Source organism: Papilio xuthus, unplaced genomic scaffold, assembly GCF_000836235.2.
Source record: "Papilio xuthus unplaced genomic scaffold, Pxut_1.1 DF824992.1, whole genome shotgun sequence".
Classification (NCBI taxonomy): Eukaryota; Metazoa; Arthropoda; class Insecta; order Lepidoptera; family Papilionidae; genus Papilio; species Papilio xuthus.
The window spans coordinates 5,293,179-5,365,267 of NW_013533657.1; the positions used below are offsets into that span (position 1 = coordinate 5,293,179).

The 72,089-nt window shown below is 32.1% G+C and overlaps 2 protein-coding genes across 3 annotated transcripts; both read right to left on the reverse strand.

Annotated features, from left to right (window-relative positions):
- Positions 1 to 6,629: 6,629 nt before the first annotated feature.
- LOC106126618 (uncharacterized) lies at positions 6,630 to 7,759 on the reverse strand. Its single transcript, XM_013324354.1, has 2 exons — positions 7,677 to 7,759; positions 6,630 to 7,103 (listed from the first exon to the last, which is right to left on the reverse strand). The coding sequence occupies exon 2, from the start codon at positions 7,096 to 7,098 to the stop codon at positions 6,790 to 6,792; it is 309 nt and encodes a 102-aa protein (XP_013179808.1). The 5' UTR covers positions 7,099 to 7,103; positions 7,677 to 7,759; the 3' UTR covers positions 6,630 to 6,789.
- Positions 7,760 to 19,105: 11,346 nt separating this feature from the next.
- NGR-A14 (neuropeptide receptor A14) lies at positions 19,106 to 44,517 on the reverse strand. Of its 2 annotated transcripts, none has more exons than XM_013324327.1 (8): positions 44,358 to 44,517; positions 23,582 to 23,789; positions 22,829 to 23,048; positions 21,127 to 21,290; positions 20,604 to 20,797; positions 20,138 to 20,258; positions 19,537 to 19,719; positions 19,106 to 19,306 (listed from the first exon to the last, which is right to left on the reverse strand). In XM_013324327.1, exons 2-8 carry the CDS (start codon positions 23,779 to 23,781, stop codon positions 19,141 to 19,143), a joined length of 1,248 nt encoding a protein of 415 aa, XP_013179781.1. In that variant the 5' UTR covers positions 23,782 to 23,789; positions 44,358 to 44,517; the 3' UTR covers positions 19,106 to 19,140. The 2 variants fall into 2 exon arrangements, with proteins under 2 accessions (XP_013179781.1, XP_013179783.1); XM_013324329.1 differs by lacking the exon at positions 44,358 to 44,517 and adding an exon at positions 23,970 to 24,010.
- Between the last annotated feature and the right edge of the window lie 27,572 nt (positions 44,518 to 72,089).

Genomic DNA, 72,089 nt, shown 5'->3' on the forward strand with positions numbered 1-72,089 from the left:
ATCAATCCAAACATTCATATTTATATCAGTAAGGTTTAGCTAAAGATATAATCTACCTCTACTATCAAATTTGATGAATGAAACTTTTTTTTATTAACTTGTTATCGACTTTTTTACATCCGTGAAATTCCAATTCCTATCCGGTGAAATTGCCTATCTGTAAATAAATTATCAAGGTTACAGAATCAATATTGTAATTTAGTGTTTGGTGAAACGAATGGATTAAGTTTAGTCGACATGTTTGGTTAACTTCGTCATGCGGTACTAGACTCCCTTATTTTATCGATTGTTTTATTAATTCAAAGATTTCTACATTAGTATACTATCAGCGACAGCTAAAGGAATAAATCGAAAACTTCAAAGGGTCTAGTGTGTTGTTATAAAAGGTTTTTAAAGCATTTAGATACTAAGAAATTAATCCATAGGACCTAATACAGAAATTTCTCTCTGATCCATTGGATTTTTAAAAAAAAAAGTTTTTCTAGTGAATAAACTTTTTTTAATTTTTTTTTTGGATTAAAAGTAATATCAACAACATATTTTCATAAAATTAGAACATACTTGATAGTGTAAAAATAGCGAAGTTTTTTGCACGAATATTACGAGGATACATTTTTTAAAAGACGATCAAAACGATCGTATGAACCATAAAAACGCTTAGGCAACCCTTTGCGAGTTCGCAATAACGACACATTATAGAAATGGCCCTAATGGCCAATTTCTTTTTATGCCACATTTAAAATCTCTTTCGACATTACTGTTTTTTGTATACAATTTTTACAGAGGTCAATATTTTTTTTTTTTTTAAATATTTATTTTGTTAATGATCTATGGTTTTCGAACCCCCGAACACGCGATCGTAAATCCGTAACCTGAACCAATACGCTATTGACGCTTTTTCATTTACATTGTATTTAATTCAGTTTTACGATCAAATCAAATACGTCAGTTCATATCAATTATTCTGTTCCATGAATACAGAGCGCTTATTAAGCACAACACGACGACTGCTATGAGTTTTTTAAATGCCACCCAGTTTTAAAAGTAAAAAAAATATTCAAAATAATCTATAAATGCTTTAATCCTTATGTTTTTGTATTAACCCTAAATTCTTTTTTTGAATTCTTTATGCAATAGTAATGAGATACAAACTCTTTGGTTAAGAAAAATACTGGCCAGTTATAAGAAATATTTCTGTTTTGTTTTCTTTTTTAATATTCTTATTTTGCATATTTAGTAGCATCTCAGCATCACAGGATATTACTAGTGTATTACTAATTCTCTTAGGTTAGTTTTATCTTTGACGCCAACAAATGCATATTATTTTGTTAACTTTACATTCACATTATTAGTTTACATTTCTTTAACTATTTTTAATTACTCATCAAATTTTTCAGCAAAGAATTGATATTAGAAAAGGTTTTATTATTTTATGAGATTTCATTTTTAAATTTATTTCAAGAGAGAGCAAGCGTTCGTCAGTCAGAACTAGCTCTTAGTGTATTTTCCCTTTTAAAGCTAATGGTAGAATTTTAGAGCTTTATTGAATTTCCCTCATGTGATTCACTTTTCGTTTGAAATAGACTTAAATTCATTGTTCTAAAGTACGATTCATTTCTTTACTCATATAATTCTCTAGAGTTATATTCTTACTAGCGGTCGCCAGCGACTCCGTGCGCACCTAGTTTTAAAAAACATAATTAGTAGCCTTTGTGTTCTTCCATATTATTCTATACGTTTGCCAAATTTCATCGAGATTTATTCAGCCGTTCCGTAGATACCTTCAAACAAACATCCATCTATACATCCAAACATTCGCATTTATAATATTGGTAAGATTTTTGATATGTATTGTTGATACAAGAGTTTTATTTGGACATTAAAAATGTCAATCGTGTTGCGATCGGTTTTTATACTAAGCCAAAAACTCAAAGGACCTAGAAACCTTTAAATTTCTAAGCAAAAACATTTATCTTATGTCTTTATGGGTTTACATTTGTTTATAGATTACATCTAAGTGTCGAAGTCCCTCGATATTTAGTTATAAAGTTATCAACTTCATCATGAACAAACTTAAATCTATGCAGATCTAGGGACCAACTATGCTGTTAATATTTATAGCGCCTGAATGAAACCTGGGAGAATCGTTTAAACTTTATAAATTTCAGAGAATCCCAGGTAACCAAATATTATATTTCAAACACTTAATCTTTATTTATTTCTATGTATATAACTCTATCTGTAATATTATATTTAATATAAGTATTTTATTAGTAATCTCGAAAAAAAAAATTATCTTACTAATATTATAAATGCCAATGTTTAGATCGATGGATGGATGTTTGTTTGAACGTATCTTCATAATTGTTGAACGGATCTTGATGAAATTTGGCATACATATAGAACATAGTCTGGAAAATTACGTAGGCTACTTTTTATGTTTTTTTTATTCCGCTTGGAGGGATACGGGCGACAGTTATTTTTTCACATATCACAAAAGGCTAGCAAAGACGTCATTGTATCGCCTAAAATTTTTGAATATTCATAACACATGTGCGCCAAATTTAACCTTTCTAAACGTCGCCGCTATGTATGAATGTAGAAAGAGCTAAATAAAAATAGTGCCAGTAGACAACCTTTTTCATTTTCAAAATAGATATAATTCTTGACTTTCTTTTGACTGCTGATTCTTGTCATAATAAATAAGATAAAATAAAGTAAGGACAGTTTTAATAAGTCAACTTGAAGGTAAAGCTGGGCGTCGAGGTGCTCTACGAAGCACTCGAGGGTTTCAGAGATTTGCGAAATTTCAATAGATTATACGTCGCATAACAAATTTTAACTAACGCGTTTTTTAATTCTGTAATTTTAACATATTGCGTTATGACAAGGCTGAAATGCTTTCATGAATAATCTACATAATTTTTTCGCTCAAAGTCACGGAAGAAGTCAGAAGTCAGAAGAAAATGTCACGGTGCATGGTTTTTGTTTTGTTAATTCATATTAATCTTACTGATATCATAAATGCGAATGTTTAGATAGATGTTTTGAGTGAATAGGCACTTACTAAGCTAGCGCGTACCATCTTTCGACCAAATCTCCACTTCACCAGGTGGGATCGTGATCAAGCGCTAGCTTATAAAACGTAAAAAAAAGATGGTTGGATGTTTCTTTGAAAGTATCTCCGGAACGACTGCATGGTTTCACTGAAATTTGGGGTAGATGTTGAACATAGTCTGGAAGAACACTTAGGCTACTTAACGGAGTCTCGCGCGACATCTAGTTAAATTAACTGTTTACTTTATAATTAAATGTTTACTCGGTTAAAAAAAATAAAAATCTTAATCGACTGTAAAACTTTGGACAGGACTGTAAATGGAATGACCTTACTCGTTGGTTTAGCCGTTTAATTTAGGTTACAAGCGGTAATAATCAACCTGACATACATTGTAACCCACATACATGCAAAAATAATTACTAACCAACGATAAAAACCTCGTTGTCGGGGAATTAAGCAACAATGGTTTTTTATCTTACTAATATTATAATTGGGAAAGTTTAAAAGCCAAAGCAGCATATCTCGGGACCCCGATTAGACGTTGACCAATCGGCCGGCCCAGACACCGTTGGCAAGTTGCCGTAGAACTGGACTTGCGGGAGCTACAAGCGATGGACTGGCAGAAGAAGGCGCCAAGCGACTTTGGCGATCTCTTTTGTCGAAGGCCAAGAACCACTTTGGGTCGCTGCCCCAGCGGAGTATGTAAGAATTCTTAGATGGATGGATGTATGGAGGTTTGCTTTAAGGTATTTCCAGAACGGCGCAATGGATCTCTGTGAAATGCATAAATATAGAACATAGTCTGGAAGAACACATAGGTTACTAATTACTTTGTTTTTTTATTTCGCGCGGACGGAGTCACGGGCGACAGGTAGTACCTTTATTTAATACGCCACATTAGTGTACTTTTAGATGTGAAACATATAGGTAGAGTCAGCTGCAAAAATACCGTGTTTAATTTATTACTAGGAATTCCTATATATTTGGATATTTTATCTGCTTCGGTATTTCTGCAGCTGACTGTACATGGGTTTTAATCGCTTTACTCACGGTTATTATCAAAAACTCTGAACTGTTGTACAAAACATCCTTATATAGTTTAATTTTTCTCTTTTACGAGTTCTGATAATGTTGATGGTATATAACCGCCACTTTAATCAGTTACGAAAGGTCAGCTCCTGTGTATGTTTTCCTTATGAAGTATACCTACAGTATGACTATTTATCGAAGGCAATCTTGTTAACTGCAAAAATGTTTATCAACAAAATAAAAGACGTATTGTATTATTGGAACCATATTGATAGGGTAACCTGGTCTAAGAGCATTCGATAAGTGTATGCAACATCTATAAACTATCTATAGCTACGATTCCAAAAATATCGTGAGAAATTATACTAAAATGATATAAAAACGGCTAAACACTCACGTATATTCGTCCGGTGGCGGCACCGATTAGTTTCGAGCCCATCGGGGGCCCTTCATCAGGATGAATGGTACTGGTATTATTTGGCGAACGCGGCCCGTCGCTCACTCGGACGAATATACGTGAGTGTTTAGCCGTTTTTATATCAGTTGAGATAACAATATATTTTGAACACAGATTTTGGAATCAGAAATCCACGATTACTGCGTGATACTGAGCAATAAAAAACAACTCAATGTGTGTGCGCGCGCGTGTGTGTGTGTGTGTTTTTAAATAGTATCTTGTTTTTGTACACGTATTTCACCAGTGGAAACTGACGGTTACATTTCTTTTCTGCTTTAAAATCTGAGCTAAACTGTACTAAATGTATCAAGACCACACGACCCTTTTTTATAAAAAAAAACTAATTCAAAAAAAAGTTTTAACTATCACTTACAATTTTTGATATGTCTATGAATAAAATTATTTGCCAATGATATATTTGTAATACATCAACTTGTCTGCCATTATGTCTAGTGATTTTTCCTTGTCCTTATTGATTCATTATTTTACGTAGCAACAATAAACAGGAAAAAAAGATTTATGTCATATTTTAAATATAAATATGTTGGTAAAACCCAAGCTTGTCATGATTGCGTTTATTAAAATCATTTCAAGACTGTAAAACGTTAATAATGGGAATATAAAATTATTGTAACAATTACGATACATTGTTAAATAAATAGATATTCGTAATATTTGACTACACCTCTGTGTTACGGGAGTTAGTAGTGTCCCGCGCCGCCGTCCGTGCGGAATTAAAAAATAAAATAAAATAATGAGTACCCTATGTATTCTTCCAGATTTTCTTCTACATCTGTGCAAAATTTCATTAAAACCCGTTAAGCAGTCCCGGAGATACATTCTTACAAACATCCATCTATCTAATCTTTCGCATTTATAATATTAGTAAGAAGTTAGAAAAGTAAGATTGTTGAAAGAAAAAGTTCAGTTTACAGACAAGGACACATCAGTGTAAAAATTCTGGTGTATAATATTTTAAATCTATTCATACTAATAAAATAGAACTGTCTGTATATACGAAAGATAAAGATAGAAAAAAAATATGCGTCATAAAATATGATGTGTTTGCACATAACGAAAAATCATTTTTAAAATTTCTATCTGTACGTCTGTCCGCAAGGCCGCATTTGTTCCTGGTAATCTTCGGAACGGTTGGATTGATTTTGACGGAAAGGTAACTAATGCACGAAGATGGACGAAGTCGGGGGCAACTGCGAGCTATTAAATAAAATATTAAAGCAGGTGTTGCGAGACAAACATTTTATAACGAAGATTATTCGCTTACGTGCTGAAGCATAATGAAATGCGGTTTCGCTGTAGTCGTTCATTCGTTCGTGATATAAAATTTATAACTCTGACAAAAATCGTGATCTGCATCAGAATATCATAATGATTGTTCTTTGACCACTATTTGTATTACTTTTTAATAGGGAAAAGAAACATAAAACATATGATACTATAATATGGATATTTAACACAATTTGTAAATACACAAAGTATAGCTGTCGCCCGCGACTCCGTCTTTGCGGAATAAAAAAAAATTAATGGCCAGACTATGTTCTACATCTATACCAAATTTCAGCCAGATCCATAGAGTTCTCGAGATTCCTTCAAACAAACATCCATCCAAACATTCGCATTTATAATATTAGTAAGATTTAATGTAGTCAATCCTTGAATCTTTTGGATTTCGTTTCTGATAGTGTAAATTTCATTTAAATGCATAAGAAGTATGTATATGCATGAAGAATTTGTAGAACTCTGGTAACTGAGGTGAATTGAGAAATAGCCTTTCCTACGCTTCGTTAACTACTGAACTGGATTTTACAAAAGCGAATAGTGTAGGAGATGGAAAATGTTCCAAGTTTTAAATCGTTATCGTTTGGTAAATGGTTGAATTCTCAAAAATTGTTTGATAAAATTTTTTGGTGACTTTTATAAACTTATATTTTACAACTTAATTATGTTAAAGAGAGATAAGTAAATAATAATTAACGTATTCACCATTTGTTACATGATGAAAGCTTAAAGAACAAGGACAAGCTTTCTAAAGGAAAATGACATACATATTTAAAAAAAAAAAAATTAATAAATTAAACACATTTAAAAACTATAATATTGGTATTTGTATCACATTTTAATAATACTCATAAACAAGTAATACACGAATATCGTCCGTTTTCCGCTTTCTCATTTTTTCATTGAATTTAGAATTTCAACACAAATCCAACTGGCCGGTATCTTTTCAATTTTTGTTAGCAAAAGAATTCTGAGCTACAGGATAAGTTTGTGGATTCTTCCTCAATTCGTCATAAGCTTGAGCATTGATAAACCAGAATGGTCTCTTATCCAACGGCATTTGGTTCAATCTGTTCACCAGATCTCCGTCACCCCTTGCTTCGAGTGGACCTTCATTTTCTCCGAAACGGTTGAGTAGAAGACTATTAGATGCTGTTTCAGGATATCCGATTGGTCTTGAACCAGCGTAAAATGGCCTCTGAGCTTCGCTTAAGATGATGACAGCCAGGAATACAAAGAACTTGATGGAATGCATGGTGTCTGAAAGAGAAACAAAAGCTTTAGATATTAGGTTTCATTTGACAGGTATGCCTAGCCTAAATGCCTAGACGGGTTTTGAAGATTGAAGTGTCATACGATTCGTATTCCTTAGAATGTTTTATAGACACAATAATTTCAGCTGGTTGGTAACGAGCAACGAAAATCAATAAGTTATTAGTTGGTTGGCTTATTCCGAAAAGCCTATTATTTCTACCTGAATATTTTCTATTGTCTATTATTGCATCTCAACAACTATACATTACAAATAACTCTCGCCCGCGACTCATTCCGCGCGGAATAAAAAAAACTTAATAAATAGCCTATGTGTTCTTCCACAATATGTTCTACATATATGACAAATTTCAGCAAGATCCTTTGAGTCGTAGTACAGATACCTTCAAACAAACATCCATCCATATAAACATTCGCATTTATAATATTAGTAAGAGTATAATCATGTATCACGTAACAAAGAAAGTAATAAACTTTGCCGGTTATTAAACCTTCTTGTCTTATGTTTTAATACAAAATATTAAAAAGATTAACCTCTTTATTTGTAACATAAATATTTACCTGTATTAAGCGTAGATGTAAATCGGTTGTTACTTGTTAATGGACGTCTGTTGTTAACGGATTGCCTTGAAGTTGTGTGAAGCTTGTATGCACTGAGTTACTATAAATACAAATCTCCGGCACTCCTCACCTGAACATACTACGTAGTAACATAGTACTAAATAACCATAGACATTCCACTGACGTAAACTTTATAAAATTAAATGTTTTTATATTTATTTCATTTATTGCACAATTTTTGTGTATTTTCTTAAATTGGACTTGTATAAATTCTCAATAAGGAAATGTTTTTATAAAAATTTTACTTAAACCGATATTTTTTTAAGAAGAAAGAAAAAAAATAATCTCACAGTTTATTTATCATTTTAAATTTTTATCGTTTCTAAGAAATTAAGAGCAACTTTATCATATTGACCTAATAACATTTTATATAAAGTCCATTCTAGTAGTTTCTTATTACAACGTAAAATCCCACTTGTAAGAGACTAACCTTCCGCGGGGATACTCATCGTTCCGGTTACTGACGTAAGATGCTGCACGAAAAGCTCGCATAAAGACTTGCATTTATTTATTGTAAGAATTCTAGATCCATGTGCTTTAGGCAGTTTTTTATTTTCCAATCATTTGAGTGAGTCATTTTTAAGTTAGAGAAGCGTTAGCGGTTTTTCGTCTAGCTCTTAAAAAAGTTATTGTCATTTATTCCATGTTAACACGTCATTAGTAATACGAAATACAGGAATAATGTAAGCTGTGGTGATAAGGAATATAAATATACTTAGAGGTCATCTCACCGCAATGCTTTCTAATATTATTAACACATTCAGTGCTAACGATTCCACCTGCAATTTTCAAACGTGAAATCCCGGAGGACTAAAATTGGGACAACTCAAGCAATGCACTCAATCAAAATACGAAAGCGTCAATAGCCTAATGGTTAAGTGTACGGTTTTCCGATCATGTGGTCGGGGGTTCGAATCCCGCCATTCGACTATTGTCGTAAACCATATCCTAGCACAAGCCTAGAGCTTAATTGGAATGGTAAAAGAAATATTAGTAAATTTACAAAAAATCTGCTAATATTTAAAAAAAAACATCGGTGTTACTTCCATTTGACGGCTGTTTTGTGTGGTCATGGTATTGCACCGGACAAGTCGGCCCATTTATGCAATAGATGTTGTTTCTGAATGCTTTTAGTAGTCAATCTTCTAGTCTTTGTAAACCAATGTTTGATAAACAATACATAAACACTCGCAAACGAAGAATTACTGTAGTAAATGTCAACGAGAGTTGGATAGACAAAAGGCAACACAGCGCCGATGGCATGTCCCGCAACGGCAGACAGCATGACGTAGCAGTATTAATTTGACTACAACTGTCGCGGCACATGCCATCTCCGCCAGCTGTTACCGTTTGCCGTCTGCTGCAACTCTTGAAACCCAAACTCGCACCATTTAATTAAATATCCATAATCTTTTTCTCATCTAACACAAGGCGAAAATATTTCTTGAAGACGCCACACATTTTGAAATGAAAAAAACGGAACCCTTATCAGTCTATCAAGACACTTTTTTTTTGTTATATAATAATGAGCGGGTTATTTTTTATGTATTTTACTGTATTTTATATTACGACTGTAAAAATACTTGAAGATTTTCTGCATACGTCATAGGGAATAAGACCTACGTAGACAATTGCACGGCATTTTGCTATCGTGACGTGCGTCATAACATGAACGTTTAAGAATTTGACTCACCTCTTATAACATTTGCAAAGATATGATCTTTATTAACCGACATCCACAAAAGGATTACCAGTTAGCTTGTTGGTTTTATTGTGTATAAGAAATTTGACATTTGTAATACGGTTTTAATTTTTTTTTTTAAGAATGGGACAGTTTACAATTGCCTCATATTAGTTTGGAGGGTATTGAGCCTTTGATTATGTAAATTATGTATACATAGGTATACGATGATTTAAATAAATAAAAAAAAAGCGGGAAAATAATTTGAAAGATTTACTTGTAGTGGTGATTTACTTACAGCCAAACCAAATAATCGATTCTTAAGATCGATTAAAGAAAGGGATTGAAAATAATTATGCACACGTAAAGGATGAAAGAGATGTCAGCATTGGACACACCACGCATCATTCATTCTTATTTCATAAAATAATATATTTCCCTGACCATAAGAAATCAATCCGAAATTATATCCATTAAACTCGTTCAAGCTAATTTTTTGCTTCTTTGCACTGTTTAGGTGCAGAATAAATATGGCCGATTAGCCTGGCATTTGTTTGAAAAACCACAAGCTAATTTATTTTTTTATAACAAAGAGTAATTGAGGTTTTATATTCAACCAAAGTCATTAATCATAATTGGATGTTTCATTTTTTATTCGTAAATTGATGATACCACAGCTTTAGTTCAAAGTTGATCCATTTAAAACTTAAACCTATAGCTTTCGTTACAATTTTTTTAATACAATTAAATTGTAGTGTTTGTATGAATTATCTAAAAACAAATTGCATCTTTCGAAAATACGTTTAGAAATATAATTTTGTGTTTGCGAAGCTTATAACAAAAACCAATCTTTAAAATGACTGTCTGTCTGTGTAGTCAATTCCTTGAGTTGTCAAATCGTTGAAGCACCGTAATAACTTCGAATAAAAGTATATTAGATATCGAACATCACATTTGTATATGAATCGAACCCGACACTTTAGATTCAATTCAAACGTTTAACCACTGCGATATCGTCGCACAGTATAGTTCTTCTTTTAAGTAATTAAAACGATCATAAACAAGACGGTAGTAAGCGTCTGTGGCTCATAGGTAAAAGCAATTGACTTGTAATCTGCAGGTCCGGAGTTCTAATTCCGCCATGTATCAATGTGTTTTCGATTTACATATGTACATTATCCGACATTCTTACAGTGAAGGAAAACATCGTGATGCAACATATCTGCGATGAAATTCAAAGATGTGTCTACCAACTCGTACTGGGCCAGTGTGGTTGACAATGGCTTAGTCAGTCCTGACTTAGTGTAGGCTCCTCAACGGGGACTATGTTAAGCTGGTGATGAAATAAGAGAATATGATATTACCATGTCCTCTGTCTCACACAAGATATCCGTTAAGTACAATTTAATTTATTATTACTCGTTGGAGAAATAATTGTAAACAACTTTATATTAATTGTTTTATTGTAAAACGATGAACTTATACGACAATAACATTTTACCGCAATGTTATTAATAAATGTAGGCTAAAGAACTGTCATGTTAGTCAATAACATCTTTTTTATTTCCTACTTCTTTTTATGCTAAACATTGTAAAGCAATTTGATTATAACATGTCAATGACCGCTGCAAGACGGCATGATGCCGAATGCAGACATTTAACTTGTATAGAGGGGACGCCAAAAATAACTGTATTTTTTAATCAAGTCTAGTGACATTTAACAGTGGTAGTAACGCTTTAACATCTTCGCACGAATTGGCCCGGCTCGCCCGGTGAAATACCACGACCACACAGAAGACAGGCGTGAAGTGGAAGCAATTCCGCGTTTCGTCTGATGAGTGTGTCCCGGAGGCCTAATTTAGTCCTCTTTCCCTTCCCACCTTTTTCCGTATAAGGAAAGGATGAGAAGTGAAAGTGGACTTTCCGGAAGAGAGGATGCATGGGAAGGAAAAATATTTTCTTTCTGTGCATCTACTCCGTTGATTAAAGGTAGGCAAGGCATATGCAATTGCGTATGTCTATCGGCAACGGTCACTTCGCTATTTCAGCGATTTCTGGTGGCCGCTCGCTCGTTTGCCACCTTATGATTTAAAAAAAAATTGATACGCTACTGATGATTATGATTGAAATATTTAAAGGAAAATGCTAGTAATGTCCGCTCTTCAACTTATTATAGTATTATATTTAAATCATTTTGGAAGGAATTGAAGAAGAACTATGATCAGTAGAACTATTACAAGCTGATGTTCTTTGTGAACTTTGTTTATTTTAGAATATAGTGATTGAATGAATAATAATTTCAACTAGTAATTCTTTGTTGATATACAGTGGGATGATAAAACAACAAAAAATATAAAAAAAAGATATGTTTATTCACTTTCAATTACAATACAAATAAAAAAAAATCGTTAAATTTATCTAAAAGAAGCTTAAATATTTTTGGTTTCGTTTCTTAATTTAATACAAGTTAAATAAAAACTGATTAACACACATCTGATTGAGTTGATTCACACATTTTTACATCTAACATTAAAATGTACAGACACAAGATGCAACAATGTAAATTAACTTTATATTTCTATATCCCTTATAGGCTCTAACTGGTCAATTACTGGGCTGTTTACCTTTTGAGATCTTCACTTTTCGACACTGTTCTAATTTCATAATAAATGCAATTTTAAATTCTGTCTTTCAGTGTTTAAATTCTATGGATGAATCCATTCTGACTAATCGGCCAAGTCTGTTGATTTCTTCGTAAGTTGTCATACGCACGCCAATTGATATACCAGAAAGGTCTGTTGTCTAATGGCATACTGTTGAATCTGTTTATCAAATTTCCATCACCTCTCGCTTCGATCGGAGCATCTGCGTCTTCGCCGAATCTATTACCAAGCGCATTGCCTTCAACTTCTGGATATCCTATCGGTCGTGAACCAGCGTAAAATGGTCTCTGAGCTTCAATTGCAACGAATGCTGCTACAAAAAGAACGATGAAGTGTAAAGTGGCCATCTGTAATTGAAAAAAGACATATTAAATTACGTATTACAAATTTTATCTGTAAAATATATAATAAAAGATGTAAAAACAACGAGGCCTATGTCTAGACATAGGCCTCGTATATGACTGATATTACTTTATTTTAAAAAATACTGTTAAAATATAAAATAAAGATTAATAATTTATTAATGTGGCTCATATTTACATTACATTAAAATTTGATATCTCTGTCCATGTCAAATCTTATAAAACTTGAGCATATTGTCACAATAGACAATGCGCATGACCTTAAGGGCATAACAAGACTGGTTTAAATCGTAACTACAGCATACATCTTTGATATAAAAATAATTGCAGATGATTAATGAGGTTGTCAATCAATGAACGTTAAATACAGTATGAGTCATATTATAATAAAAACGGAAAAATAATTCAATATTTTAAATTAATTACATGATCATTAAGGGTTATAAATGTAATATTAATATTTAAAAAAAATCTTACTTATTAAATTAAATTTACCTCTTTAGACGTATGTATCAAAAAAATAATATAAATAATAGCTGTATAAGATTAGCTCTGACGACGACACGACTGTTCTTTGAAACAAGTTCTCTGATACTATGTTCATGAATGCGCTCAGTTACTATAAATACAAAAAATATTCTGCTGCGTGGAGGCGTGGCATAAATTGTTACAGATATTCAATATGTTAGACAGGACAACCCAACAATAATACGTCAGCAACCTTAGCTGCTACACAAAAGACATTCTCCAAAGAGCCCACTTTCCTTTTCGAAATTCTGCTCCTCATCTTTTTTCCTTTTATAAAGAAATAATTGAACGCGAGAGGGAGAGGATTAAGGGGTAACACATTTTTCTGTACGTCATCTCCTCTGTTTATTTAAGGTAAGCAATGCGTCGACAATTTGTTGGAGATTTGGAGCGCAGTGGCTATATTGATGAAATTGATCAAACCAATCGAATTAATCAAGAAATTCTAAGGAAGTCAAATGATGCAACATGCTTAATGTTTCCATGTCACTTTTACATTTAGCAAAATGTACCCAAAACAGACTTATTAAATTTTTATTCAAACTTAAAGATAAAAACAAATTTTCTTTATATAATTTATAAATTACATCTAAAACAATTAGACAATTAAAATTTCGAAATAATTGCGTGTGTTACCGTAAAGTACGTAAAATGTTTCCTGTTAAGTAACTAGTAAACCTATTGTAATTTTATATCTCGGCAAGTCTATCGGTTCTTAAGTTGACGTATTTCCCCGCCGACAGTGGATACGTCACGCGGGGAGTCGCGCGGTCCTTTCCAATCTCTGACGTATCGAGATGTTACAAATGCAGAGACGCACTCATACATGTATCATCATTGCCATTGTAAAGTTTACTTTTTTTTTAATTTAGCAGTTTTTTCATCCATTAAACTATGACTTTATTTGTTTACGTATTTGTAACGTAGTTAAAGGCTAAGAAAGGCATATGATAAGGAGATACTTTTTAGACATGAATGTAAATTTTTCATCGATAGGCCTGGGAAGAGATGGAAGGATTGCGTGGAAGATGCTAAGTATTGAAAATAAACAATTTTATAGTCAAAAAGCTGTTGAGCTGACTTCATATTATAGTTGTATTAGAATTCAAAGATGATACTGAAAATACACTTTAATGATTCTTACTACTATATGCTATCTGACTTCTTACTATTATTTTAAACACGAAAGTTATGTGGATGGACAGATGGATGTTTGTTTGTTGATATCTCCGTAACCAACGGATTTTGATGAAATTTAGCACGCATGTAGAAAATAGTTTTAAAAACATGTAGGTTACTTATTAAGTTTTTTAATCGGCCGGATGGAGTGGCGGGCGACAGCTATGGATTAAGTTAACATCAAAAGATTTTATATTAAATTAATAAAAGTGACGAATCATCTTATCGTATATTCAAGTGCCTACCAAGAGCGTTACTTGAAGCTTAAGAGTACTTATATTAACCACTTAGTTAACCCAGATAAGCGATCTCTTTTGTATTTTTTTTTCAAAACCTTGTTAAATGACCCTGAGAGTTGTTTACTAGTGTTAAATATGTCACGGGCTATTGTGTGATTCATTAACATCGGCCTATATCAATCCACTCAATCCGCCGCTAGACATGGGCTTTTCCAAAAACTTTCACAGTATACTGTCCGCTTTCAGTCCAACTTCCAGTCGTCTACAATAGGTAAGGTCCACCGGTAAAGTGGGCGCCCCATATTTCTTGTCCCTACAAGAGGCCCTCCATTAAAGCATTTTCCTGTGTTTGGTTCTTGATAAACCTACGTACAATAATTATAGATATATTTTTAATTACTTACCGTGAGTTTCTTAGACTAAAATATCTGTTTAAAATATATTGTTATCTCTGTTTTGTCAATGATAATGACAGATATCAAGATATGTTTTGTACAGAGATTCTGATCTCAGAAGCCCACGGTTAATCGATAAGAGTTTAAGTTCTAACATGTGGCTTGATTTCCTTAAACATGTTTAGAGATAAAATACGTTTTAATTAGGTACTATAACTTTAACAACAATATATCAGCAACTGTTCAACATCGTCTAACATACTCGTATGTCGTAAATTATCTTGTTTGAGCAAAATGAAGTCGGGTTTAAGTTATTTGAACATGCATTTCCGACAACTACTTCGCCTTCTAGAGAATTCTTACCTCAAACCACAAAAATGTATATAATAATCCTACTTCCAACTAATATTATAAATGCGTATGTTTAGATGGATGGATGGATGTTTGAAGGTATCTTCAGAACGGCTGAACAGATCTCGATGAAATAAAACGTACATATAGAACATAATCTGGAAGAACATATAGGCTACTAATTATTTAATTCCGCGCGAAAGGAGTCGCGAGCGACAGCTAGTTATAAACAAAAAACACATCTGTTGAATTCTCTATATTCTTATGAAAACAGGATGTTGGTTATATATTAATGTTGGTTAATTATTTGTCAAACTTGAAATAATAAGGACATATTCTGTTTGTGCGTAAATAACTCATGTATCATGTGTCCAATACTATATTATTTAAATGTTAGGGTGGAATTCCACTGTCGGAATACGAGTAGGAAACATGCTTGCGTCTCTTACAATCTCTTTGCAAAGAAAGAAACAAAAGAAAATAAAATTTGAATTTCTTAATAATTTTTCCTTCAGGCGCTCTTGTTAATATAATTGGCTGTTATATGAAAGGTCAATATATTGACTTGCAGATAAGAATTATTATATTTAATTGTAATCAACTTATTTACCCCACATTTTACTACGCGATAACGTGCTATTATTATATTATAAAATACACTCTGGGGATATGCCAATGACGTTATTAACTCGATATCTTCCTAATATTATAAATGTAAATGATTACATGGATGGATGAATGTTTCTTAGAAGGTATCTCCGGAACGGCTGCATCTTCAACAGCGGTAGAGCCCGCTTTAACATCTTCGCACGAATCGCCCCGGCTCGCCCGGTGAAATACCACGACCACATAGAAGACAGGCGTCAAGCGGAAGTAATTCTGCGTTTCGTCTGATGAGTGTGCGTCCCGGAGTCCTAATTTAGTCCTTTTCCCTTCCCATCCTTTTTCTTATAAGGAAAGGATGGGTAGTGGAAGTGGGCTTTCGGGATGAGAGGATGCATAGGAAAGGAAAATATTTTCTTTCTGTGCATCCTCTCCTCCGTCGATTAAAGTTAGGCAAGGCATATGCAATTGCGTATGTCTATGGGCAACGGTCACTTCGCTACTTCAGCGATTTCAGGTGGCCGCTCGCTCGTTTGCCACCTTATGATATAAAAAAAATCTTGATCAAATTTGGCACAGATGTAGAACATAGTCTGGAAGAACAAATAGACTACTTATTAACTTTAATCCCGCAAAGACGGAGTCGCGGGCAACAGCTATATCTTATATTTTTCTACAGTAAACTTTATTCTATTTAACCCAAAGCGTCAAAGTGTTGCCGCCTGAAGATTGATCGGATATTACTTGCGGCTACTTCATTCCGATGCAGTATAGTAACCGCAAATTCAGGGAATAACATACAAAATGTAAACGCAGATCTAGAAATAGACTAAATTCAGAAATAATATACACTAATTTACCAAAATTGCAAAGGAGAAAATATTGGAGGATTTTAAAACATATAGAACCTCCTTACAATGATAAATATTAAGAAAAAACATATTGAAGCAGTCGATTGATTCATGGTGATAATAATGATCGCACAAGACTGATTGTTTTTAAACGAATATTACTTTACTAATATTATAAATGCGAATGTTTGGTTGAATAGGTTCTTGTTAGATATCTCCAGAACGGCTAAAGTGATTTCGATCATACATATAAATATATATTTGTAACTACAGTGTGATTTAATGTATTTGTGTGATGGCAATAAAGTAGTTTTATTTTATTTTATTTTATTTCGCTGAAATTTGACGTGGATATAGAAAATAGTCTGGAAGAACATACTCTACTTATTAATTTTTTTTAATCTCGCGCAGACGGATTCACGGGCTTAAGCTAGTCTAAAAATAGACAATTTTTAAGTATTCGAATTTAATATGGTTTATAAATATTCAAGCGTTAGAAAATATTCCATTAAAGTTCGGAACTGCAATTAAAGTTTTGCATTGAGTCAAACTCTTTAACTTTCTTCACTTCAAACGTACTTAATAAAGTCTGTATATATTGACTTAAATTTATCGCTAACAAGCCGTCGCCCATGACTCCGTCCGCGCGGAATTAAAAAAAAACTTAACGAGTAGCCTGTGTTCTTCCAGATGTGTCTACATCTATACCAAATTTCATCAAGTTCCGTTGTACCGTAACGGAGATACCTTCAAACAAACATCCTACTATATAAACATTCGCATTTATAATATTAGTAAGATATATCTTTGAATTAACCTTGCGTAGTATTTAACCTTGAAATTAAATCATATATCAATCTCTAGGTATACAAGCAAAAGGGACTATAAATTTTATTATCCACGTCTGTCGAGTTTATCTAATGAATCAATCGGATATTGCCCATTTTATGAATATGTATCGTAAATTGTGTACTCTATAGAAACGGTCCTGTTCTATTATTAATCGTATTTACGACTACACTGTAACTAAATGTAAATTCAAAACAGATATTAAAACATGGGTTACATTTAATGTGGTAAGTCGTTAAAATTTATATATGCACAAATAACGTTATATTTTTTACGCCTTTTACTAATAAATAGCAGTGTGCTATAAATTAAATTTTGCAGAAAAATTTTATCAGAAAAAAATACCGATTTACTCGTTAGTATTTTTGCTAAATAAAACAAAAAGCAGTCTTGCCAACATCTATTTATTTTAAACATACCTTTGGGAGACGCAATAAAACTTAATAATTTCTTAAAATTTAATATTATAACCAAAAAAACATTTATTATAATAAAATACATTTCATCATCATCATCAGCTCACTATACGTCCCCACCGAGGGGCTCGGAGCCTACCCTAAGTTAAGGGTGATAAAATACATTTATCTTAGCTTAAATAAAAAAGCTGTTTATATATTTACACAATATTATTAGGACCCATAAAAATTATTGACAAATTTTGATTAGTTTTTTAATCACGAATTCTTATGGATTTCTTTTACAAACGGTATAATCTTAACATATATGTAATCGTATAGAAATGAGAGAAATACATTTAGTTATGCGAAATAGTTTTAAACTTATGAATTAGATTAAAAAAATCATACAAATGGAAAACAAAAATGTTCTTCATACATTTTCATAAAGAAATTACTTTACGAATATGTGTGTATGACTTTAACATTCGTTTGTTTTACAATAATCAATCACACATTTATTTTTTATTAATTTGTTTTTATTCTATAATTTAATTGAGATCGATTTGTTGAAAATAATTTATTTTAAACTTTTGTTACACAGACGTGAAATGATCAATAAGGAAGTAACTTAGTGTAGCTTTAGTATGATAAATCCACACTAAGAAGCTGCTTACCTAGACTAATATTATAATAAAATAAGAGTGTCTGTAGGTAACATCGAAAAACATACTTCGCGAACATTATGTATGTGTTACTTATGACTAACTAAAATCCACTTATGAAAATCTTTTGTTTGTGTGTGTGCAAGTCCACGTTTGTTCCGGGTGATCTTCTTTAGAAGTCGTTTACGACTCTACAGATTTTGACGGGTTTTGAGATGCAGATTGATTCATGAGAGCATCCTTAAAGTTTATTTTTTTGTTTTGGACTGACGAAGTCACAGGCGACCGGTAGTTTATCCAATAAACTGGTCTGAGTGTTATATAATGTGCTCACATATATATGTAAATAACATTATATAAAATATCTAAGTATTTGGAAGAAGAAAATAAATGATGCTATGTAGCTGTCTTTTGGGAGTGTATGTTCTCTGCAATAGCTTTTGTATAATTGCATCTTTATCCGCAGGACTAGATATTTACGTATATTTTACAAGAAAAATCTATTTAATTTGGTCATAAAAGTTTCTTAATTTATTCACATTTAGGATAATATAAATTTAAATTATTAACTTAAAATTAAATCTTATACGAAAATTGTCTTTGTAAAATATAGGAGCCATTTTTTTTATTATACAATTATAATTTATCTATTGATACATTTTTCATTAAGGTCGCATGTAAGAAAATCATTGGAGTCTCTTATAGTCATTATGGTGACCCCATCAGTGCTATTCCTTGTTATAATATTGTTTTTCTTCTTTGTGCTTCCGTAGTCGTAGTTCGATATAACGACGCTCTCCGTCGGATTTCTGTAAGAGAAATTTTGCTATTAATTTATACCAGGCGTCATTTCTATAGTGTTTTAAAACAATCCGAGAAACAAGAGTAATATTTAATACTCCAAGCCCGAAGTCGGGAAAGCGTCGTACGCCATTTAGGCTCGGCTGACTGACCTATGGAGCGGGATAGTAGTGCAAATAGTTTTGTTTTTATTTCTACGTAAATGACTTCGAGGTACGTATTTGTTACCACTTCTTACCTATTGCACCTATGTCTGTGTGTACTCCTAAAGGATGTTTCACATATCGCTGTCCTGGAGAGTCTGGAACTGCAAGAAGGATGCAAACTGCTTCGACGACAACACAGATAGCGGTTGAAGTGTTGTCTGAATACACCGCTTACGCAATACAGCGCTACAGGATTTACGCACGAATTCAGGAAACTGTGATCAAAATAGAATATAAATTAAAATGCAAATAACATATATTAAAGGAAATAATTAACTTAAAACATATTAATTTTACCACATTACACTATAATTGTTTTTAAATAAGTGCAGTTGATTAGTCGGATTGTGGTCGACAAACCTAAATATTTTTTTACTGTAGTCGTAGTTATTTTGTGTAGTATAAAATTAAAATTACTTATTGCTCTTATATATTTATTCCTGACTTTTCCTGATCTTTATATGTTATATACCCCTCTATCTATGTTATTCTCTCCTGTCCCACTGGGTTGCCAGGAAGAGATCGCTTATAGCGATAAGGCCGCCCTTGCTATGAAACTTAGTTAAAAGTCATGTTTTTATATATTCTAATAGCATTAAGAGGTAATAAATAAATTAGTTTTATAATATTTACCTCAAACAAAATCCTATTATCCTCAATGCGTGCGTCCAATCGTTGTAATCAAACTCAGCGGTCGGCGATAAATGGAACCACATCTCAAAGGCGTGATACGGAAGGAAACAAACGAAAAACACTGAAAGAAATGTGATGCTTTAAATTCCAAACTTACATAAAGATACAAAAAATATTATGAACTAAACATGAAATAATTTTCTTATGAGCGTAGGTAGCATTTTGATTGTGTGTCCGGTCAAAATAAACGGTGTCTAGTTTGTCCGGATTTTGTTACGCTTATAACATTTCGCAAATGAGAGTGGCCGAGCCGAAATAAAGTCCTCATACTGCAGAGTGTCCGGCTTTTCTTCACAAATGTCCGGCCAAACTGGCTGACCTATCCGGCTACTACGTTTGGTTACCTGGAAACCCTAAGCGTTTTTATGTTCGCTGTAATAACTTAACAAATTTTTGTATGACTTACCAATAACAAAAATCAACACCATAAGAGCTACTGATTTTCTAGCCTTAGCCTGCGCCTCTCCCTGTCCTCCATGCAATGCGCCCGGCATTTCTCTCGTACTTGCCAATAATCGCTGTGCCATCAGTGAATAAAAAATCGCAATTACCAGCAAAGGCAATGCATAGTATATAGTTGCTTTCGCTAAAGTCATCCATCTAAAAGTACATTTTATAATTTGAAAATTGATAATCAAAAGGAAAACATAGACTTGTACTGCTTCGAATTGACGTCTGATAATAACACGTCTAATTAAAAGACTAACCGTGCTTTCTGAGATTATTAACCTTGTATAAAACATATTGCTATCTCTGCGTTGTCAAAGATAAATAAATGGCGATATGTTTTAGATAGGGATTTTGGTCTTAGAAATGAACGGTAACTGCAACACTAAGTGGTCTTTATAAATTGCGCTATTGAAATAAATATAAGTGCAAACTATATTGAGCTTTATTTATGTGATGTGTTGTGACATTATTGTATTTACTTCGAATAATCCTTCCAGCCTTGAGGATAGGGAGTGCAGTAGACAATGGTAATATTATTGTGCAGATGCGCGGTAACAGTGTTGGAGAACACCGCGGCTGGTGTGGCGAAGATAAGCGCCGCTGCCCAAATAAATGTGGCACATACGAGTGGGAGTTTCCTTAGCTGAAACAAATTGTATATACTTTATTTTACTTATTTTTATATTCATATTTATTACTTTGCTTCATAGTGTTCGTGTTCTGTTATAAAAATTGTGTAGCTTAAATGTTAGGCCAGTTTTTATATTATACTTGCTGCCGCTAGCGATTCCGTTCGTGCAGAATTAATAAAAAGGTAGACTGTGTTCTTCTAGACTATGTTCTACATCTATATTCAGTGCGACACGTTTAATCATATCTTAATGATTAAACTTCCATCAGTTAAATTCAGTGTAAATTAACAATCCATATTCCTTGTTAGAAGGAACCTCCAAACAATCCTTGTTAGAAATTCCTATAGTGATTATTTCCCACCAAACATTAAATGAAAAACTTAACAGTAATTCTCACCGAACTAACGACCTTTAGGCTTCCAACATGACATGAGCACATATAAATTCTATGAACTACTGGACAGGGAAAAATAAACTCTTTATTGTAAAATTAATTAACGTAACATCAATTTATAAAACAAGCTAAAATATTTTACAACCAGTTATTGCTCTATTCAATAAATTTAAAAGAGTTCTAACATTCTATTTCGCTTATAAATAATATAAAAAATTAAATATTCCTCCTACTTCTTACCAATATAATAAATGCGAATGTTCAGATTGGATGGATGGATGTAGGTTTGAAGGTATCTCCGGAATGCCTAAACGGATCTAGATGAAATTTGGCATAAATGTAAAACATAGTCTGGAAGAACACATAAGTTCATTTAGTTTTTTATCACTCATCAAGTTTTATTTTAATTTCCCGTGGACGAAGTTGCGGTTGACAGCTAGTAACAGAATAAAAACGAAGATAATAAACGCAAAAAATATTGCTTTCGCATTGAAATTTTGGCCAAACCGTTGGTCGCTTTAGATGTTCCAGTAAACGGTTTTTTGTCAGCGCTTTAATTCAATTTCGAGTCAGCACAGGGCCCGAGTCTATAAGTGTTTCGAAAAATGTGAAATTTTAGTATTAAAAGTCAGCAAAAACTTACCTTTTATCAGCCAAGAATTTATTAAAAAATGTAAACTTGAATTATATTACCAATTGATAAATTCAAATCCCAGAGAAAGGGATTACATCTGAATAAATTTATAGAAGTAAATTCCTAGAATCCATAATCACAAGTCTGGATTGTTTAACTAGTAATTATCAATAAGAATATTTTTTTTTTAAACTCAATTACACCCACATTGTTTTTTCCATTTCCCACCACAAACATCATAACATAATTTCCATGGTATCCGTTGTCCCAGGTTCGAAAAATATAAAATCTTAATATTATCATAAATGCTAACGTTTAGAAGGATGGATGAATGTCTGTTAGAAAGTTCCTCTGGAACGGCTCAATAGATCTTAATGAAATCTGGCACACACGTAGAACATAGTCTGAAAGAATACATAGGCTACTAATTAAGTTTTTTTTAAACGCGCATACGGAGTATCGATAGACAACTAGTATTCCAATAAAATTTAAGATGTCCAATGTAAACATATTTCTCTTACTTGGAGTTTCCTAAACGGATTGACGATGGCGCAGTAGCGTTCCGCTGATAGTGCAGTCAAAGTAAAAACAGACACACCAATGCTGATGTCTTTACCCGCTTCAGATATTCTACAAATAGCTTCACCCCAAGGCCAAGACTCCAGTGTGTATATAATAGAAACGAAAGGCACACAGATAAGTATGACGAGTAAATCCGCCAGTGCTAAAGAGAAGATATACCTAAAAGAGGACAAACAGTTAAATATGGCAATCGATAAATCCGCAGTAGCAAGAAAACGGACAAAAAGAAAAGTTTAATTTTGTTTGTTAGACTCTTCTAGCTTTACTCTCTTATCCTTCATTTCTGATCGTATTTTGTTTTTCTATAGCGCTTTCCACAACTATGGCTGGAAATGCGTGTATGATTCTTGCGAGTATTGGATATTGATGTCCTTGGATTGTAATTTACAGGTTGCATACGTGGGAAAGTCAATTGATGGACGAGTAAAAGTTAATATACAAATATTGCGTTCCGGAGGCTTTCCTTATGAAAGGATTGGAAGTGGAACTGGACTTTCTGGACTGGGAAGTGGAGGATGCAAGGAAAGCGAAGATATATTCTTTCTGTGCATCCTCTCCTCCGTCGATTAAAGCAACGCGTATGCGATTGCGTATGTCTATGGGCAGCGGTCATTTCGCTATTTCAACGATTTCGGGTAGCCGCTCGCTCGTTTGCCACCTCACCTTATCATATAAAAAAATTTAAGTCTTACGTATTCGGAGCATTCCTCATTCCTCTGTGCCTGATGTAGACAATAACTAGGGTACCATTGCCCAACACGCCCACAATGAATATAATCGCAAATATAACTGGAACCAAATAAGTCTCCAATCTATCTTCATACGGTGTGTAGTCGCCGTCCGTAGAATTGTCTTCATTGGTTAGAGCGGACATGTTGCTTTGGTCGTCCATCTTTAAACCTATAAAAGAAAAGAATCTTTTAAAACTTGTAGATGTTACCAATCGATTATGAATTATGTCAAAGATTTATGAAATTATAGAGGGTTTTTTTATTGAAGACAAATTATAAATTGTAGATGTTAATTGTATAAAACTATACTAAGGTATCATAAATTTGTATTAATCAAAAACATACGTACAAATTATTTAGTTGTATATTAAATGTAATTTTAATATTCCGAGTTGTTTCTGTAAAATTAATTTCACGTTGCTCCTGTTTTAAAACTAATCTAATTTTAGTTTCACTAATGTAAGACCACTTTTCCACTGGCGCGACTATCAGGGCGCGCCTGCTTTATCTATAAGCAGAGTATTTAGCGTATCAGGATAAAGATAGCAGCTGAGCGCGACCTGAGTCGCGAGGCTAGTCGTTTAGTGAAAAAAGATTTTAAGCTTTTCAAAAGCTTCAATTCAAAAAATGGAGAAAAAACTTTACACGTTATTGCATAACACTAAAAACAAAACATTTAACACTATCCAATTTGTATTCCAATTACAAACCTGAAATCTTACAAAAAATGTATATTTTGGTATCATAAAATAGAGTAATTATTAGAACTTAATGTTTTTTTTTAATATTTTCTACACAAAAGTCACAAAAATGTGACAAATTACAAATAGTACGAAGCCACTAACAGATTACAAGATATAATTTTAACAAGCGTAAATTTTTTGTAATGACGTTATTCGATTGTCATATTTATTTTAACATCGATATTAGATATGATCGGTTCGGATGTCACCAGACGCGTACTTGCCGTGTGCGGTTTGATAATGGCGGGTTGATTTATGCGGCTCGTGAACAACCTACGTTTTCGTATTTCATAACATCGAAACGAATTCATGGTATTTTCTATTATTAGAGATAATTCAGTAGTTCTGAATATTTTCACTAAAACTATATTAATGTATCCAGATGTTCAGCAGTAAATTGACCCAAATAATCTTGTTTACAGACTGAATAGTCCAAAACTCCTTGCTTACCCCTAACGTGTGCGGTCTAAACTTTGTCATACGACTCGAAGAAATATGATTTACGTATGTGCAGATCGTAGAGACGGTAGGAAATGATTATCCCAGTAGTTTCAAATCAAAAGCGTTTAATATTTATAAACTACTACCTATCACCCGTGACTTCGTCCGCGCGGGATTAAAAATATCGTAGCCGGTTCTCAGACATACTGAATATGCATACAAAATATAAACGGTCAAACCGTTTCGGAGGATAATGGTGACTAATATTGTGACACTAGAATTTTATATACGTATAAGATTTAATCCTACCTTATGAGATGGAATAAAAAGGAAATAAGACGAACTAGATTTTAGTGTTATCAATTGTTTGGTATTATTTCTAGATAGAAATCTCTACATATAATGTTTTCAAGTCAAACAATTTCAAAGCAATTTATTTGAAGTGGACTTAAAGAAACTACAATAAAACTACTGCACTTTTCACTTAGCGAGGACAAACAAACATAAAGAAAAGTGCGTGCAAAGAACTTTATATCGCAATTTATTTTTGTGAAGACGTTTTCACAATGTTATTATAAGTATTCAGTGAAATCAAATCCCTTTACTTATCAGAAGAAGGTCATCTTAATAATTTTAAAAAAAACACATTTTATTCAACGATGTTTTTAAGACAAAATTATAAATTAGTTATAATACATTGTTTTTAATTAAATTCCATTTTATATTTCTACATTTCAATGCGATATAAAATACGTATTAAATTTCAATACGTTCTATTTATAATGACTAACAAAGGGTGTTCAATAAACTGTTGTATTTATATCAGACGCACGTCCGGGCTGGTTACAGGCAGATAATGCTCATTTAACACGATCACTCTATTCCGCTCTGTTGAACATGTCGAAAACACCACCGCTGCTCGCGACTGAACCTCACTGATACACATATTATCATCGAGTTTTACAACGACATAAAAATGGATTTAAAAAAAAACGTAACAATTGAGTTACTTCGTCATTATAAAGGTGATTTTGTGATAAAAATAATTAAATTTTAGATTTACAGGAGCTTTTTTTATAACAGAAGGAGGCAAACGAGCAGCGGGAACACCGAGGTGTTCAACGCCGCCCATGGATTAGCAATACCAGAGGAACCGCTGATGCGTTGCCGGAATTGTACTCGTAAAAAACTATTGTGCAATAGATTAATGCCCCCAGACAAAGATGCAAAGTGGGCAGACATTTTATGGTAAAAAGCTAATTCATTTTTTTAGGTTTGATGATCACCTATATGTGATCTGTTGGCAAACATTCATAAAATATTTAGGGAATAACAATATGTACAGAAAAATAACTACGTAATTTTTAATTCATAGATATTATTTGACCGATATCTAATTTTATGTCACTTATTCACACTTTAGGCTTAACTTTAGCATTAACATAATCTTCTTTAAAGTTACTTGAATCGGAAGATTGAAATGATAAATATTGATTATCAGTTTCATATAAAACTTTCTTTTTTGTATTAGGTAATAAATCATAAACTGGCTCTACATTTAGCACAGCTTTTTGCAACGATACGTTATCACTTTTCTTATCCTTAATTGTTTCTTCAATATTATAACTTTCTATTTTAATTTTAGTGTCTTTTGTAACATCCTGTAATTCTTTGTTATTAGTTTCATCACCTAAACTATTAACTTCAGTAGCTATTAAAGATTGTTCATTTGATATTATATGATTAACAGATTTTACTAAACCATTATCGAAGTTTTCTGAGCTTGCATCAGTCTTGTAAGTATTTTCATCTGATGTTTTTTCTTTTAATTCTTCTAAAACATTTGGCAATAAAATTGCCTGTGTTAATTTATTTTTAAATTTGTTGCTTATTTCATATTTCAATTCATCGGAATTGTTAACAAGATTTATATTTTCCGATTTTATCACTTCATCCTCTTTTGGATTATTATCATCTGATGAGGTATCATTCTGATAGTTTACTATCATATCATCATAACTATCGTCTTTTAATGATGCACTATTAAGAATGCACTGATTGTCTTCTTTATTTGACTCTGAAAAATCTACACCAGTTTTCATTTTCAATTGTTCTATAACATGTGAAAAACGGAGTATTTTACGATGTAAATGTAGTTTCTTAATTTTCACTTTCATATCAAGATTTGATTCCTGTAGATTTTCGATATCACTACCTTCATTACTAGCATAATTTTGTTCCAAGTTATCTGTTTCATTATTTCTTTGAATATTGGTTTGACACGATTTTGTTGATTGATTAGAAGATGTTTTTGTTAAATTATCGTCTATTTTCACATCGTTACAAGTAGGTTTCCGTCGGATACAATTTTGATAACTATTCTTAAGTCGTCGTATATAGAAAATTAAATAAGCAACTATAATAGTGTAAAGTATAAATATGCACCCACAAGCATATAATACGTATTCCTCATTGATATTCATTGTTCTGTAGAAATTAAAAATCTCTTGTAATATTTGATTGTTCATTCATCTAAAAGTTAAACGAAGCATCAGGATTTTATGAATCTAAAATAAATAAAACATAGGATATTAATGTAAATTAAAATGTAAATAATTTTACAAAAATAAAATCAACTGGTAACGTAGTGGTATTATTAAATCATTTATCTATTGGTTTTGGGACAGATTTACAAATTTATTTAACTAAAAGTTTAATTTCTACGATTTGTTTATTAAAGAACAAATGTTGTTATGTAGGAAAATATCGACATAGACAAGGACATATGGTAACTGATTAATTAAGACGATGGAAGTGGATTTAAGAATGGTTATTTCATCATTTATTCACTTTATGAATCACAAAAGTATAAATACATATATTCAAAGGTACATAAGAGCTATTTATATAATAATATAGATGTATTTACCTTATCGGTCCTTTCCTTCTATTACATAGAAGTATATAGATACTTATTTATAATATACTAAGATCTCATTGGTCTAATTTATCTAACATTAGTTTTTATAAGTTAATAAGTCTATTAATTTTACGTGACATAATCAGCAATATATAAGACTTTAGTCATCATCCGTCAAGCCTATACGTCTATCTTATCTTTCTCTCAATAAATCTGTAATAAATTAATAAATTAAACATAATGCAAATGACATTTAAATAAAAGAAAACTCGACTAAGCACATCTTAATTGAGTATTAAAAAAAAATTACACTTACTTGCTACGTAAAACGTGAATGCAATTTTTATTTTCAAATTTCAACATAATTTTTCATAACACGAACTCACAACACCGAATACTTAATTATATTAACCATTTGACGTTTAGTTTAGTCATAGGGAACGGAAAATCCGATATTCAATTACAGCATTTACCTTTTTCTCTTTACCGTGTTACAATTAATATATTATTCGAACCCAAATAAAGCGCTCTTATTAATCGATTAATTTAACTAGAGTAGAGAGGATTGTTCATTACACTAGTAAATTCACGGTCTCCTTTGAACGAATTATATATACTATGATAGAGTAACTTTAATATTGTTTCTAGAATCTATTCGCAGAGCCAACCTCCTTTCATCGAATGATTAAAAGACAGCCACTGTTATACAAAAAACATAAAAAAGAATTGACATATAAAGCCCCTGACAGAATAATGCATGCAATAATTTATTGCTGAAGAAAGTAGGATGTGTGCCAAGAACGTGTACAAATGTAAATGCTTAATCTACAATTCTTTAGCCTGTCCATTGCCGAAACAATTACAAAAACACTATAATATCTGTTTTAAAGAGTTTTCTATTATTATCCTACCCTTTTCCCTATGTAGGGTCGGTAAAGTATGTACTATTCTACCATACATACCTATAAGTCCTCAGTATAACAGAATTTATTCCATTCTTACATAACCTCTTTCATACAATCTATTCAAACCGCTTTAAAAGAGGAATACATTCTCTATAGTTTTAAATAAATGAAGATCAAATTTTGCAATCGTTGTGGCATCGTGCCCGTATCTATCGTTTTTTGTTTTAAAACCAATCTAAAAGTTTTTTTTTAAAACCCGAATACATCACTGACCGAATAGCTATCAATATTTTGACATAGAAACAAAATACCAGCATCTGCTTTGTATTGTTACAATTTAATGATAACAAAACATGACATAACTGGCGCCCGCGACTTCGTCCGCGCGGTATTATAAAAACCTCAGCATGCTATATGCTCTTCCAGACTGTTTTCTACATCTTTTAAAAAAATTCAGCAAGATTCGTTGAGTTGTAGCGGAGATACCTTCAAACAAACATCCATCCATCTAAACATTCGCATTTATAATATTAGTAAGATATGTTGCGACAAATATAACCGTGATGTAATCTCGCGGTTATATTAATTTGACGAAAAATGAACAAATATATAACAATCCTTTAGTCATCAAGCTTATTATTCTTGACAAAAAAGGGATATCCAAAGGTTTTTTTTATATATATCACCAGTAGCGTAACGGTTACATGGAGTTTAAAGTTTCATCATCAACAGCTCTTGTCTGCCTACAGCTTATAGGACTTAAGGTACACTATCTATTGGACCCATGGCCCGCAATTATCCGCGCTGCCCGCATTGAAAGACGGCATTTATCAACAGGCGATCAGTTACCGACCGTGTGTGAGATGCATTCGGCGCGGGTCGATGGACGCGCACCTTAAAAAGTATATTTAAACTCATATCGAAACTTTTGCAACAGGCGTGAAGTGGAAGCATTTCCGCGTTTCGTCTTATGAGTGTGCGTCCCGGAGGCCTAATTTAGTCCCCTTTTCATTCTTTCTGCCCTCTTTTATAAGGAAAAGATCGGAAGTGGAAGTGGACTTTCCGGATGAGAGGATGCATGGAAATGTTTTCTTTCTTTACATCCTCTCCTTCGTCGATTAAAGGTAGGCAAAGCATATGCAATTGCGTATGTCTATGGGCAACGGTCACTTCGCTATTTCAGCGATTTCAGGTGGCCGCTCGCTCGTTTGCTACCTTATGACATAAAAAAAATTGCAATTCATCCTAAAAGATGTAGGTACACTATGGGACAAATAACAGCAATAAAAAAAACGTTAGCAAAAAACTATGAAATATCATTTCCGCTTTTCAGAAACAACTAGATATGGGAGTATACATTAAAATTCTATACACGCTTTGGTTGTGAAAAGTTTTACTATATATTCTGGTAACGTCCAATGTTCCAAGTTCTCAAATGGCTTCCTCTGATGTCAGAAAGTATCACAGTTTTGAACAAAAATAAACATTTATTTTAAAACATTTTCCAAGACACTAAAACAATTTATAAATATTATATATTAGGCAATAGATTTTAAAAGACTTTATCTAGGTTTTTCTTAAAGTAAAAACGTCCAAGCGATCACATTATAACGCTAAATATCCGAAAAAGATAACAATGAGTCAAGAGGATGCACTTCGCTGTTTTAGCGAAATTTAGAAAACGCTTTTTTCTTCTTATCAGTCATATGACGCCTACTGCATTGCATAGGTCTTCCCCAAAGATGATCTGACCTTTGTAATTCGTATTCAGGATACTCCCGCGACCTTGACCTTTTCTTTCAAATCTTTTTACCAAGTTTACAACGTAAAAAGTTCCTATATTGGCTTTTACATGTGGCCCTTGCAATATAAATAAATAAGAATTGATGCATTTACACTAATAAATGCATTTCTGTTTCCAACGTTGTTATATGAACATTGAACAGATGGCCGGATTGAATAAACACATTTAATTTTAATTGCGAATTCGTAAACACTATATGGTTATTTTAACAAACAAGGTAATAAAGACTCATGGATGTTATTGAAATCATGGTACTTGTATACTTCATTTAATTGGATACTTCGGAAACCGGAGATAACAAAGAGCTTCGCGTTGACTTGCGTTCAATTTTACATTCTAATATGATATTTTCGTCAAAAATTGCAATTTACTGCGTAATTCTTAAATGTATAAAGATATAAGTATAATTTCCTATGTCTAAATCTATGTTAATGTTGCATTTATGTTGCCTTTCTTTTTTTACGTGGCAATCCGAATGCCGAGTTCCCATTTCAATGCTAAAAATTGTACACTCTAGATTTGACTATAAACTGTTAAAAGTACACATCCATTGGTCCGCGTAGGACCCACCGCACGCACGCTCCGCAAAGGATTTTAGTTTGCTTTGTATGATTTGACATAGCGGTGCGTTCATCGTCCGCGTCGCCCACATCGAAAGACGATGGAAATCAGTCTAATCCGTGCGTGCGGTGCGTCCGGCACGGGTCGGGACGAGTGCTTTAGGGTACTTCTTCTTTCTCAGCCATAAGTCGCCCTCTGCTGGGTATAGGCTTCCCCCAAAGATCGCCACGATGACCGGTCATGTGCTCCCGCAACCGTGACCAGGTACTTTAGTGTACCATTTAAGCTTTTTTGTAACTAAAAAGTTTTTTTTCGTTATTGTATAATGATTATTCAGTATCTGAATAAATAAATCTATTGAGAAATCCTTCCGAAAATTTTATCATTTTACTTAGTCCTTTATTTAATTTGGTTCTTTTAATTACTTTTTTTCGGTTCTATTAAGTGCACGCTATAATCTAATATAAAAAGGATAACACAATGTAACACATCAAAAGATCATAAAGCTGCCGTTTTTACTGCTCACATAAACATCAATCTATTTCTTGTTCGTTTACGTCATTTAGTCGTTGAATAGTTTCATACGGTTTACGAATATTCCCGTTTTCATTCATAAATATCTGGTAAGAAAAATTGCCTGCCATATATTTTATAAAAAATAAATTATAGCTTGTTTCCTCACTGTTAATTGTCTTCTCTCTTAATGAAACAATGTTTTCTTTTGTTATAATAGTTTTTTTTTCAATTATAAGGTGACAAACGTGCAAATAGCCATCATCTGAATTCTTCAAAATATCGAAGTTTGCCAATACAGTTTGTCTGCCTTCAATCCAGAAAGGAAGAGTATATTTCTTATTCTTTAACAAATCTTAGTTATTTTCTTAATATAGGATAGCTGTCTTTTGATAAAAACCCCTAGTTCAAAGTGAAAGAATCTTTACAACTTCAAATCAATTTATAGTCGTCACTGCAATTGATTAAAGAGAAACCTCTAGAAAATTTATTGCTCACTATAAGCAATTTACAAACACTTTCTGTGACGTCTAGCAAATAATCCGTATAATAATAAAAATCTATTGCTATTTCTCAGTTCGATGTATAACAATCAACAATGCTTTTACGTACATTTATTTTCAATAAGGACGAATGGACTTGATAAAAAGATTCGGGCATTTCGCCAAATAATATCGTGAAATCTTCGTGTTATAATAACTCTTTTAACTAAGCAAGTAAATTGTGTTTTACGATTCTATTTATGAATTAAAACATTTCATCTTAGTTTTATGTAAAACCTAACACTAGAGAACGTACTTTTGTTCCTCTCACTTTCATCATAGTAAATACCATCCACTTTCCTTGATGAACAAAGGAATGATTTACACTAAGCTTGAAAAGGGAACTTCGCGTCTACAAAAAGCATTAAAAAGGTAACATCGTGACTGGCATAATTGTAAGCATTCGCGCAGTCATGAAATCGAAAATGAAGCGAAATTGCAGAACACCATTTCGCGTTCGCATTGTAGTCTTGTGAGCCTAGCACGAAAAGGGAGAAGGCATTCGTCATTAACAAAATTAGTATTAAACTAGATGAGATTTACTGCATCAAACTACAAGGATGTTATATAAGTAAGTAGCTGTCGCCCACGGCTCCGTCCGCGCTGGATTAAAAATAGATGTTGTCCGATACTCAGACCTACTCAGTATGCTCACAAAATTTCGACACGAACGAAAATTGTGACACGAGAATTTTATATATAAGATGACAACTTTTGTAGATGACTTTACGAACACTTTCTCGGTAATTTTCGTCCTGATTCCCCAGACATCCAAACGGTTCTCAAGAACGAATGTACCTCATACAATTTTCATACAAAACTCCACTTCGCTTCGATTTCCGTTCGCATTCGCGGTTATGTACTACATGCGTTTATTGAACTGACTTAACTATATCTATAGAGCTTTTAAAAGTCGCTGCACGATCGTATGGGCGAGTTAAAAACATGTATCTTTTTATATTGTTCAACTAAAAAACAAACAGCATCTTTAATAAGAGATTGAAACCTTTACGAAGTAGAGTTAAAAAATTGTGTAAACTCAACAAAATTGAAGCAGGGGTTTACTAAAAGGTATTTGTAAAAGGATCTCGACGTTACAAAGATAAGAAAGGCTTAGTGCGGTTTAAAATCAGGTGAATATCCTTTTGTTATGATTTCGCTTTAACTTTAACAAAGAGTAAGATTTACTTTGTTTACTTAAAGGTTTATAACACTGGATTATATTAATGACAGTAATAATTATTTGGATACGTTTAGATTGGCTGGAAATAAAGTGAACTTTTATACATTTAGTTTTAAAAATTGCCTACATCCTTTTTCGTTTGTAACAATAAAACTTTAGCTTAATAACAAAAGTGACCTTGGTTTTATCATTGATAACTGGCTGGTTTTAAAACTGGTATTGTAAGCAAGATTTTATAACTTATGCTAGTTTGCGAGGAAAATGTAAGAAAATTCATAAACTATGATTAATTGCGGCATAAAATCTTCTCGCGCTATGTATACAGGAACAACGGGCAAGACGCAAATTAGTTGGCAAGTGGGACGCGCAGTGTGTTGACTATTAAAAGAGGAAAATTTTATACTTATTATAAAATTGCTTTAATATGTAACTCATTTTAGGGTAGACAGAGAGCAGTACGTGTTCGTTACCAGCTCATACATGACCCCATCGAAGGGATCGAGCCTAATTAATTAAATAATGATTATATATTGCTATTTGAATTTATACACATCGTTCAATTTTTTCCAGATATATGCAGTTTGTATCACGATGTATTTCTTCACCGGTGGGAGGAATCGAACCCAGACCAAAGGATAACATTCCGGTCCAGTCAAGTGCTTAACAATTTTTTTTCATTTTGTAAATTGCCCAACAAGCTAAAAGAGACGCATGGAGAACAGTTTATCTTCTTTAGTTATGTAATTTTTACCGTAAATTCATGAAGTCCTGATATCCTGTTTCTACGATATATGAAAATATTTTATTACTAAGTATATAAAAATTATTACTACAAATTTTCGAAGGCGATAATCCAAATACTACGTATTAAAGTAACTCTCTCATTCCCACTGTTATGTGTCGGATCCTCTAATAAATCGGATATAACTTGCCGTTTTCACTCGGATGTCAGACCCTATCGTAACTGTGGTCAATGTACGAAGTATATCGCATTCGACATCCGGCTAATGTGAAAGTACGATACGAAATTTTATGACGTAGTCTACAAAAACTTAAGCATTACTGGTCGAAAATAACTTCTATTTAAATAAAAAACTATATTTTTTACCGAGTATGAAATATAGACGATGACGGGTCCTTAAAATCTTTACGTTATCGCGATGGGTAGTTAATTTCCTTGAAACGATAAAAGGAAAATACAATTAGTATTTAATATTAAAAACCAAGAAAAGCTGAGTAACTTTTTAACGCACTTCAACATAAAATACTAAATTAATGATAACTCAATCTTTAATATCGATCCAGTCGATTAAAGTTGATTTTTTTTTAGTAAAAGGTTACAAACGTGTGAACGGTCAACATAATTCAGGAATGAATCAACGCAAAGAGTATATGCTTCCCGCGACCAAATCCATTTCCCTTTCCCATCCTTTCCATGTATGAAAAAGGTGGAAAGGGGAAGAGACAAAAGATAACAAAGGAACGAACATTATACATACATAAGAGTTACACGTGTATTTCTGTCCTGTAAAAAGTTTAGGTTCCAAAACATGAGTATATGATAGTCTACTTATTATTATATAGTTCTATCATTTGTGTCAAAATTTAAAATAATAAGGTAAAGCGAATTTATTATTATAATTAAATACGTGCCTCTTAAAAAATGGGGTTGAATGAAATGAGTAATCACAAAATTTGTTTCTGAGCGGCTTAATTAGTTCGTACAGAGATGTGTCCATTTTAAAACGACGCGTGAACTTTATTATATGCAGAAAATTTTATAAGCTTCAACTGTTTTACACATTTTGATTAATTTAGAGAACTGTGTAGATTATTTTATAAATTATTTTATTCTAGAAAAAGGTATAAGTACAAAAAGGAATGTTCTAGAATCGAATAGAAGATGATTGAAGTTCACTGTTCATTTCCATCTGTCAATGCAATGGTCTCATCAATTTTAATAAAATTACATTGATTTTTTCTTTTTTAATCGGGATCGAGAATGTAATTATAAAACAAATTCTAGACAGCTACCAATGCAAATATGTAGACTAGATTTGCTATTGAACGTGGCATTTGGTGACTCAATTTGCATCTTTAACTACTTTACACTCGATTAAATCGTTTCGAATTAAATGTATAATATATCTATGGTCTGACTTTGATAAAATGATGAAATGTAATTGAAGTGTGTCTTTCAGACTTAACTAAAGTCGAGGGAACAAAATCAAAATTAAAAGGTAACTTATATAAATTGGTCAAAAAATGTTTGTAATTACAAAAAACTTTGTGTCGCTCATAAATAAATATGTATAAAACAGTGAAATAACCATCAATCTTTACTCAAAGATAACCATGAAACCAACCAAACTTATTCATGACAAGTTCATTTAATGTCAGGCCGGTTATAAACGCCCAACAACTTTTATAATTAAAAAAGTAACAGCAATATTCCGTCTACTCTACGTAAAGAACTATAGCGATTGTAATTTTCCGCTCTTCAACATAGCGCAACTACTTTTCATTATGTCGCATTTATGTATACAGCGGTGGATTCCGATGCGACTCGACCGGATGGGAATTTATTTACCATTGGACCAATTGGCTGGTAGATCGAACATCCCAAAGGGAAACACCCAAGATTATTTATAGAAATGTTATTTTTATAGTTAATCTATACTATTTGTTTTTGTATTTCTAAACAAGATATATGTTAGGTGCAAAAACAGTTTCACGTCGCTTGACAGACTTTTTCTATACTGAGACAGTGGAGAATTTGCGGGTCTGCTTTGGCTTATATGAAACGTTTATTTTTATTTAAAGCTAATTATAAAAGTATATTTAAATTAAAACTTTTATAAATTGCATTGTTATTTGCTTGAATACTTGGTTCGGTAAACTATTAAAATCTGTTAAATTACATAATGTTCCATTAAAATATTTGTAGCTTCCGACTATTGACCCATATGTAACACTTGTATAAATTTTGACAATCCATTTCAACAATATTTAAAATATTTCACAATACTCTAATAGCATGCATGTTTATGTATAACTCTCGACATCCCACACGTGGTAGAGACGTGTTAAAAAAATTTCTGGTAATATAAATCATTGTGGAAACGAAACAAATTTTTAAACGATTGACCAAAATCATATGTTGCTGCTTATTATTTCTTAGAAGAACCAAATATTTGGTCAGATAATTAATAGGAAATATGTTACCGTAATTCAATAGTAAGCAGAATTTCAGTTAAAAATTACATGATTAAATTTCAACAGTTTATAAACTGAAAGAAAATATACACATCATATATAACGTTTACAATTTTATGACTTCATTTCGATTGGTGATAAAATGGTACCAGTAGCTTAATTTTAGTCTCCTTCCCTTCCCACCCTTTTTGTCATAAGGAAAGGGGACTTGACAGAAATAGGACGCATACGAAAGGCAAATCTTCTCTTTGTGGGCGTCCCCTTCACCGTCAATTAAAGTTAGGCAAAGCATCTGCAATCGATCCTGTAGGCAACGATCACTTCGCTATTTAGGCGAATCAAAGAAAAAGACGAAGAAAAAAAATGTAGAGTTTACGATCTGATGATAACAAAATACGAGTTTAATGTCGTTCATGTAACCTTTCTTCAAACTAATTTGAATTATATACGCCATAGACTTTGTTTTGATACCAGCTGTTTCTCGAACCACTATTATATTTGCATAGTTTTATTAAACAGACTCCGGGATTGTGTTTGGTCCCGCTGACAATATTAGTCCACTTCAGTACAATAAATATCGGTGAAGACTTCCAAATGGAATGAATTTTCTTAAGTACCATTGGTATTTTATTATGCTCATGAATTTAACCTCTCTTTACTTTTTTATTGGTAAATCATGTTTGCAAGAATTCTTTGAATTATAGACTATATAGAAGGCTTCTTCGAGGTTCTTAAGGTTAAAGAAAGTTTTATTTCTATTTTTATTTTGTATAGAACTATTCATCTTTTAGATCTCTCTTGCTGAGAATTGTCAATAAGCGTGAAGCTACTTTACACAAGAAAATGTTTTATTATTATAGTATTTTTTTTATTTATATCATATGGTGGCAAACGAGCGAGCGGCCACATGAAATCGCTGAAATAGCGAAGTGATTGCAGGCGTTGCGGCGTTCTTTAGCTACTTTTATACACAGTCTGCGGTAACAGCCTGCAATCGGCAACTTTCTTTGCATTATCGATCCTACAAACTTTATAGACCAAGTTTCGTATCTTCTACTTTTTGTCATCTTCGCCCATAATATTAAAGATGGTTAAAACTGTGGAAAGATAAAAAATAATATATTCGTAATCTACCAATTTTACTTCTTACTAATATTATAAATGCGACTGTTTAGATGGATGGATGGATGTTTGTTTGAAGGCATCACATGAGCCTGCTTGCATAAATCTCGCTGAAATTTGGCTTAGATGTACAACTTAGTCTGGAAGAGCACATAGGCTACTTATTAAGTTTTTTTTATAATTCCGCGCTGACGGAGTCGCGGGCGACAAATGGTATTGTATAAAAGAAAAAAACTTACGTATACATACAAAATTACTTAGTTTTAAATTTTTATAATATTTATAACACAGATATTAAATGCCTAAGGGAAAAGCTACATCTCTACTGGAATGTAGAGTATTGTTTAAAAGTTTGTTAATACCAACAGGTTTTAAAGCAAATAAAAACTAACCAACGAATTTCTTTTTCCGTGTTCTAAAATTTTTCGTGTTAAATTGCTAGTGCAAAATATAAGGTCCGAAAGCATTTCAGTTAAAAAAATGTGTGGTTGAAAATTAAAAAAAGATTTTACTTTTTACACTTTATATTCAATGATTTCATCCTTTTAATGAAAGTATCAACTAATATGACTTTTTAACATATTTTTTATCCCTTTTGTATTAGTTTCAAACATGAAAATAACCTACACTTATCTAGTTATCTAGTAAAAAACAGATATTTTTATCACTCGCTAAGAAAAATTTAAATTTAAATTGAAACATTAAAAAGTTTAATCAATCAAATATAAAATATTGTAAGAAGTCTCGGAGGACATCTGTAGCCGACATCTGCTGAAAATAATTAATTCTCTTTTATCTACCTACATTGAAAAGTAATATTTCATACTTATGAATATTCCATATTATTGGATCGTGTGAAAGTTATTTATCAAATATTTAGAATTATAGCAGGCCATACACCGTCCGCGTTTAAAACTTACTTCTAATTAGTAGCCTATATGTTCGGTGAAGGAAAACATCGTGATGCAACCTGCACATATCTGAGAAGAAATTCAATGATATGTGTGAAGTCAACCAACCCGCACTTGGCCAGCGTGGTTGACTATGACCTAATCACCCTTAACTTAGGGTAGGCTCTGAGCCCCTCGGTGGGGACGTATAGTGAGCTGATGATGATGATGATGATGATGATGTTCTTCCAAAATATGATTTACATTTATGCCAAATTTCAACGAGATCCATGCAGTTCTGGAGATACTTTTAAACAAACATCCAACCATCCAAATTAGCATTTATAATATAAGTAACAAGTAAAATGAACAAAAGCAACCTCATTGCGTCATACTATAAAATATTTTGACTAACAAAATTTTACCGGATAGTGATTGCATCAATTATTTCTTCACACAAAGTAGACAAAATTTTGATTCACATTATTCTATTAAATTATTTATTAAATGACAAACATCAGATACTGTCTATAAATATATGCCATTCCTACCACGTGATTTAAGAAATGTTTTACTGTAGTATGATTTTGATAACTTCTTGTGTGATATAGGATCTTTGTAGCCCTTTTTGCTGCAATATTCACAGCGGACTTTAATGAGCACACAGATTATAACACGCCCGAGAAAACACCTATAGAAAGCTCAACGCGTTCAATCGTCGTCGGATATTCCCTATTGTGAAGGATAGAGACAGGTTAATGAAGGCAAAACTCCAGGGGTCGTAGTCACTGAACCGTTTCATACGAAATTGCGGTGTTTAATCTACACAATTAACAATTTACAAGTTACTAGAATGATGAAAATAATAAACAAATTAACTTGAATAGCGTCGGTGGCTCAGGGGTCAAGCACTTGACTTGTAATCTGCAGGTCCGGGGTTCGAATCCCGCCATGTACCAATGTGTTTTTCGATTTCCGATTCACATATGTACATTTATCTGACGTTCTTACGGTGAAGGAAAACATCGTGATGCAACCTGCACATATCTGAGAAGTAATTCAAAGATATGTGTGCAGTCAACCAACTATGGCCTAATCACCCTTAACTTAGGGTAGGCTTCGAGCCCCTCGATGGGGACGTATAGTGAGCTGATGATGTAACTTGAATAAAAGAAATTTATTCATAGGTTTTGGTTAAATGCGATAAACGTGAAAGCTGATTGCCTAATGTTATAACTAGCATAGTCACACATCTTTTTTTATTTATTTATATAAACAAGGAACAAATAGAAATTTACAATAAAGGTGTCTTTGGTTCTACGTTATGAAATGAAACAGTAGGCAAGTTTAATTTTTCTTTTTTGTTTACAGCAAATTAGCTCGCTCATACCATCATATACAGGGTACACAAACGCATTATAATTTTATTAGACTTAGGATTTTAGAACTTGTAATACTCAGAAAAATAAAGGACCCTGTATTATAGTATTTTTGATTTGATAATTATCAGTACATGTTATTCTTCTTTCCAATTACGTTCCCCTTTTACTTTATCCTTTCCTATTCTCTTCACTGTTTATGTTACGAATATTTATTGAACCGTTTACTTTGTGTCTTATTACCATAAACAACAATATCATTTGTCCAAGATGACGTAACAAATGTGTAATCTGTAACTTTGTCACTGCCAGTTACAACCGCATTTGTTATCATCCTCAATGTCTATGGGCAGTGGTTGCTTATTTTGGCGAATTATTGGCCGCTTGTTCGTTTGCCACCATATAATATAAAAAATGGTCATATCCACTGCCGAAATTAAAAATTCACGTTACTTAATAGATGTACCAAATAAGCAAGGTCACAAACATTTGTGAAATAGACAATTTTATTCCAGTTGGTTTCATCGACAAGGCACAATCAAATTAACGACCACACCTAAACTTTACGGACGACTCTAACATAAGATGTTGAGTAAGAAAACATAAAGCAGACTACATTTTATCACACGTTTCGTATCAACATTTTGAACTCGATTTCGGTTAAGTTTATTGCAAATACTTGAAGAAAACACACAGATTTTGTTAATTTTTTGAAAAACAACTTTAACCCCTAATTCGATGGTGTCCAGTGTGACGAACAACTAATTAAAAAAAACCTACTGAACTGGTTTAGAGAAAATTACGTAAATGTGACTTTACTAAAAAAACAGTTTTTTTACAAAAAATTTCGTCGTCGGTTAATGTTACAATATAACTGCAAAAATTAAATAGCAATGTAGCATAATCGTCACATATTGACTTTGACGTTCCGTACTGATTTCATATTCATATTTATTTAGGCGTTCAATTAAAACGATATATGGAAAAAATTAAAATATATAGTAATTAATTGAAATTGAATATACGGCCTCGTTCCGGTTTTTATTGCATAGCTCGCAATCATGCGAAGAGAATCCCAATGCGATACGTGATCGGCATTGCTTCAAGTCGATGCAATTTTATTGAAATAAATAATATTACTATGTTACATTTATACAGTTTACTTAAAAAAAACAAAGGAGTGAGGAAAACATTACACATACATAAAGAAAAAACAAGGATTAGCTTCCGTACTCAGTCACACATACTAATTGTGTCTCTTCATGAACATTTTAAAAGCTGCAACGCATCTGCAATTGTGGATGTCTATGGGCAGACACAAACAGCTTTTTTGATGCTTAGATCTTAAATGATAGTGTGAAATCTTACTAATAATATAAATGTTAGTGTTTGTATAGATGTTTGTTAGAAGGTATATCCGGAACTGCTAAATGGATCTTGATGAAAATTGACACATATATAGAGAATGGTCTGTAAGAACAAAAAGGCCTTAGTTAAGTTTTTTTTTATTCCGCTTGGACATAGTCGTGGGCGACAGCTAGTTGGGAATAAAAGAGTATTTAAATAATAAGACAAAACACAATATTAACCACTATAAATTTCAAAGACTTTACGTTACTTCAAATTATTTTATGATTAACTTTCAGCATTGGATTCCATTTTATTAAGCTGTAATAAAATTTTTAAAACGTTGCAACGTCTGATATTGCAAATACGTTTCAACGTTTATTTGTATATTTGATTAATATTCGTGTAATCGTTCTGCCGATCATTTGATCGGTAATAAAAATATAAACCAACGCAAATAATAAGTTTACGTCAACTCGTGAATGCGGGGGCGTCTCGCTCGGCTAATGTCTGACCACGTCACATTTGATTAACACCAATACTTGCAACATTCACGGTCATTAAGTGACCACTAAGCGTGACACTTAGTGTAGATGTATCTTTATAATTTGTAACGTCTTTCTACAAATTAAAGACAAAACATTACAGTAAACAAATGAAAACGAAGTACTCTATTTCTAAAACTTGCATCTATAATAAATTGTTTTGTTTTTTTTAATTTTGAACCATTTTTGTTTTAATCCGAGTAAATAGATAAATATAATAGTACTTAAAAACGCTTAAAACACAATGAAATAACCACTATAGTTCTCTAGTAACATTTGACTTGAAAAAAGAAACAAATAAAATCCATTGTTGTCAGTCTTTTTTTGGAAAAATCTGAATTTCGGTAAATTCGTAAAATATGCATATTCGTAACTCTACCGTGAAATGTAATCAGGCATTTACTTTACATTTGTCTGAAAAGATATTCTTACTGAAGGACAAAGGGGAAGGAAAGAAATATCAATTTCCCGCGAACTGAATCAATTCTATTGAATTTTATTCTTTGTGAAAATTTTCAAATGAAAATAAAAAGATCACGTTCTTATTGTGCTATGGTGAAATGAACTTTTAAAATACAAAAGCAATATCATCATTAGACGGAAAATTGCAATTATTTTTATCAGGCGGTTATAAAAGCAATAATAGTAGGGCTATATTAAATACTAGTAGTCGCCGGTGACTCCATCTGCGCGTTATTAAAAACAAACACAATTAGTATAGCCTATGTTCTTCCAGGCTATATTCTATTTGTATGTGCAATTTCATCGCGATCCGTTCTGGAGATATTTTCAAACAAACATCCATTCATCCATCGAAACATTCGCATTTATTTGTTAGTAACAGTAAGAAGTAATTGTGCTTCATATAATTTATGTTTTAATATGTTTTACCATGGGTTACCACTCCCGAAATATTTATATAAAACAAATTAAAAATAACTTATGTTTGTCCCACTTAAATGTTTTCTAACATTTAAGTGGGACAAACATAATAAAAAATATGTAAAACTATATTTGTGACAACCCTATCTTCGGGAATCACGTTTAACACCCTGTAATATCTTCAAACAAGCTTATTAACTTGGAAACTAAACATAGATCACGGATAATGAATTTCATGAAAGCATCTAAATATTGATATTATAATATTGTCGCTTAATTTTAATCTTGTACGGTAGTAAGTGTAGTTATAAGATTGAGTAAATTTGATGCGTAATATTTATAAAATGAATTTCCGTTAAGTATTTATCCGTTTTATAACTATATACGGAAAATTATTTTAATTACTTTGTTTTAAATGGGCTACAGTAAGTGGTAGTTTAGATGGATGGATGTTTGTTTGAAGGTATCTTCAAATTAGCTGCATAGATCTCGCTGAAATTTGGCATGGATGTAGAACATAGTGAGGAAGAACACATAGACTACTATTTTTTTTTAATCCCACGCGGACGGAGTCACGGGCGACAACTAGTGTTAATTAAAAATGTTGAACATGCGAAAATGTTTCGTGATCGAATGTCGATGGCGGTCCTTTCTATTAAATAATATCACAGATATTTCTTAAATCCTAAAAAATGTCTGTATAATACCGTCATCTTTTTTCGACACATGATGGAATGTGACTTCTCAATATTTTGACAATCTCACTTAACACACAATAGACTTCTGACATGACAGAGCGATAATTTGCTGTCATTTTATGAAAATCGAATTGGTAGAAGGTAGGCCAAGGGAAGGAAACTCTTTGTGATATAATGAACGCAATAAATTTGCCGGGTTATTTGTGCAAATAAATGAATTTTACTAATATTATAAATGCGATTGTTTGGATGGATGGATGGTTGTTTGAAGGTATATACAGAAAGGCCGCATTTACCTCAATGAAGTTTAGCACATACGTAGAATATAGTCTGAAGGAAAAGACAGGCTACCAATTAAGTTTCTTTTGTAATTCCGAGCGGACAGAGTCGCGGGCGATAGCTAGTAATAAATTAATGTTTCAAATCAAAGTATGGATTTACGAAAAGTAAAGATTAATTTTAATACGTTCCTTAGTTTCGTTATTAAACGTTATTAATTCAGAGACAAAGAAATATACGTAAATTATCAAATCATAATTCAGTTCTTAATCCGTTGGAAAGAAACAAATCCATGTAAGATCCTGGTGGAAACTTTCATATCGCACGTATCAACAAATCAAACCTCTGTCAATATAAATTATATTAACCAGTTAAAAATGTTTCCTAAATAATTAATATCTCCGATATCGTAATCGTTAATCTTGAAGGTTCTAATTATCCTTCTGCGAAAATATATCATAGGTTCAGAATACGAACATACAATCAAGAGATCATATATAATTCTAATACTTACTCTCTCTCAATCTCTATAATTATATGAAATCCTAATTAGCTAAACATAACTATTATATTATAATTTTTTATAAGTATTTCGAAAAAAATGTTTACACCATCGATATTTTTATTTTTGCGCGATTATTTAATAAAAATAATAAAAAAAAATATTATCAAACTAAATTAAATTTAAAAAAAAAACTATGTTATACGCTTTCTATAATTTTCTATTGTCAGGTTAAAAATGTTGTAAAGATAATTTGTTAACTTACCAATAGTCACATCAATTTGAGGTAAACAAATTTTTCCATATAACCGCGTCGATCATCAATCATTGGCGATTTTATGACCGCAAGCCATCTGTCACTCTCCCTTGAGCCAAATTAAACTTTAACTAATGACGGTAAAATTAAAAATAGATATTAAAACACGCACGAACTTTTAAACGTCAATAAAACACATTTTAAAGTACACAAAATCTAATAAGTTTACAATTAAATAACTATTAATAATATGGAATTATTATAGTTTGAATTATTTATAAAATATTATTAATAATAGAGTTTTGGTATACGCTGAAAGTTGCGTTCACCAAGCGTTCGTTTAGAGGCGGCCTAACGGCGTTGTCTCACAGATTGGACTGGAGTCAAACGCAAGTCCTGAACGGGACGTTACGGGAAGAACTGTGGACTGCGCATGGTTCGGCACAAATTATCTCAAAGTGATGCTAAAGTTTGAATGAAGTTATTTTTAAAAATATTACATTGCAGATCTATTCAGACTAATGTATACATAATTTTGGGAAGTTCGTAGTAAATATTGAAAATACATTACGTTGATGCAGAAAATATTCAGCTGCAATGCCATTTGGAATTAAAACCACAACAATGATACGAAACGATAAATAAATTGGATATCTATCGACAAAATGAGATGTGGAATTCATACGATTTGGATCATTTACGTCGCTTCAGTTATTATAGTATTGTAATGATATTTAAAATTTAATTATAAAATAAGGTAGACTAGAGTTCATGTTCGGTTTCATCAAGTTCGATAATTCATCTTTTAAATCGATGTTTCGTAATTCGTCGCTTCCTTCTAATTCATGACACATCGATGAAATAGTGAAGTGACAGTTGTCCATAGACATACGCAAGTGCATATGCGTTGCCTACCTTCAATCGACGGAGGAGAGGATGCATAGATAGAAATTATTTACCCTTACCATGCATCCTCTCATTCACGCCTGTCTTCTGTGTGGTAATTAATTTATATATTGTGAACTCATTTAGTATTTATTTTAATTCTCTTTATTCCGCAAATCCGTCGCAATATTCAGATTTTCTAATAATGAAATATATTCTTGTTAATTTCTTTTTCTTTGTTTTAACAGTAAAATGCTATATAAAAGTGACAAACAAAGACGATCTTAAAGTGTCTTAAAATAGTTATTTGTGTCACCACGCTGTGGCTCGCACAAAGGGTTAATCAAGATTATGACGAGAGATCCGACGTGATAGAGTGCGGCTTACACCAAAAATATAGAGACAAAATTAAAGTTGCTTGATAGTCAAGGACACAGATATCGACTAAAAATCCTAGTACTATATACTACGATATTAGCAGGCATCTAATCTTTCTTATAACATGAATTCTGAGACCTTATTCTTGACGTGTATAACTATAACGGGAGCGTCGGTGGCTCAGTGGTCAAGCACTTGACTTGTAATCTGCAGGTCCAGGGTTCGAATCCCGCCATGTACCAATGTGTTTTTAGATTTCAGATTTACATATGATCACTTAATCGGCGTTCTTACGGCGAAGGAAAACATCGTGATGCAACCTGCACATATCTGAGAAGAAATTCAAAGATATGTGTGAAGTCAACCAACCCTCACTTGGCCAGCGTGGTTGACTATGGCCTAATTACCCCTAACTTAGAGTAGGCTCCGAGCCGCTCGGTGGGGACGTATAGTGAGCTGATGATGATATATATCATAATGTACAACCAAGGACCATGTTTCCAATTTCGGGGTAATATTAACGCCCACAATTTTAGTTCAAATAGTTGTCATAGCAAGATACAAACGTGCAAAATTATGGCTCTTGCCTTTGCTTTCTGAGACCAAAATCTCTGTATAAATCATATCACTATTCCTCTCATTATCTTTGAGAGAACAGAGTGAACAATATGTTTTAAAGATGTTGGTATCAAAAACCCACGGTTATACAGTTTTCTCGCTAACAACAAACGCGAATTCGATTCTTTGTATTGATAATGTACATACATTATTAATCCAGATGTGGCTATGGTTCAGCTATCAGCGGAAATATTTGTCGTTGATGTTAAAATGAATGCAATACTTCATATCCTTGTGATTGTTGAATTGCGTCTCTGCCATCGATAGCATCAATAATAACTATGAATATTATTTAATTATTTGCACATACACAATATGCAAAAATATTATGATATCCAGGATTTTGAAAAAAGAACGAAAGAGTTGGCAATGTAAGTTTTGTGAAAGTTGAAAACTGAAGCTACACAATGATAAAGATTGTATTATTTATAATCTACATTTTTTCGAATGCTGTCATTTTTCAATGACTTTTCACACAAAATAGTCACAATTTATTTAATAAAATAAATAAATATGAAATTTTATAAACGTTTTTATCGTCGAACATTAAATTTTTAAATCAATACGAGTATTGTTTTGATACTGCAAAGCAGCACTTTCTGTAGTTGCATTTTATTTTGCTAAATTTTCTTTTCTTAAATGAATACCTTTTTTGATATTTTGTTTACCTGAGATATAAGAGGAAAGAGTTTTAGTAAAATCATATTTCGCTAAAAATTTAGTGACCAAAATGACAAGATCAAATATTTGTTTTGCTCTACTCTGAAGGTTATTCCAGGCAATGCCAGAAAACATATTCTTTCCTTTATGTCACCTTGTAATCTACCTTAGCAATCTGTCTTGTCTACTATAATATTTATTTCATTAACGTTAGATTCATTCTTAATGCTAACAAGATATTAACCTAAGACTATTTGTAAACTAAGATACCTTTTCAATGTACAGATTTAAGGCATTCCGTGTAGCTATGTCTTTGAAATGTAATGAAGATTGAATATGTAGGCGTTACTTACGTAGGGTAGAAAATGGAATAACATTGGGTAAGTTAGGTTTGATACCGAGAAAGGTTCTCTCTGGAATATTCAGAATACGTTTTGATCCGGGTTAATAAAAGATATTTATATAAATATAATGTTTTTACTTATATTATAATGTTTATGTAGAGGGAATAGACGCGATTAAAAAAATTATCTTGTTCTAGAACATCTAAAAGATATGAGCAAGGCTTATTCAGGAAATAAATGTTTTTAAATTAATCCTATTTAAGTTTTGTACACTGCGGAATATATAAATTTATAGGATTTAAAAGTCTATTTAACGCATGATAGAACTTTCTATTCTCGACTGTACAGCAGCAAATTCTAATTTAGTGCTTCTATATCACCGTGGTCTCGCAGCAACGGCTACGTTGTAAACTTTTCTCGATAATCCGTGATCTAAACTACGCTATAGGTTAAGAGCTTAAGAGTTTCCTAAAGTTTAATATTATGTTAACCAACACAGTAGACAGAGGGGCCAGTGATCAGTAAAAATTTCTTATAAGTAATGGGGCTAAATGATACTTGAACGCGGTTATTACTAACATGATTTATAGTTGATTTCCGTGACTAAAATATTTGTGTAAAACATATAATCATCCCTATCATTATCTTTGACAAAACAGAGGTGACAATATGTTTTATACTGTGATGTTTGTATCAGAAACCAGCGATAAATCTAATTATTCAGACATTTTTTGTAATTCTGAATTCGTGAAGTTCATTTTTATCACGGAAAAAATAAATTCTGTAGCACATTTCTTGAACTAAACTGGCGCCGTCGTAGTATTTGCTTTTAGTAATTGTGTTTATACGTCGCTCATGAAAAAGCATCCCTAATAGATGACATGATTGCGTCCGCCCGATAACATCAGCTAACCAATATCTGACCTTACACGACGTCTGTTATGAGGGTAGTAAATCCCCTCATTTCCTTTTCCATTTACTTTTAATTATAGACTAAACGAAACTATACGCTTTGTTTTAGTTTCTTTTAAAACAGACTAAAACTTCGTTCTTCCAGTAAACGAAAAAAGTGTCTTATTTTTTTTTATTTATTAAAAAAAATAGCAGCTTAATTTTAATTAATACGAAAATCTTTATTTCTTAATTTCATCAAGCGAGAATTATCGTAAAACCTTTTTTTATGTTTATCCTAAATCCTCATGCAATTTTATAAAATATTAGTACCCATGTTATCGTCTTGCCTACTTTAAAACCTTTTTACGTGTCAGAGAATTTTGTGCTAAATGCAACTTTTATACGGAAAAAATATTTTAGCAAAAGGTGGGAACATTTTGTAATATATTTTAGTAGAATCTACTTTAATGAAAAACAAGCATATGTCCATGTTACATTAGACGTTTTTTTTCTAATTTATATTTGTATAAGAATTGAGAGCTTAATGAAAAAACATCCTAAAAGCCGTTAATGCATTATTATCTCCATATAAATTGTAAGTGAATGATAATAAAAAAATGATATCGTTAATAGCATTTGTTATCTATAAAATTATCTGCTCCGATAATTCCAGTAGGCGCATGGATTTTTACTACGAATTTACTTGATCGTAATTTTAACATACGCCGTTGTACTCTTAAATTTTGGGCCAGGAAATATTTTCATATTTTGATTCCACGTGTACATTTTTTTTAAGAAAATGATAATTTTTACAGATACTTCGTCTGTAGAAAGTTACGGTTAAAAATACAGGCTGAATATTATTCTAAGAGAATAAAAAGAAAAAGGCTGGGTAAGTATACACGTGATATGAGGTAACTTATTTAAATTGCCTACGAAAGTTTGCCGGTACTTTGAAGGTAGTGCACGGTGAGGGAGAATTGGAAAAGTTTTAAGTTAATATCTGTTATCAGAACAACGCTACGCCACATCAAACGGGCCGTCACTCTCATTTGAAAGTTTCTTAAATTGAAAACAGGATGTGGTGTTTTATTATGTACTAGTAACATATCCCAGCTTTGTTTACGTATATATCGTACTATATAAAATCAATGTTTGTATGATTGTCCTTAAGTCGCTGGACAAATTATATATAAACTTTAGGAGAGCAAACTCAGTTACCAAATATCCAGACAAGGTTTAAAAGAACTACTTTTACACTATGACAATATACTTACCGTTGGTTTCTGAGACCAAAATTTATAAAACACGCTGTCATTCCTGTCATTATCATTGGCAAAACAGTGATAACTATATCTTTAACAGAGGTTAAGGTCTCAGAAACCCATTATTAATGTTTTTGACAACACATGCCAGTTTCAGTTTGTGTAAAATCAATACGATAATTCACTTATAAACTATAAGGATAAGCTTGTCCTTTGCTAAAAAGAAAAGCAGTCGTTTTTGGGGTTCATTTAATCAAAACAATGAAATGTTATCCCTTTAACACGTAATTAATCATTCATTTGTTTGTTTATATTATTATCTTACTAATATAAATGCGAATATTTGGTTGGATGGATGTTTGTTTAAAGGTATCTTTAGAACGCCTCAGCGGATTTGGATGTAATTTGGCACACGTGTAGATTAAGTCTGGAAGAATACATAGGCTACTATTATAATTATGTTTTTTTTAATTCCACTCAGACGGATTCGCGGCGACAGCTAGTATAAAATGAAACTTAAACAATTTTTTTACCTTAGCATAAATCACACGGAAGTTAACAGGGGAAATGATTGATTGTAAAGTGTAAAACTCTGTATACGGAAGGGTTTGGTTACTATCATTAATATTGATTGACTAATATCGGCACATAACACCCACTGAAACGATACGTCATTAATCATACGACAGGATTAGCTCTAGTACCCGGTAGTTCATTTGGCACGTGGTGAACAAGGGTTCTTTTACGCTTGACGTGCCAATTCAATCATTGGTACTAGACTGTGTTTTCATCTTGCGTAAAAAATGTTTATAGATTGAGTTATTCTTAAGATAAAAAGCTTTTAAATCTATCATTATATATTTATTTAAAGGTCTTTGTTCGTAACTAAAAGGTATTACTGCTAATTAAATTGAATTGAATGAAATGACTGAGAAATATTTTTTGTTCGGCTTCGTTGAAGGAGCTTAAGGATTTTCTATTTTATTAAATTTATCTTTTCTTGGTTTTCTTGTATGATATTGTTTCATTTATCAGGAATATTGTAATGATTGGTGGAACACATTACTTGGCTTTATTTCTTTGTTACACGCTAAAGTAAATTGTAGACCGCGTGTGTGTTTTGATGAACTGCCAACCTTCACACATGTTATTAGAGTTGAATGTATGAAGGAAAGCTGTTATTTATGAAGTTAATTGTCTAAGTCATTGAGAAAATGATACCGTGTAATATTTTCTATACACGCCAATTTTAACAATGGTAAGATTATTCGTTGTTATTTTCTACCATTCTTTGGCTATTACATCTATACTAATATTATAAAAAGGTAGAGTTAGTTTGTTTAAACGCGCTAATCTCAGGAACTACTGGTCCGATTTGAAAAATTCTTTTTTTGTTGAATAGTCCATTTATAGAAGAAGTCTTAACATTACGCTGGACCAATAGTTTTTTTTAATTCCGCGTAAAAATCGCGGGCGACAGCTAGTAGGTTTATAATATCCTGGTAGTAAGTTAAAAGTAAAACAACAAATCTTATTTCTCAGCCTTTTATACTATAAGATTACATGTTCTACAAAATCAATATGCATTAAATATTGACATTAATGAGAGTAATATAAAAAATACTTAATTAGTACTAGTCCGACAAAAAAGCCTGGTAGAAAAAAAGTTATATTTGTATATTTGTCGGACTATCAAATATTAAATTTAGGATTCACCATTTTCTTCGTTGTCTTCAGAAGCGGTAGTTGCAGCAGTTGTTGGTTTAATTACATCATTACCAGGTAGAGACAAAGGTAATGTAGATTTAACTGAAGATGACGGTAAAGGTTTAACAGTTGTAGTTGTAGAGGTAATGGGTGTAGTAGTTTCAAAGCAAGAAACATCTAGCCCCTTACAAAATATACATATAATCTGAAACAATATGTACCTCAGGTGAATTACATTTAAATTAATAAACGTGTGTACAGTCAGCTGCAAATATGTAAACATTTACAAAACTATAGAAACTTATATACGATTTTGGTTTTAAATATACGTATGCACGAATATAATCCGTCCATAAATAAATATTGTTGACGAATACGTCAGTATTTTTGACGCCTACGGCCTATATATGTTACTATTTTTTAAATATTGATGCAGCTGACTGTACATTATCGTAATTTATCTCAGTTTTTGCATAGCATTTTAATGATAGGTTTTTATTTAAGTGCTTCGATAATAGAAACCCAAACTTAGTATTAAATATGAAAATTGATTATAGTCCTTAAATCCCTAATTTAGTCCTCTTTCCCTTCCCACCCTTTTCCTTATAAGGAAAGGACGGGAAGTGGAAGTGGACTTTCCGGATGAGAGGATGCATGGAAAGGGAAATTATTTTCTTTCTGTGCATCCTCTCCTCCGTCGATTAATAATCGGCGATTAAAGGTAGGCAACGCATATGCAATTGCGTATGTCTATGGGCAACGGCCGCTCGCTAAAAAGGCAAAGCTTTTTTTATTGTGCTTTTACTGGAAACTTAAAAAATAGTGCTACATATTGAAAATTCAAAGGTAAAATACTCACTTTCTGGCTTCTATAGTAACCTTGTCTTGTATATGAGTGACAAAGTTTATTAAAATGGGGATCAGCCACCCTTACATCTGTAACAAAAACATAGTCTGATACACCAAAAAATTCACACACATATAAGTAAATATGTAGATTATAATAAAGTATTCAACCTCTTTTTTGTTTACTACAACAAACAGATATCGAATACGCCATTAAAATAAAATAAAAAGAAAGTTTAAACAAATGCGTCATGTTACCGGGAAACTAGGACAGAAAATTACTAAAAATCAGTAAAGCTGGGCTTCTTAACTTATACTTTAACGATAGAAGTAACGTTAGAAACTTAAGGATATGATATTATTATAATTTATATTACAAATTTTTATATAATAATTTAAAAATAATGTTAAAAATTATCCAGTAGTTCCTTTCGCATTTAATACGAAATACTATCTATATTTAAATGGCATATGTATTTTATTCCTTCTGATTTTTTTTCATCAAATATTTCTTAAATAAATAAATAAAAATATATGCAACGCTTATTTTACAAATCAGTCTTAAAGCGGTTAAGTCTTAATCAGTCTTAAACCAATAATCTCGAAAAGTATATTGTAGAAGGCATTAGGTAAAGTTAACCTGATGTAGGCTGATACTGATTTACCGTGGGTTTCTGAGTTCAAAATCTCTGTTTAGTATATTGTTATCTGTTTTGTCAAAGATAATGATAGAGATGACGATATGTTTTAAACGGAGAAATTTTGACTCATAAACCCAAGGTTAATATATTAATAGGCAACTTAATAATAAACTAATACCTTTAAGAATATCATTCCTAACACTACCACAGAAAAACTTTGTCTTGCTGAACTCTTTTATCTTTTTTCCGTCCCGTTGTAGTCAATAAAATTAGTTGTAAGAATTTACTAACCAGTTTAAAGTGAACTCAATACGCTTTATTGTGTATATCATTATCTATCACCTTAGAGTTCTTGATAAAATTGTCACCAATTACAGTTAACTATGTGCGTGAAACAATAACGCACTTGTCGTTTCTTTGATTTTGTAAATACAATTTGAATTCTTTGTAAAGAAAAGATCATTGTCAAAATTCTAGGTATATTTGATTGCCTGTGAATTAACTTTTACACTTATTCAATAATTAATAGAAGACATCTTTATCATTATAATTCTTCACTTTAGAGTTATGGTACAAATACATTGTACCTGTCGCGCGGGACTCCGTCCGCCCGAAATTGAAAAAAAAAATATTAACCAAAATATTAGCCTATGTATTCTACTACATCCATGCCAAATTTCAGCGAGATCCATACAGCCGTTCTGGAGATACCTTGAAACAAACATCCATCCATCCATCTAAATATTCACATTTATAATGTTAGTAAGATTTAAGTAAAAATCAAGTAAGTTACGTACATAAAATAAATCTAAATGTATAAACCATAGCTTTTTATATTCTAGATTTTTGCAAACACATTCTAGATTCTATTCTATTAGGTCGGGGCCAGTTCTGACGATTGCTAATACTTGACTGTCAATACAAGGGAACGATTTTCTCTAAGTGTTGACACAGAACAGAGTCTTGCTCGAGTGGTCTATACATTTTTTGCACTTTTAAAACATCTTTATAAAATGTAGGAAATTTGACAAAATAGGTGATTTTAAAAACCAGCTTTTCTTATCTAAGGTCTAATTTTTTTTAATAAAAAAGATCGTCAAGTCGATTCAAATGAACCAAAACTCGAAAAAATTGAGTCAATTTATTGCGAAGTTCCTATAGCCACTTTCCAGCTCCATTATCAGGTCAGCACTATGTCATCATAATGTTGCATTGTCATACCATTTACCCATATATACAAATTTTCAGCTCAATCTGTATCAAGGAAGTGGATTTAATATGCAAAATTTTATGACAAACATCGGAACAGGTGAAACTAAGAATAAATTTGTAATTGGAAAAGGCAAGTAACCATTTTATATAACAAAGAATTACTGTTTCTTTCTACAAATAAGAAAATAAGATATCAAAACCGACTGAAACGGAAATCGAGTTTCATATGTATCTTTGGATTTAAGTAATTTCATGCAAACAATATCATAAATCAAATAAGTATTGTTTTTTGTATAACCTCAATATTTTCCCTTAAATAAATGAAAAGGTACGTATGGGTCACATTAGGAATGTTTGAATTTCGTTAGTTCAAGTTCTGGCGACACTTACCGCGAAACTAATGGCAAAGTAAATACAGACCTCATTTTGGTAGCGGCATAGCAACTCTTTGGTACATATTTTGATAGCGGTGTAGCAACTCTAGAGTATTTTTCTGCTTACCGAAAGTTACTCCGATTTATTATATTATTAAAGTAAATTATTATGACAATGACCAGATTTAAAGTTTTATTACAAAAATATCGCAAGAAAATAATAAATAACAAAGTGTAAGCTAATTTTTATTTAAATTATTTAATAGCAATATTTCGTTACAATAATTTATTGCTAATCTTTTATTTATATATGTTTTTTTTAATAGAACGTTTATATACACTTGTTAAGACTTTTATTCATAAAATTTGATTCAATTTGATGATGTTACGATATTCATAACAATACCTTTTCAGTGCGAGTTTACTCTTTGACCTTTGTATTTTTATCAATATTTCCTTTATTATGGAAAATAAAAAGACAGTAAAGTAAGAAAAGAAAAAAAGCCATTTATTATAGAATAGAAAAGTCTATGGTAACAAAAGATCTGTTTATCATTTTTAGATATAATTTTCGCAATTAAAAGAAAATCTCATACTGTTTAAATCTTTTTCAGACATTTTACACGTCAAGAAATGATATCATTGGATCAAGAGATTTACTGGAGATTTATTAACGACAGCTAATTCTTTAAACATTACCGACGAGAAATAAATTTAGATATGTTACTAAAATATACGTTGAAAAAGAAGGAAGCCCCTACTTCCTTAAATTGACATAAGACAATTGAGTAAAATTCTCACTAATGATATAATGTAAAAGCGAAACGGAACCAAAGTACACGAAGATGAATCTTAAATCTAACCGAGTTTACACCAAATTGGATACTATTTAACACCATAAGCCTAATTGCTTCTTCTTCTTCGTATTCTTCATAACTGAAGGTCGTGGTTGTCTTGATACGCTTTTACGGCTGTGCCTCATTGCTTAATAGTGCGTTATAGCACATGTCTGCGCTAATATATCATTATAGTATAGTGTAGATGGTAATATTTACTATTACTTCTTAAAGTTAATAGTTCAAAAATGCATATCAATGCAATTTAACGTCGTTAGATGTTTTTTCATACATAAAAGTGTCACCGTCGGAATGAAATATCGATTCTCTTATCAGTGTTGGCCGCTTCCGTGCAAAAGTACCGCAATTTATATTAAACCGTACGCCAGCCATCCGGAAGATACTTACATTATAGGGTTCCGTACTATCTAACAAATTTTTGTTAGTTTACTTAAAATAGGTTACGTTTAAGTATATAGTTTTAGACATTATTAGTTAGAATTCTTGGGCACGAATGACGTGCCCTCGTTACAATGTCCAGAGTCAGAATAATTAGTGAGGGGGCGTTAACATTTTGGTACGGCTAGTGTTGCGCCAGTACACTGGCGCAGTGTCGGATTTTCTTCCTAGCAATAGGTCAATCCCATTCTCTGCTGTCTCAAAATCTGTCACAAAATACACTTATTTCCATACTTACCGTACACTTAGTAGGAAATCTTAGTATAGATTTCTTATACTAAATCTACACTATGAGGCCAATTAAAGCTTGAATACTTTTTCACATTTTTTTACTGGAATATTCAGCCTCGCTTTATTTGTATTATGAAAGTATTGGAGATGTGTACTGAAGAAAATCAATCAATGTTATATTTGTAAAATATTATCAAAGCTAACAGAACTTCAATTTTCTTTGGAAATCACTCCGCAGAGTTACTTTTGCCAGATGTTTCGACACAAAAACAAACCTTTAATCTGTAAATATATAACTGGCCGTAATATTTCTTTTTCTGTAGTAAAAAAAATCTTATCTTACTTCTTACTAATATTATAAATGCGAATGTTTACATGGATGGATGGATGTTTGTTTAAAAGTATCTTGCTTAAATTTGGCGCAGATGTAGAACATAATCTGGAAGAACACATAAGGTACTATGTTTTTTTTAATCCGCACAGACGTAGTTGCAGTAGACAGCTAGTGTAAAATAACATGTCACTTAAAATCAGTGAACCGTTTCATTATTTGCGGTTCTTATTTTAAACAACAACGTCAGTTTAATGTCGATGTGTATGGGCAGCGGTCACTTTGCTATTTTAGCGAATTCAAGTAGCCGCTTGTAGATTTCCCTTATATTATAAAACCATTACTCAAATACAATCATTACCCTAGAATGCGAATACCGAGACACTGTGACGTCTGAATTTTATAAAAGATACTGCAAGGGATGACAATATACAAGTGTCACAGCGCTGAAGGTCTATCTTTATCAGTAAAACACGTAATGAAAGTCACCATTTGCCGTCCTTTAGAAAAAGACAAATGGTTTCGGTTAAAACAAGTTGTTTTTTCCAAGGCGTGCGGCCGAAGTAATAGATCCCTCAATTGCTACGATTCCATTCATCACGCCTGAACGTTCATTTTATTGAGACTATTCGTTCTCTTTCACCTGACAAATGAAATTAATGTTTGACATTAATTTATCTACCTAAATCATACCAAGTGCTATCTTTATTAAGTAGCTGTCACCCGTGACTGTCCGTGCGAGAAAAAAACTTAATTATAAGTCTATATGTTCTTCCAGACTGTGTTCAACATCTATGTCTTTCAGCGATATACATGCAGTTGTCCTGGCTATACCTTCTAACAAACAGTCAAACATTTGCATTTATAATATTAGTAAGATTTGACATTAATAATGTAATATTAGTATTAACGAGATAAGCAATCACTTGATATCGCGACAATAGCGAAGTTACCTCTGCCCATTGACGTAGAAAAAGAAAAAAGACGTCTGTCTTTAATGGAAATGCCTTTTACAAAGGAAAGAAGAAACATGAAAAGCATATTTCTCTTCCACTTAATCCACTTCACCTTCCCTTCCTTATTAGAGTCGAGGACAAGAATAAGATTTTAACAGTTTGTTATTTACGATTAAATATATCTTTGGGTAAACATATTACTAATGGCTGTTTTTAAGCTGAGAACATTCTAATTTCCGTCTTGAAAGTTAATAATGTATGGAATAAAATGATAACGTCTGATTGCTGCTGATAATTTTTCATTAAACAATGTATATTAATTGTCATCTAAACACACGATAACTTTTTTAAGGAAAGGACTAACCTAAAATCGATCAACCGTTTAAGATCCAATTGTTTCTTTGTAGACGAAATTAATCGTGCTTGTACTCCGCAAAAGAGATTACGGGAAAAGGACACACAGAGTAAATGAAATTGTGCGTGATATTTGTTGAAACGTGTGTACTTTCCAATCATTATTACACTTTTAATAAAAAAAATAAACATTAAGAAAAACAAAGATTAATATAATTTGATTTCCAATTCTTAATAACGGATAAGCGTAGTCCCTGAAGATATTATTTTTTCTCTTTATATATAATTATTTGTTGTAAGAGCGATACCACATGTTACGTTATGCTGACGATTTTTCACGCAAATTAGAATTGTGCTACTTAGTTATCAGTGTCTGCGTCGCTTCAATACCAACACGTCTTTAAAGAGTTGAGTGTTGCGTTGCTTGTTCTCGTGACGCATTCAGTTCGTCGCAGTAATATAAGGGCAGAGGCGACCGACGAATCGCAATTCCCATGTGACATTGCTCTTAGTAAGAAGGTTATACGTCATTTCTTATGTTTCTTTTAGCTTGTGTAATACATATGGGAATACTTACATGTGCCTGGAATAACATTATTTATATGTTTTCTAAAGCAAAAGATAGACGTAATAAAAAGTACGAATTTTGAACGATAAAATGCTCAAATATTCGCATTCTAAAAATGTATTTAGAGAAATTTCACATATCTATGATTAATGTCTTATGAACTAAAGTAATGTAAAGAATGCATTTAGTCTGTAGACAAAAGTGAGCTGGTATAAAACATTCTGGCGTACATAATCTATGCAAACATTTTAACCGTGTCTGATCTATTTCAAACGCTGCAATTTATATGGTAATCGTCTAATAATTAAACTCGCTTAGGACCTGACGAGGACATTATTATCGTATCATTGAATAAAACAATGAAGCATACGTCAAAACGCATTCAAAAAGCTACATGTTTTCGTTGAATAAAAAATTAGTTGAAATAAAAAAAATATTTTCCTTGAATTTTTTGTCACTTTTTACAACATTGGATATGACAAATAACTACTAAGAAACATTGTGCATGTAATATTGAGCGACAATAATCTTACCTTTCTAAACTTACTAATATTATAAATGCGAATGTTTAGATGGATCGATGGATGGACGGATGTTTGTTAGAAGGTACCTCCAGAATGGCTCAACAGATCTCGCTTAAATTTAGTATAGGTGTCAAACATAATCTGACTGAAAAGTGTTTTTGGTTAATTTCTCGCCGCCGAAGTCGCAGACCACAACTAATACATTATATATCGTCAACTGTTGACGAATTTTGAAAAGACAGATGGGATTCGTATCCTTCCACAGAGTAGGTACATATAGAGGCGTTATTAGATTATTGTTTATTGTTGTTTTTGATACTTGTCTTGTATCTTGCCTCGTGTTCTTCAAGAGGCTATAAAATATTTACTTAACTAACACTGCTACAACTCGCTTAACAGGAAGTTTGCTTAATACAACAAATATTTCAACAAATCACTATCTCGAATCAGTTTAAACAATATTTGTTCTAAAGAGCAAACTAGAATTAGCTGATAGAGTATAAAATAGAGATATCTCTAATATCTAGAGTAGAGATAGATATTTAAGATTAAAACAATAGATTTAATGTTATGTTTCTTTTTGTATTTTATCTAGTTGCACAACAAGCTTCACGCCAGTTAGATCGCGCAATCTTACTAATATTATAAATGCGAATGTTAAATGTTGAAAGGTGGAATATTGTTGTAAAGTATCTCCGGGACGGCTCGACGGATCTTGATGAAATTAGGCATAAATATAGAACATAGTCTGAAAGAACCCATAAATTTATTAGGGTTTTTTCAACCCCAGAAGAACCCCTTATTTAGAAGGAGTCGCGGGCGACAGCTAGTATACAAAAAATACTAACTGATTTGATAATATAAGGGATATTAGATCACAGATAGCATAACCGTCAGTTTTCACAGCCGAAACATCTAAACAAAATACAACACAATAGAGAACAATATTTTATATGTGGAAATCCACGATATTCGTGTTAATCATTTAACCTTTTCCAAATAACATGTCAAACGCATCTGACGTTCAGAATGAAGTGAGCAACAATCCGGCAGCCGATTACCTTCCACTACATCAAACAAATGTGTTCAACACGCCGACAACACATTGAGTTAATTCAGTATAAATAGAATAAATATCTTTTCTCTACACCCTTCTTAATAAAGGATACATTCTCCTTACAAAATTACAGATTCCAGTTCGATATTTAAACATGCTTTTTATGTAGACAGTGATTTAAATATACGTATTACTCATTTTTTTTCATATTTTAGCATATGGTACTTACACGTAAATAAAATAAAAAAAAGTTCAAATATTTCTACAAAGTTAAGTTTTAAAAACTGTTGAAAAATAATATTGCAGATGTTGAGTTTTTACTGAGTTTACTTTTAAATAGACACGAGAAGTTTTTTATCATATCGTACAACGTTTCTAGTAGTTTTAAGACTACTATGCTCAGGGGAGTCTTTATATCAGTCTTATGCATACGATACATACATTAGTTGTTTATATATTTTTTTAATGTAGCTAACATATATGCTTTATATGTTAGCTATATGCTAGTATGGTAGTCTGAGACTTATAAATCATTTTATTTCTGCAAAGAATTGTTGCAAAGTTACTCAAATCGTTATTATCAAACTTTACATTTTTATGGTCTACACCAATTTTTCAAGTTTGTGTTAAATTTAGCTTCTATAATTATCACCTATTTACTTTATAATCTGAAATCAGTAACCTCTACTTACCCCTCTAGAGTACGGTCGTAATAATTTAATTAAACAGTGTTCTAACGTTTCAAAGATAAAAATTTCTATTTATTTTAATGTGAATTTTATCTGCAAAAAAACATTAATAAATTTAAAGATTTTTTTTAAATATTAAACTTCACGACTCGAAATACCATTGCTTTCTGTAAGATAATTAAAAATAAACATCTATCTAGTTTCAAAGGAAATTAATTGTGTGTTCGTCCATCCGTTTATACAACGGTTGCATTTCTTTTCTCTTTACCAACTGCTATAGGTTCTTGGAACAAAATATTATGCGCGAAACTGAAGAAATTGTATAACATTAACAACGTCGTCTTGTGAACGTTTTTCTTATTCTTATTTGAAGTAACAACGTCTTCTTTAAAGTCAATTTTTTCTCTGTTCTCTGTTCCCTTATTTTTTTACTTTTTTAAATTCGTTTTGATTCTGTGCAATGTAATTTGATGCTCACAATTACTATTAGGTTGAAACTTGTGATGTTAACATAGACAGACTAGGATATCTGACCCAATGGGCGTTAATCAAACTAAATTACGATAGCACACTAGCGCCCTCCTCGCAATGTCAAAAAAGTGTCACAAGGTCCTCTTCGTACTGTACCTGTCACGGTTTTTTTCTTCTTTTATGTCATTGTTATGACCATGTAGGTTTTATATATTGTTCTTCTAATTTTGAGAGAATTAACCGAGATAGTAGAGCCTCAGGGGCCAGGTATCTTTGTTTGAAGAACGATATTTGATTCTAAGTGAGAAGCGTTTTTAATTCTTTGACTTTATATTATTTTTTATCCGAAACATATGTATAAAAACTTAATAAATACCTGTATGCAGTTGTTTCGTTTCACAGTTGAAGTAGTACAGTTCCATGTTTCCAGATTGGAAGCATCATTAAAACTCTTGTGGCGCCTCAGTTCTACGAGCACTGAGAACAAACGCATGACTGTTTCCACATATTACTTCCGCACTTTACTTACGAAAGCTAAGTAGAATAGAAAAGTAGAGTCTAGAACTGGGATGTCACCACTAAACTTTAGAAAGTGTCAGCTTCTCAATCTAACTAGATTTATAAATTAAAATAAATATTTAACCTGAACATGCTAGTACTGAATATATAGAAAAAAATTGAACGGAGATTTTTTTACTTTTATTATTCATGCAAATTTTATTTTGTATTTTTGCTTTTTATATGATCGTAACACAATACAGCTTGTTAAGAAAATTGTTCCAGGCGATGTCTTTAGTGGAAGAAATAAAACTAATAAACTATTATCTTTTTGTACTATATAAAACAAATGTAACTTTTATTCACAATAATCTAAATGCAAAAAAAATAAAAATCTTTTAATAAAAACATTACTTACTCCGCTAGCGCAACGTCCCAAAGTGGGTCTTAGCGTCCGACACATGAGATCGCCAAACTCGCTTGTCCTGCCTTCGCCTACCAGTCCATCGCTTGTGGCTCCCGCAGTTCCAGCTCTACGGGGACTCGCCAACGGTATCTGGGCCGGCCAATAGGTCAATATAGTATAAAAATAATATAATAATACAAACATAATGGTAATATTAAATGTACTCACAAGTTTTTCTTGCGATAACAGATAACAATGGCGTCTATAAGTCTTTAGAATTTTCAAATTATCATAATAACGTAGAAAATTGTTCCCCAGTCGATGTTCAGTTATATTATTCATTGTTTATCGTGGCTGCTATTACCAGTCATTTTGTGATACGAAACTATTTATTTTAATATACCTCTTTATCACTGCCATCTTTTGTAAGATATTTTCTTTACCATTGTTTTAATTTTAAAAGCATGTTTCATTTATTTGTAAAGTTTATACTGATTTTTTTTTCAAATATAGTATTTAAGTTGTACTTAACTTTGAGGAAAGTTTTCTACTGATCAATGGTTTTGAAAATGAAGTAATGGTTTTGGAAAACGATTTAAGTATTCAACTTACAGAATTATACAACAATGCTTCTTAAACTGTTTATGTCTGAGTTAACTTCTGTAATACTAACAAATAAATTAACAGAGACATAAAACACCCTTTCAAAATAATAAGTCAGATAAATTCGTTCCTATTTTCGATAGATAATTAAGAAGACACTGAATATAATACAATTACTAAAAACACATGACATATTCTTAAAGAAGCTTTCTTTAGCCATATTTAGAGATAAGTTTTGTTACGATTCATTTATTTTTATAGGTTTAATACGCCTTAAAATATAGCAGAAATTTAGATGAATTTAGGCATTTTTGCTAACCTTATCCTTGCGAAGGAAGTCGCGCGCAATTGCTAGTAAAATAAAATCATCTTTAACTTCTCTAAATTGAATTTTGTAAATACACAAACAAATAAACATAAATATAATAGTAAGACGGTATAAAGTGTAAAGCAATTCAAACAGTTTCAAGTACATGGGAAGTCCTCCAAGTATTAATTAATCTTTGATTTACTTCGCCTTTATGTTGACTCTGTATTCAATAGGCAAGATACATTGTGTGTGAACACAAACATGAAGAGTGGAGAATGCAAAAGCATGATTTATTTATCGAATTACAAAACCGATTACAACTTAACTTAAACATTAAGAGCAACACAACAAAAACTTTACGCAGACTAATTTCAGATATTTACTTATTAAAGAACTTACTGTCATCTGTGACTGTCCGCGCGAAATTAAAAAAAATAATAAGTAGACTATATGTTCTTTCACGCTATGTTCGGATCTCGCTGATATTTGACATAGATTTAAGCCAAATATCAGCGGGATCCGTTTAGTCGTTCTGGAGATACCTTCAAATAATATTCCATCCATCCATTCATCCATATAAACATTAACATTTAAAATATTTGTAAATGTTCAAAGATAGCTATTTTATCAGAATTTTTGTTCTGAGTACTAAAAAACAAAAGAAACTCATTTAATTTATATGCAAAAATTTACAGCGAATATTCGAGAATGAATTACATTAATTTAATATTCTCCAAGCTCTACATTATTTACTTGCTTAGTGGTCTCCGTGTGGTTACTTACATGTGCTACTTACATTAAACTTAGTTAATCGCCATTGAGTGTGATACTTGCGTTTTAAGTTGTTAAGTAAATTAAACTTTCATCTTAAAGTACTTGAAAAAAACTATCGAAACATATGACATCCAACTTATTCTCTTTGAAAAAATAGAAATAACATCCTTTTATGCAGATTAAAATATTATTTAAATTCATGATTTTCTTTATGGATTGATAGCTATTGCCCGCGACTCCGTTTACGCAGAATTTAAAAACAATTAATAAGTTGTCTATGTTTTCTTCCAAACTGTGTTTTACATCATCACGATACATTAAACCGTTCCGGAGATATCTTCTATCCGTCCATACACATATATAGAATTTATATGAACTTAAGTGCAGATTTTTCATCCAAACCTCAATTATTAGTAGTCCGCTTACATTTTCTGTAAGAGGGATCAAGTTTTAATTAAATAGAATCCCGATACCCGACGTAATCTGATCTTATACCTATTTAACGAAGCGCTATCTTTTACCTAATACAAATTAATTAAAACTATCTCAACCTATTTACCTGATTGGTTTATAAAATTACTATTATTTTAAGTTTTTATTTAGGTAATAATCTTATGCTAACCGTGGAGTCTGAGCCCTATATCTCCGCTTAAAACATATTATCTCTGTGTTGTCGAAGACAATGAAAGGGATGATATGTTTTATATAGAGATTTTGGTCTCAAAAACCAACGGTAAATGCTGGAAATCAATTATTATTCAATTAACTGTTGCCCGCGAGTCCGTCCGCGTGTGAATAATAAAACTTATTAAGTAGTGTTGTGTTCTTCCAAGCTATGTTCTACACGTATGCCAAATTGCAGTGAGATCCATGGAGCCGTTCTGAAGATACCTTCTAACAAACATCCATGCAACCATCTATGCATCCATCCATCCAAAAAATAGCATTTAAAATATTAAATTATGACCTAAAAATTGAATCAGTAAAGTACTGTATTTACATATTTTTATCATATCCCTAAAGAATTTTATTAATTTTCAAATTGTTAGATTAACCTTTATAGATGGTGTTTCAAATCATTTCAAAGTTGTAATATTAATAAAGCATTCAACACACAATTACATTCCCACTAAGGAACATTTCGTGTGCTATATTATTTGTGAATCTGCACATGCTAATATAAGTATAAAGTTTGCGAAAAGTGTCCAAGAAAAGCTATCTTTGTCGCGCAGTGAAAGGTGTTGGAACTCAACAAATATTTCCCGATTGGAATTGAATTATTTCACATTATGTATATACATATTTGGATTATAATTTTTGGACTGTACTCCTCTTCGGTAGATACGTTTTTTCTTTTTTCAGGTAAGTGAATAAGTTTTTATGCATTTAAAATTTTATATTAAAAACTTTTTCAAATAAAAATTACATATGTATACTGACCTTTACAACGACTTCTAAACTCTAATAAAACCTTTAACAAAAAGTCATAACTTTCAACTTAAAGCTGACAATATGACAATTTTATTGCCTTCGCCACATCACGTAGCAATTACTGAAGTAATCAACTTCGCAATGAAAAATTCTTCTGTCTAATTCACTGTTTAATTAAATTTCAGAAAAGAAAGAGCCAATATGGTTGTGTTTGAAAATATGTCCACTTTATTGCCCTCAACGGAGACACGATGAAGGTATTATTGTTCATTTTAACATGAGTTAATTAAAATGATAACATCATGAGTTTATTACATATGAAGATTCTAATCTCTAGAACTGGTATTATTTGAATTTTTACTTAAAACAACTTAATTACTGAGAAAAATCGTACTAATATTATAAATGCAAATGTTTGGATGGATGGATGTTTGTTTGAAGGTATCTCCGAAACGGCTCAACGGATCTCGTTGAAATTTGACATAGATGTAGAACATATTCTGAACATAGGCTACTTCTTAAGTTTTTCTTTTTAATTACGCCTGGACGGAGTCCCGAATGACAGCTAGTAAACTATAAACTGACACAATACAAGACTACTATTAAGGACGAAGCGCTATGTAAAATTATAGAAAGCAAACTGAAATTCGTTGCGGGCCGTGCGTGCGATGCGTCCGGCGCGAACCAATGAACACGTACCTTAAAAGTATATGTTTAGACGTTTTAAATAATTTCTTTAATACTTTTTTCATACTTACAATACGTAAAAAATCCAACAAATTAATATTAAATTTGAGTTAAATATACTTTGGAATTTTTAGATGCATCACTGATATATTGGGATGATTTTGAACCTATACATGAAGAGCCAGAAATCATATTGCCGTATCATTATTTTTGTAAACCAAAGCCCAAACCTACAACTCCAAAGACTACTACAACAATGGCGACCACCACAGAAGAACCCACTTGGATCTGCATGGTTTGTATGAAAAAATGTGGGAAATTGAAAAATAAATGATTTTGTTAACCAATCTATACTTAATAATAATCCAGTTGGTGTGTCTGTATGAAATATCAAAATGAAACCATATAATGGTATTTGCGTAGTTGATACCGATTTTTTATTTAATTTTTGTCAGTCTGTCTCTCTGTATGTCTGTCCGTATGGTCTAATTTGTTTCGGGTAATCTGCGAAATAGCTAGATTTTGACGGGACTTAAACGGAAAGGTAATTAGGGGGGTTAACAGGCTACTTTTTCTGTGCTAACGATATTTAATCATTAAAATAAAATAATTCATTTTATACTATATGTATGATTAGAATATAAATTAATAATAATTATTAAAAAGTTTTTAAGTAAATAAATAAAAATATGAATAATTAAAACAGTGATATTTATTTAAATAATTCTATATTTTAAATGAAAGTGGAAATTTCAATGGTCAATTCAATAACTCATGTTTGTAGCTGGGAAAACTACAGGAAAACATCAAATATATTTGTCGCATCGTTATATAAATTTGTATTGACCATTGTTCCTACCACTTTCCTTTTCACAAACATACGATTTTATGAAACGTCAAAAGACAATTAACTACCAGAAACAATAATTTATGGCAACTTGGATATATAGAAGTGGAAGAAAATGATGATTTAATTTCGCGCCAAAATGTCTATGCCTAATCTATGCAACAAAATTGTTTTGTTTTTACCGCATTATAAAGTTGTATAATCCATAAGTTGCGTCACTGGGTCTTACTGATAACATGTAAATATTCAACTCTCGCTTTTTGCACATTTCCTGACTAATAATTGGCCAGCAAAACTCCTTATGGTCAGGACTTGAAACTCGTTTAATGTACTTTTATTACTTCGCTCTTGGATAACCTGATACAATCTGTGGTTAATTTAAATGTGAATTTATTGCCATATACATCTAACTAATATTATAAATGCGAATGTTTGAATGGATGGATGGATGTTTGAAGATATCTCTAGAACGGCTACATTAATCTCGCTGAAATTTGGCATAGATGTAGAACGTAGTCTGAAAGAACACATAGGCTAATAATTAAGTTTTTTTTAATTCTGCGCGGACATAGTCGCGGGCGACAGCTAGTAATATTATAAATGCGAATGTTTGGATGGATGTTTGTTTAAAGGTATCTTCAGAACATCTACATGAATTTCCGAACTTAGTTTTTTTTAATTTATATCTTAGTAAAATAAAATAATAATATCAAAATATGTTTGTTAAGTTGATATTGGAACTAATTCTTTAAATTGCTATAAAATAATTTGTTTTACACTCAAGAAATTAGTAATGGCCGCTACCAACCGTAGCTATTCTTTTTATTAGCCATTTACCACTTTTATTGTTATCAGAGTCTCACTTTATATGAAAGTAATCCTTGGATCGTATTAGTCGCGTAATTTACTGAGGATCAGAGTTTTATTACTGGCTGCTATGGTTATCACGTTTACCTAAATACGTTATTGCATTTATTCAAATCTTAGAATGCTGTAGAAAAATAAACTTTAGCCCCTTTTAATAAAGATGATATGGTGTTTTAAATAGCTGTTAAAAAACTATTAACTGTTAAATAATATCAATGTAAATAACCCTTAAGTATAACGCCATTGGCGTTCCTTGCCCTTTATAAGCAGATTTATGCTGAATTTACTTTACCCTACGTTTAAACTTTTTAACAGAATGTTTCCAGCCATTAATGCAAACGACTTCGAAATAACTCAAGAAGACGTAAACATTTTTAAAGTTCTAAAGCCTTTGTTGAAAATGTTTGTCAGAGTAAAGCGATGTCAATGCATGGCGAGTAGGCCGGCGTTTTGAGGAAATTTGTGAGCAAGGGCGTTATTTACCCGAGACGGAATGGTTTGTATACTTAGGACTTTTAGTGTACACACCACTTCTTTATTTGAAGTAGGCCATGCAAGAAATAGTTCTCGAAATTGCCTTTTAAAGTAATGAAAATATTTCAAAAACTATCTAAATGTAAAAAATTCTAATATGGATGTTAGTAACAAGTAAAAAGATTACTGATACCTATCTTAAATGGACAGAAGATATGACGTGCAGGATGAGGATATCTTCGCTATCTCTATGCCCCACACCCAACCAAATCCACATACCCTTCCCATCCATACTTTATAAGGGAATTAAAGTGTAGAAAATTATAATTTGGTCAACGACAACCATATTATTCGGAATGCTTCCCCTTGATGCCTATTTTCTGTTGGATCGTGGTATTGCAGTGTGTTCTTCGTGCATCAGTTAAAGCTGCGGTGGACTACAACTGTTCTGTATATAGTATCTCTAATGAGAGATAAAGAAAAAGTGTTACAAATGCATTGAAAATCATTTTCTTATCTTAAGGTGGCAGACGAGCGAGCGGTCATATGAAATCGCCAAAACAGCGAAGTGACCACTGCCCATACAGATCCACAATTGCAGATAAGTTGCCTCCCTTTACGGAGGAAGGAACGCCCTGAAAGAGAATATTTACTCTTCCAATGCATCCTCTCCTCTGGCTAATCCACTTCGACCTCCTACTTTACTTTCCTTATAAAAAGGGTGGGAAGGGAGAGAGAACTAAAATATCTTATTCCATGGTACGTTAGCACACCATTAGTGAGATGTCAAACACTTGGCTGGGTAATGAAAGTTTCTGGTTCACGTCGAATTACTTTCCACAACGTCAAGCACATGTAATACCTATATTTCACATGAAAATAGTAAAAGAAGGAAAAAATATTTTCGTAAATTCTATTGTTCTATAAGAATATTTGTAAGTAAAAGTTTTGTTAAGTTAAAGCACTCTTGCTTAAATCTATTCGCTAGAGACCATAAATAAAAGCTTTATTTATATCAAAACTTATAGAGTCAGAGTTTACGGGGCACAAAACTTAACATAAATATTTATGAGTTTTATTTGACATCTATAATATTTACTAAGTAATGTATAAAACTTAATAAATGTGAATTGAAAATAAAACGTGCAAAATGCATCTAAAAACAAAGAACAATTGATAAAATGAAAATATTCATTTGCAAATATAATTTTGCAAAACTTTTATGTTATGCTTTATAAAAACGTGCTTTTAACTCGTTTGAGTCAAGGTAGATTAAACTGTGTACTCGTGTTCTAACAAGTATTATAAATGCGAATGTTTAGATGGATGTTTGTTATGAGGTATCTCCACAACAGCTAAAGGGCTCGTGCTGAAATTTGGTATAGATATGCGTCCCGGAGGCCTAATTTAGTCCTCTCTCCCATCCTATCTTTTTTCTTATAAGGAAAGAATGGGAAGGGCAAGTGGACTTTCCGGATGAGGGGGTGTGCATGAAAATGTTTTATTTCTGTGCATCCTCTCCTCCGTCGATTAAAGGTAGGCAACGCATATGCAATTGCGTATGTCTATAGGCAACGGCTACTTCGCTATTACAGCGATTTCAGGTGGCCGCTCGCTCGTTTGCCACCTTATGATATAAAAAAAGATAGTCTGGAAGAACACATAGGCTACTAATTAATTTCTTTTTAATTACGCGCAGACGGAGTAGTCGGCGACAGATAGTAATATTACAAGTCCATTTCTTATGGACATTTCACTTTTGGTGTTTAATATTAGTATTTAAATTGCAACGAAACTGTTCATAAATATCTCTTTTTTTAAGGACATGTCTAGTGGATAATTTGAGCAATTATAAGGCAAATACATAGAGTACAATTACACTGCACTATCTTAATAATTGTCTTTAAACAGTTGTACTCAAGCATATATAAGTTACAGAAAACACGTAAGAACACATTCTATGCTAGTTCCTGCCTAAACAATGAAGACTGTACTGTTTTTATTTCTGGTTTTCGCGGTAGTTCAAATTAAGTGTGGTAAGTTTATTGAATATTTTTTGTCTTTCAAAGTCCAAACGAATGGATGTAAAGTGTAACGACTTAACCAATATTTAAAGGAATAAACTATGTTTTCTTTTCTTTTGCAAGCACGTCATCACAAAAGTCACAGATCCCACGATGATTCCGAAGGAACTACGGAACCTGGTGTCGCCGACAACGGCTTCACTTGGCCAAATCCAAGCTCTATCGGTAACTTTGAAGTGCCTAACGCTTTTGTGAATGATGTTATAACAGAAGACGATCAACAGGTAATAGAACCTCCTTTTTTAAAATATAATCAAAGCTGCCATTATCATTTATTTTTAAAAGAGCTTTAAGGTTTTGAAAAGTAGAGAAGCTTAGACTTAAAATTGTATCAGATCAGAAGAATAAACGCTTAACATTGTTAAAGCTATTTTTGGGCAACTTTCTAATAACCATGTGACATCTTTCACTCTCATATCTTATTACAAACCCATGGTTAAGCTGTGCTAAACAAGGTTACAAGTGTTTAAGTTACGTTTAAGTTAATTTCAAATGATGTTGTTTCAGTCTTCAGGAAGAAAACACCATTCTAGAAAGTCACATAAAAATTAAGACCATTTAAAAACCAAATGAAAATCGGAATGTCATTCAATCATTTATCTTAAGTAAACAGTGTCTACCATGTCATCATGACTAAATAAAATGTTAATTCTTTTTATTCATTCATTCTCTATACATTTTTATTTCATAGTTTTTACGAGAACTCCAAAAATTGCTCTACTATGCCTTTTTAAATAAACGTACAAACAATAGCAATTTAGTATACCAGTATATTCTCTTTAACTATTAAGAAAATAAAAATAGAATCATAATTTTAAGTACATAAAATCACTAGAAGACTCCTTCTTCTGAGGGACTCGGAGCCTACCCTGAGTGAGGGGTGACTAGGGCATAGTCAACCACTAGCCCAGTACCGGTTGACTCCACATATATCTTTGAATCTCTTCTCAAATATGTGCAGGACTACTTCGTACTGTAATAAAATTACTATTTGTCTATTCTTAATTTTTGTACATCTACATAGACTTATGTAAATGTACTGGGAAAAGCCATTATGCAAATGGATACTTTAAATTTTGATTAGTGGCTGTGAATGGATTTCAATTTGCAAATCAAGGGCCTTATGCAAATCAGGATAAGCAAATGACCTCAGATATGGGCCCGATGTGGTCTGTATTAATTTAAATAAACACCGAAATACTGAAATCTGTACAAAAGGAACGCTGCTAAAGCCTGAAATGTTAAATGCTGTTTTTAATTCTTCTTATTTAATGGCATATAAATCTGATTAATAATATTATACATAAGACGTAAATAGGAAAGGTTTGTCTGATCAGTGCCCAAGAATTATAGTGTATTTACCCTGTTTTACCATTTTATGATTGATAGGAAAACCTTTTTATTATATCAAAAAGTGGCAAACGACTGAGAGGCCACCTGAAATCGCTGAAATAGCGAAGCGACCGTTGCCCATAGTCATACGCAGTTGCATATGTGTTGCCTACCTTTAATTGACAGAGGAGAGGATGCACAGAAGGAAAATATTTCCTCTTCCCATGCATCGCCTCATCCGGAAAGTCCACTTCCATTTCACATCTTTTCCTTATAAGAAAAAGGGTGGGAAGGGAAAAAGGCCTAAAATTAGGCCTCCAGGACGCACACTCATCAGACAAAACATGGAATTACTTCTACTTGACGCCTGTTTTCTGTGTAGTCATGGTATTTCACCGGGCGAGACGGGCCAATTCGTACGGAGATGTTAAAGCTGGCTCTACAACTGTTAAAACGTTGCATTGGTCGTGGCCTTGTTGGTTTTGACGAAGAAGGAATGGATAGGAAAACATATCCCATTTTTGTTTATTCCTTCCTCTATCTAATCAATTACTATTTGTTTATAAGTTGGTTTTGCAATAAAGCTTCAATTATTAGTTCAATCTGGTCCTTTGTGGAGCAAACAATTTTACTCTTATTTACATTAAAATGTTAAACATAACTATCTCTACGAAATAGATGACTATAAGCTTTGTATCGAGTTAGGAATTCACAGTAACTCACGTGTCTCGCGGATAGAAGGATCGTGACAGCGGAATAATCCAGTTTTACTAAACCCAAGCCACAGCACTGACGTAATACTGTTTGAAAAGTACATGCAACATTTTTGCAAACAGCTCGGCATTGGTAAATACGAGGGGTAGAGCTCAAGTCCTCACGATTCATGGAAATTTGTATTCGGAAAAGTTTTTTAGTTATATTATTAGTAAAGATAATTCGGGGGATGGGATTGGCTTCTAAAACACAAAGATTATCTATTGTATTGTATTTTACTATCACTTTTTTGGACCGAAGTCGTTCAAGAACACAAGTATATTCGGTACTCCATACATTTTAATAAAATTGTAGTGTCTGTATGTGATCTATACAGCGTGTCTTAAAATTCACGTTGTATATATAAACATCAAT

Bases quoted from the DNA above. Each gene is read 5' to 3' on its own strand.
- NGR-A14 (XM_013324327.1), bottom strand. From the start codon at position 23,781: ATGGACGACCAAAGCAACATGTCCGCTCTAACCAATGAAGACAATTCT. The intron at 20,798-21,126 runs GTAAATACAATA...ATGTACTTTTAG, and splicing joins GGCTGGAAGGATTATTCGAA to ATGGATGACTTTAGCGAAAG. The intron at 19,307-19,536 runs GTAAGAAGTGGT...TTTCTCTTACAG, and splicing joins CACAGACATAGGTGCAATAG to AAATCCGACGGAGAGCGTCG.
- LOC106126618 (XM_013324354.1), bottom strand. From the start codon at position 7,098: ATGCATTCCATCAAGTTCTTTGTATTCCTGGCTGTCATCATCTTAAGC.